Source organism: Tamandua tetradactyla, chromosome 1 (genome assembly GCF_023851605.1).
Source record: "Tamandua tetradactyla isolate mTamTet1 chromosome 1, mTamTet1.pri, whole genome shotgun sequence".
NCBI lineage: Eukaryota > Metazoa > Chordata > Mammalia > Pilosa > Myrmecophagidae > Tamandua > Tamandua tetradactyla.
The window spans coordinates 63158690-63230778 of NC_135327.1; the positions used below are offsets into that span (position 1 = coordinate 63158690).

The window sequence follows — 72089 nt, forward strand, 5'->3', positions numbered from 1 at the left end:
CCAATACTGTCAAAAAGAAACAGAAAATCTTAAACAAACCAATTACAAGTGAAGAGATTCAATTAGTTATCAAAAATCATCCTGCAAAGAAAAGTTCAGGGTTGGACAGCTTCACAGGCAAATTTTATCAAACATTCCCAAAAGAACTAACACCAATTCTGCTCAAACTCTTTCAAAAAATTGAGAAAAAAAGGATTATTAACACATTTTCTAAAGCTAATATCACTTTAATACCAAAACTGGATAGAGATGTTACAAGAAAGGAAAACCACAGACCAATTTCCCTAATGAACATAGATGTAAAAATTCTCAAAATCCTAGCAAATCAAATCCAATGATATATTAAAAGAATTATACATTACAGTCAAGTGGGATTTATACCAGGAAAGTAAGGATGGTTCAATATGAGAAAATCAATTAATGTAATACAGCATAATTAATAAGTTCAACAGGAAAATCATGATTATATCAACTGATACTAAAAAAATTCAGTAAAATTCAGCATCATTTTTTGGTAAAAACACTAAAAGGAAGGAATCATAGGAAACTTCCTCAACATTAAAAAGGGTATACATGAAAATAACACAGCCAGCAACATTCACAATGGTGAGAGATAACAAGCATTCCCCTTAATATTGGAAATGAGACAAGGATAGCCATTGCCACCACCATTATTCAATACTGTACTAGAAGTCCTAGCTAGAGCAATTAGGAAGGAGGAAGAAACAAAAAGCAACCAAACAGGTAAGGAAGAAGTAAAACTTTCATTATTTGCAGATGACATGATCCTATACTTCGCAAATACTGAGAAATCCATGACAAAGCTACTTGAGTTAATAAACGAATTTAGTGTAAGGGCAGGATACAAGATTAATGTACAAAAATAAAAAATGTTTCAATATATAAATAATGACCTAAATATGGAGACAATTAAGGAAAAAATTCCATTCAAAATAGCCAATAAAAGAATCAAATTTTTAGGAATAAAGTCCACCAGGGAAATAAAGGAACTATACACAGAAACCTACAAAATAAGAAATTAAAGAAGATCTAAACAGATGAAAAGATATTCCATGCTCATGGAGAGGAAAGTTGGATGTTGTTAAGATGTCATTCCTACCTAACTTGATGTACAGAATCAGTGCGATACCAATCAAAATTCCAACAAACTATTTTGAAGACTTGGAAAAGCTAGTTATCAAATTCATTGAGAAGAAAAAGAAACCTCACATAGAATATATTCCAAAAAAGAGTGAAGTGGGAGAATTAACACTTCCTGACTATTTAAAGCTAACTACAAAGTCACAGTCACCAAAACAGCATGGTACTGGCACAAATATACAAATGTTGATCAATGGAACTGAATGGAAAGTGTGGAGACTGACAATCAAATTTATGGTCAACTGATCTTTGACACAACTCCCAAATATACTAAATTGAGACAGTATAGTTTCTTCTATAAACAGGCTTGGGAAAATTGGATATCAATAGTCCAAAGAATTAAAGCGGATCCCTATCTTATGCCTTACACAAAAATTAACTTGAAATGGATCAAAGACCTAAAAAGAACAGCCAGTATTATAAAACTCCTGGAAGAAAACATAGAGAAACATCTTCAAGGCCTCGTAAAAGGAGGTAGTTTCCACTCAATGCACAAGCAATGAAAAAAACTAGATAAATGAGAGCTCCTCAGGATCAAAAGCTTCTCTGCCTCAAAAGATTTTGTCCAAACGGTGAAGAATGAGGCAGCCAACTCAATGGGAAAAAATACTCAGAAACCATACATCACATAAAGGTTTGATATTCCATGTACATAAAGAAATAATACAACTCAGCAACAAAATAAACAACCCAATTATAAAATGGGCAAAAGATATGAATAGACTTTTTTTCTGAAAAACAAATACAAATGGCTAAAAACCACATGGAGAGTTGCTTATCTTCTTTAGCTAAAACTACAAATGTTGGAGAGGATGTGGAGAAATTGGAACAGTTTATTCACTGCTGGTGGGACTTTATGGAAGCCACTATGGAAGAGTTCAGCGAGTCCTCAGAAAACTAAATATCAAGTTGCCCTATGACTTGGCTATACCACCGGTCAGTATATACCCAGAAGAGCTGAAAGAAGTGACAGACATATATACACACGATGGAATACCATGCAGAATTGAGGTCCCAAAGCATATGGCAATATGGATGAAGTTTGAGGACATGATTCTTAGTGAAATAAGCCAGACACAAAAGAATGGATACTGTGTGATCTCAGTATTATAACTCTGGCAAAGATGACAATGTCAAGGCTCAGATGAGCCTAATGAGTTGTTCTGAATGATAGGCTAAGAAGTGATCATACCCCAGATGAAAAGTCAATGCAACTTCCTCTGATATTTTGGGAAACAGATGAAGAATGTGGTGCTTTTCTGCCTACACTACCCAACCTCTTATCTTTTTCTTTCCTCTCTCCCTTCCCCTTCCCTCTCTTTATTTCTGTCTCTTTGTCTATTTTTCTTTTTTTCCCTTCCTTCCCTAAAAAAAAAAAAAAATTATAAATAGAAACTTAAAGTAAGATTTTCTTTTAAAAAAGAGGCTCTGGTATGGCCTTGTGTGGCAGGATATCCTGAAGGGGAGGATGGCAGGAGCACAGGTATGGTGAGTGAGGCAGAGAGGGAGGCTGAGTGAGACCCTGTTGCTCTCCATACTCTCCCTCAGGACCAGCTGTCAGCTCACCACCAGAACCTTGCAGATCCTCACATGCCCTTGCACCTAGACTGGCTCCTGGAGCTTGTGGGCAAGCATCTGTTAACTCAACACATGGTTGGACAGATGGATGGGTGGACGGATGAAGGTGTGAGTGGATGAGGACTGCATTGGGGCATCTTGGAAAAGCTGTAACTACTTGATTTCCAGAGTGGGGAAGGCAGGGAGGAGAAAGCAAGGATGAAGTGGATCCTCACTGGACCTCCTTTCCCCACTCTTGAGGCTCCCTGTCCTCGCTCATTCTTGTGGTGGCAGCAGGAGCCTAGCAGGTCTCACAAGTGTCAGTTGGATGAAGAGGGTGGGGGCACAGTGCTCCCCAACTAGGTGGGGGTGGGAAGAGGAGGTGACCCGAGGGACAAGGGGAGCTGCTTGCCTTACCTCCTGCCTGGGGTTGGGCAGGGACAGGAGCCACATGGTGGTCACCTCTTTTAAAATATATATATATATAGTATGGCACTTTTCTTTATATATATATCAACCATCGTCAATACTTAACATTTTTTAATTTTACCCATAAATATAACAGTCTGCATCTTTAATAATGATTAACTTTTTAAACTATAAGCCACTATGCCATCATGAAATCTAACAAAATTAAGCCTTTTATATATAAAACAATCAATATTCAATTTTGCCAACTGCCCCAAAGATGTTATGTTTTAATGTAGATCCAAACAAGGTACACATATTGCTTTACCATTCAAACAGTATATAGTTTACTTATGTATGTGCATGTTGGCTGTCTCTTTCTCCCATCAGAAAAACACTACCACTTAGGGGGGGATTTCATGCTATTTTGTTCTTCTCTGTTATCTCCAGCATCTAGAACATGCCTGGCAGATAGCAGGAATTCAATAAATGCAGAATGAAGGAATGAAGTCAGTGACATGGATGTAACACTGGGGGGTGGGTAGGTATGCTTTATCAACATGGTTAAATGTGTTCTTTTCTAGCTTTAACATTTTGGCAAACTATTCTGACCCTCAATTTTCTCATCTGTAAATGGGACAACTATCACCACTTTGCGTAGGTGTTCAGAGAATCAGTAACAATACTTTTACACCACACCTTGCTAAGTCCCAATTCAGCACCTCTTTCTATTTTTCATTGGAACTGTGTTTGTTAGGTTCATCTTCCAGGCATAAATAGATGAAAGGTGTGTAATAAAGAATGTGGTCCTGCCCAAAGAGAGGCCTGGCCTTTGTCTTGAGTTCCTGGGAGGTAACCCCTAAACCCATGGGCATTCCCAAGTGGAAGTAGTGTCACTGTTATTCATGGTGGGCACCTTGGGCCACACCTGAGAGTTTAAGCTAAAGACGTGACCCAAAGAACAGGTGATAGGCCTACTTCCAGAACAGGTGGAGCTGAAGAATGCTAAACAATGAAGGTGATCATTCAGTCAATATGCCATGCCTATGCTATAAAGTCTCAGTAAAACTTCTGGACACCAAAATTTGGGCAAGCTACCCAGATTGGCAATGCTCTGGTCTACTCTCACACACTGCTAACTGGGAGGGTATTGCTCCCTGAGGACAAAGGAAACTTTGTAGTTGGAACCCTCCAAGACCTTGCCTTATATGTCTTTTCCTTTGGCTAATTTTAACCAATATTCTTTCCCTATAGAGTTATATAACCATTTAATATAATAGCTTTCAATTAGTTCTATGATTCATTCTAGTAAATTATCAAACCTTGTGGTTTGGGAACCCCACCAGCTTGCAGTTGGTATCACTTGGTATACTGCTTGCAGAGTATTACTGGGACTGTACTCTCTATGTATGTGTATCCTAACTACTTACAGTTGGTGCCCTAAGTCTTGGGCATGCATGTCAGTCTGGAATACTTGGCTGTCAAATCTCACAGTTGGGCTAACTCTGAGTATTTGGTGTTAGAAGAACTACGATTCACTGGTATGGCATGATTCACTGAAATGTATGATTTGGGACAAGAAAGGATCAGAGTGTAGGGATTAGTGTATAGTTTGATTCCTGGATATCCACAAGGTGACTCATGGCATAGAACAACATTGTGTTACAGTTACTGGAGGTAAGAGCTCCCAATGGGCATCTAAATATGACAAATCACACTCTAGGGAAATGGTGTACTGGATGTATAAGTAAATGCAAACTAACAAGAAAAAGACAATATATATAATACCCTGTTTATTTCTATCTCTAAAATGAAAGTATTAGAGAGTGTCAGGACAGATCTTGAAACTGGATCAAGCTTTGATCCCAGACTATAAGCCATAGCCATGAGCCTCAGAGAAACTCCTAAAGGGAAAAGTTATGTGGAAACAACATATATGGAATAAAACTCACATGCTGAATGACAGAGGGGAAAGTCAAGAGACTCCTGCCAACTGAGTGGAAATCTTTACATAAAAAGGGATGAATAAAGCAGAAATTCATGGGGTAGAAGCAAAGCAAAGGTCTTAAAGCAATCCTCTCAGAAACTGGATGCACCAATAGCAGTCCCTACTGGTACCCCAACATCAAAGGACAATAAGCAAAGCAGTTTTATTCATCCTAGAGCAGAGAACTTAAAAAGCAGCAAGACAAAAATGACACTGAGAAAATGTACCACCAATAACTTGGGTCCTGTAATTTAACCAAGATAAGGACTGCTGAGAGCTTAAGTTCATTGGCCTACCCCCCAGCTGATGAACTGTCAGCGTGGGCAGGAAATTCTCTGGGACTCTGGCATGAGAGCCCCACGCACTGAGAATTCAAATCCTATTGTTCTAGCCTCTATGGGGCTATACAAGATATAGAAAATGTGTGAATGCATTGGTGATGGGATTAAGGTGAAAGTTTCAAAGTGAAAGGCTTTACTTGAACTTACGTGAAGTGGCTGCATCTCTTCTATTTCAATGCGTTATGTGGAAAGATGCTTAGACTAGGGAATGTTTTTCTTACCTTGTGTAGTAAACAGAAGGCATGAAAATCAGCTCTTGTGCCAAATTGGACAAGTGAAATGGGAACAAACATGACTGCCTGAGTCCACATTGGTCATTTATTTTCTGTACACTAGTACTGTGTGCGATGCAGAGCAGCTTATGGCACAAGCCTGTGAATGCCACCCAGTGATGATAAGGATTTTGGACAAGGACATTTCCATCTGAGAGACAAGTACTAGCTTGTACTAGACTTTAATTGAGACTGCCCTGTGATGGAAAGACATAAAATATTCTCAACCTGAAATAGACACAATGCCCCCAGTGATGTTGACGAAATGCTCTAACCAAGAAATTAGTTCTCAGAAGACTTTCCTAATAAGATGGAAATGTTTACAGAGGAATGTGCTTGTGGGGGAATATACAGAGAAACTCATGAGCAAGGAGCATCTTTTCCCCTAAGACTGTCAATGAATCACCTGAGGATCTCTCTGGTCTTACTGCCACATTGATGGTGCCCTCTGAACATCTCTATATTGATCAACAAAGAGCTGCTCGTTTCATGATGGCAGTTCCAAGGTGAATGGATAACATTCCATTTGGAAGACAGCCATTCTGGCTGAAGAAGTTAAAAACAAATCATCTCCGTGGGATGAACTGCATGAACTGTTAACAAGTTTGTTTAGATTTTCACCAATTCACAGGCAGAGTCCAATGGCCTGGTCATATGTTCAAGGAGAAGGTCAACAGAAAACTCTTATAGAAAGGGAGACCTGTAAGAGACACAACCATATGGAAATCACAGAAGGAATGTGCAGGGTACATGAAGAATTGATTCCTGTAAGATCAGAAACAAATCAAACACATCTCTAACTATCCTACAGATATTTAATCACTGATGCAAAAAATATCCATCAATGATGCATTAGAGGGAACTACAGAAGCATATTTACATGAGATTCCAAAATCAGACGCCACATTCTTCTATCCCCAAACCTATAGGATTCCCACCACTGCTGTTTATACTCATCTAACAAATATCAAATAATTTGCCAAATTCCCTCAAACACTAACCCAATAAACAGAATAACTCTTGCTCACAACTTCCCCAATTTCTTAATAATTGATTTCTCATCATTTACACTGAATACATTCTCCATCAAGAAATCTCTGTATCTCCCCCAAGTGGCTTTATGCTGGTAAACAAAGGTTTTTCTTCTAATTTCATGTTTTCACATTTATTCTTAAATTAAGAATTCTTTATCCTACCAAGTCTTGTGTTTCACTTTATGATAGGGAACAATAATTACAGACCCAGGGATTCATTCCAATGAAATTCACTCTTTATTTCAAAGATAAATTAATATTAAGGCACTTTTATATCAGGTACAAAGAATTTCCCATATGCAATTTCTCTGGCTTATCAGAGTGGTAGATGAGGACTTTCTAGTTACATTAGGATTATCTTGTGAGTTTTCTCATATGGTGTATCATTAGATCAACTACTAAAGGCTTTGCTACATAGCTAACATTCATAGGGATCCTTTCCTGAATGAACTGCCTTATATTAACTTTGGTACTGGCAACTGAAGGCACTACTATATCGATTACAAACACAGCATTTCTCCCATAGGTGAATTTTCTAGGGTGATGAAAGTTTAAAGATATGGCTGAAATCTCTTCCATATTCAAATATGTTGAGTTCTCAATTTACATCTAAAGACAAAATACTGACAGGAGGCTTTCATGATACTCATGATTCTCCTATCAAATTTGAATACATTACGTTGTTTAAGAACAGAAAAATCAAGGTTTTCTAATATAGACGACATTCTTATGGTTCTGTCGATTGTGCATTCCCTTATGTTGCCTGAGGGCAGAACAGTGAATGAAAGCTTTCCCACACGGATGACATCCATGGGGTTTCTCTCCAATATGACTTCTCTCATAGTTTCTGAAAGCAGAATAATGAATGAAGGCTTTCCCACATGTATGGCATCCATAGGGTTTCTCTCCAGTGTGTTTCCTCTCATGTTCTCTAAGTTGTAGAAGAGCAACTAAAGGTTAACCTACACAGATGACAATCATGGGGCTTCTCTCCAGTGTTGAGTTCTTTCATGTGTTCTGAGGGAAGAAGAATGAATGAAACCTTTCCCACATGTATGGCATTCATAGGGTTTCTCTCCTGTATGTGTTCTCTCATGTTGTCTAAGATTAAAATACCGATAGAAGGCTTTTCCACATAGATGGCATTCATGGGGTTTCATTCCAGTGTGTGTTGTTTCATGTTGTCTAAGATTGGAACATGAACTGAAGGCTTTCTGACACAGATGGCATTCATGTGGTTTCTCTCCAGTGTGAGTTCTCTCATGTCGTCTAAGATTAGAATATTGACTGAAGGCTTTCCCACATGTATCACATTGATGGGGTTTCTCTCCATTGTGTGTTCTCTCATGTCGTATGAGACTAGAATGTTGACTGAAGGTTTTTCCACATAGATGACAACCATGGGGTTTCTCTCCAGTGTGAGTTCTCTCATGTTTCCTGAAGGTAGAACAATGAATGAAAGCTTTCCCACATGTATGGCATTCATAGGGCTTCTCTCCAGTGTGTGTTCTCTCATGTTGTCTAAGATTAGAAGATTGGCTGAAGGTTTTCCCACACAGACAACATTCATGGGGCTTCTCTCCATTGTGTGTTCTCTCATGTCGTTTGAGATTACCATACTGACTAAAGGTTTTCCCACATAGATGGCATTCATGAGGTTTCTCTCCATTGTGTATTTTCTGATGTCGTCTAAGATAAGAATACTGACTAAAGGCTTTCCCACATAAATTACATTCACAGGGTTTCTCTCTACTATGGATCCTCTCATGTTGTCTAACATCAAAAAATCTAATAAAAGTTTTCCCACATAGAAGACATTCATATGGTCTGTTGGCAGTTCGAGTTCCACTGTACTGTCTGTGGCCAGACGTCTTAAGAAAGGCTTTAGAACTCTGACGGTATTCATAAGATTTACTTCTAGTTTGACTGTGCCTTTGTTGATTAAGAGATGACTGGTCACTGAGGACATTTCCAAGTGGTTTGCTTAAATATGATTTCTTTCTCATGGGAATTAATGCATGTTGAGTCCCTGTGGATCTGAGAGTGGAATCTTCTTGCATATAAGTAGGTGCAAAGGAATTATTTTGATTGTGAGATATTTGCTGTGGAGAATTAGATGAGAGATTGTAAAAACGTGTCCATATACACATTTCTTCATTTCTATACAATGATTTCTCAAATAATCCTTCAGTGATAGTATCCGATTAAAATCTTTCCATGTCAGTTTCATACTCACATTATTCACCTGTATGCATGGAGATTTTCTCTATTATACGAGGCCAATTTCAAAGCTATACAATCAAATTGGAATTTCTTAATGTTTCAAAATGTATATATGTAAACCACGTTTATGCAATAACAGTTTATAAAAACTCAGCTCCAAGTTCTATATTCAATTTAACTTCTCAGTAAATTCAAAATATCAGATTTTTGCTGAATTAACGTTTTACAACTAGGTGACTGTACTGAATTACTAATTTATTCAATCCCCAGGCATCTATTTGAAAACATAAGGTTCACACCAAAGAAGCACTGAATTACTAATTTATTCAATCCCCAGGCATCTATTTGGAAAAATAAGGTTCACACCAAAGAAGCTTACCAATGACATGGTGTTAGAATTGTCTTTCCTGCAGGAAAGTTGCATAAATACTATTTCTTTCTTTTTACAGGTAATTTTCTTGCCTATAATTATTGGGGTAAAAACACAATAAACTGTTAAGAGTTCATAATGGGAATGAAAATGTTGGAGGTCCTAAATATCCCTCTCAGTTTGATTCAAATATTAACACTTGGATGGGAAAGAATATCAAATTAAATAATAGGCTAGGCAAAAGAAAATGTTATAGGACATTAACAATCGAAAAATATTCTCAGGGTTGAAATATGAAAAAAATAAGAAGTCATGATGTTAGGGAGGTAAAGAGAGAGAAATTCTTGCAATAGTAAGGCCAGGATAAGGTTCATTATGTGAAATTTTAATTTCAATAGTACATAAGTAACCCTTTCCTAAAGTCAAAGACATTTCACTTGATAAGGGTATAGAATAATGATCAGATATGATGAAAACTTCTCCAATATCCTATGTTTCAGAAATCATAACTCACTTAGGGAAATCTGAAGCTGATATTTCCAAGGACTCAATCACAAACTGATGAGGTTCCTCCAAAACTGATGCACAGGCTCCTAGAGCTCACCTGGATTCTGGTTTTGGAGAAATCCTATTCCTTCTCTCCACACTTCCTGTACTTGTGGCAACTGGGAAAGCACATCTGATTTGAAGACCTGACATCCTGTTTGTAGGGAAAAAGATACCTGGAATCTGAATTGTGTTAACCATGCATTATCAAGTCCATAGAACACTATCAAAGAGAAAGGTAAGCACTGATGGTCAGCAAGGTAAAAGTACTTTGAGCAAAGAACACTGACAATATTTCATCAGCAAAGGGTAACTTAAAAGTGGAGACCTACGATTCTGTTGTCCATGCACAATTTCAAAGAGAGACAGGAGAGCCCTCCATATTCTAAATGAGGAGAAATTTGATGTTTGCACAGCTGTTGATTATTATTTTCAAAAATAATACAAAGACCATAAACTCCACCAAGACAATCTAAATTCTATCGAGACAATGATATATGTGGTGTTTTTATACTGTGTTCCGAAGACAGCAAAACCCTAAGGCAGAATAATTATTTTTAAATGTTTAGTCACTCATTTATAATTAAAAAAATTATTCAGTGACTATTCAGCACTCCTCTAAGTGTTGGAGACTGAGACTCAACAAAGACATTAAGTTGTTTCAAGAAGTTTAAATTCCATGAGTGTAAATTTGATGTAAGAAAATAATTTAGGGTGGTACAATGGTGGCTCAGTGGGAGAATTCTCACCCACCATTCTGGAGACCTGGGTTCGATTCCCCATGCCTGCCATTGTAAAAATAAACAAACAAACAAAAAAAGAAAATTGTTTAAAAATATGTGGTTGTATGTATGACAAAATAGTTTAAATGTGTACATAATATAATATCTGAAAGTACAAAGAATGTAAAAAGCTTATCCAACAGAATGGAGAAGCTGACTTAGATACCTGAAATAAATATATAGGATATAGGATAGATATGATAACTACATATCAATGATAGGTAAATTTTCAGACTCACCCACTGCGATCAGATGACTGATAGTCTCCAGCATCACATCTCGAAACAGTTTTCTCTGGAATGTGTCTAGCAATGCCCATTCTTCTTGGGTAAAGTCTACAGTTACATCTTTGAAGGTCATTAAATCCTAACATATCACAGAAATATGGGGTCACACAAGGGCATCCTTACCAACAGGCTCAAAATCACAGCACTAATGAAGCAGAGACTTTATGAAGCTGAATATGTTTAGAATTCCAGTAAGATCACTCTCAGTGCTGAACTGCCATCTACTTTTAAGATACACTCACAGACCCATAGACATTCTGATGATAATACAATTCCATTGTAAAGGAGTATCATATAACACGTGAAGAGATATCCATCTGGAAATTTAACTTGCAAACATACTTCCTGATGCTCATTGTGATACGTGCTCTATAGATAGCATCCATAACTAAAATGATCTTTCCCTTGAATTTCAAGTAAATCTACCCACTTATCATAGGACAAGAAATATCCATGGTATATCATTTTTTAAAAAAGGCTATGGTTAGATCACTCTTGTTATAGACGATCTCACATTTCTTATTTATAAAATTGTTTAACATTATGTTATGCATTTGAACAGATTCAATGCACTAATGAGTGAAGCGTTCTTTTGAAATTAAATTCACTGGTCTATTATTCATCAAAACAGCAGGGGACTTAGAGGGAATATCTAGAACTCTGGAGAACTTAACATGTTTCATACAGACCTCTGGATCATTTAGAATTTTCCATAATTGAGTGGTTACTGATAACGTTAAGTACAGCTGGTTCAGGACTACAAGTCAGGGACCCTTGAGATGATTGTACTGAAAGATGGCCTTAGTCTGGCCATTCTCATGGTAGAAGAACTCCCATTCTCAACATTTGCTGAGGCCCAAAGCACAAGTTTCATTGTTTCCCAGATCTTTATCTCATCTTTCATTCAAGATGAAAAGAGGCCACAGTTTTGCTTCTGGTCTCTTTAAAAATTTTCACTACCATAAATTTTATTCTACCTAAAAAATGAGTAATACTTTCTATACATTGCATCCATTTAAAAATTTTGAATAAAGTTGATTACTAAAACTGAAATTGGGAAACTGGGAACAACAATTGTAAGGTAAGTTTTAATTTTCTTTTTTTTTTGATTATTACAAAGTGTGTCAATATTCTACAAACAGATTAAGAATAAAATGGTGGAAAATAAATGAATGATTTCTCATTTCCCTTCATTTCTAACTTCCTCTTGTGCTGTAGTCAACAATGCAGTCTTACATCAAGGTTGATCGAATGCACATGCTAAAACATTGGTCTACACACTGACTTAATTTCTGCTCTATCCATGAGGGCATTATTTCTACAATGAGGAAATGGGTTGGGTGAGAAAAAGAAAACACCTTTAATTTCTTCAGAGAATATACAATCTTAGTAGAGACTGGAAAAACTACTGTAATGTTGGGAAGGAAATTAGTTATTGATGAGTCTCAAACATACCATAATTATTCTTAAGTTCGAGCACACTTACCTGAAGCTCAGATCCTCGAATAGCTCATGAATGGATTAGGAATGTTAATACCATAGGAGAAATGACAACATCTGTTTCCAACAGTATGTAACTTGATGTAAGGAAGTCCCTACTCACCTGTGGTTGCATTGTCAATAGATCAGCTGACAACTGTCTTCATTTGGATTTTTACTCACAACCAGACAAGCAACAGGTGAGTAAAGCTGAGAAAAGAGACAGAAACCTTTAGACTCAGATCTTGACCACAATTTCCAGACTGTCATGAATCTCAAGCCATTTACAAGGGAGAGAACCCAGCCCAATCAACAGAAACATGAAGTATACTCAAGAGAATCAAGACATAAGGGGTCTTGGGTTTTCAACCAAATAATGAAGATATGAATACATTAACTTTACGTAATATAAGAATATAACAATCAGCAAATTGTATGTGTTAATTATCCCATGGTGTTCAGAGACTTTAATTCACTTTCTGATTCTAAACCACAGGAACATTTGACCTATTTCACATCTGGAATTAGGTCTCCACCATCAGAGAAAGCAGTTTGGAATTTCTCAGCTATAATTATGCTTGGTGTATACACTAGCATTGGTTTGTCAACATCCATCCTGGTTTTCCGGACACTCTCTCCCTGCTTTATCATGCACCTGTCATTCTAGGTACACTTCTCCTAAATCATCCTGGTTTTTAACATGTGATATAAATGATTTAACTATCTCAACACTAAGTTCTCACTCCTATCCCAATACATTTGGATCCTAACCAAGAAATGATATATATAATTATGAGGTACATCTAGTAAAGCTCCTGTTCAATTTGGAGGGATCAATGTCTCTTATCAGGCAAATTTAATCATGAAAACCCCCTGTATCAGAAAATAGCAGCAGTATATGGGTCATAATCATTGTTACGTTCCACAATCCTCACAGGACAAGGAGGCTCAGAAGATACAGAATGAAGGGATTTGGGAGAAAATCAGTTTGCTCATTCTGATAATTTTGTGAAGGGATAGCTGAAATATTTTTTGCATATTACTCATCATCAGCTGTGACTTCCCAAATTTCATTATTTAGATATGTGAACAAGGCCAGAGACCCATCAGTTCCTGGAGTCTGCCCATGCCAAAAAAAAAAAAAAAAACACATATGAACAAATGTGTAAAATGTAAATTTTCCTCTAAAATATCAATAATGATTACATGTATGTGTCAGTTAGATTCAGTTGTCAACTTGGCCAGGTGAGCATACCTAGCTCTGTTGCTGCAGACACAAGCCAATGGTACCTGAACCTCATCTGTTGCTAATTACATCTGCAGGCGGCTAGGAGGCATGTCTGCTGCAATGAGTGACATTTGACTTAATTGGCTGGTGCTTAAATGAGAGAGTGCAAAGTAGCACAGCCTAAGCAGCTCGGCATTCCTCATCTCAGCACTTGCAGCTCAGCCCAGGCCTTTGGAGATGAAGAAAGAAGTCACCCCGGGGAAGTTGTTGGAACCCAGGAGCCTGGAGAGGCCAGCAAAGACCATCCTGTGCCTTCCCACATAAGAAAGAACCTTACATGGAAAGTTAGCTGCCTTTCCTCTGAAGAACTAACAAAATAAATCCCCTTTTATTAAAAGCCAATCCATCTCTGGTGTGTTGCATTCCGGCAGCTAGCAAACTATAACAATGTACTTCACAGACAAATGATGATTACGTGTCATAAACAGTGGTAGGATTAACTCTTTGTACCTGAAGTCCAGAAACAAATGGTTGTATTTCTTAAAAGTTCAATCCACATAGCAATCCTCATGATAAAGGTTAATTTACTCCATATACTTTCAGAGAATATTTTTGATTTCCCTGTATTTACCCCATTAGTAAATATACTTCCCTTACACTGCTTCAAATGATGACTAATCAACATCATGAAAGACTACTCCTAAATGAGGCTACCATCTCCAAAGCACTCCCCATAAAAAAATCTAGTCTGTGGGTCTCAGTATATAACTTGAAACCAAAGAACTACTAGAACATGACATCTTTTAGGTAACTTTCTTTTTCTTAGGCTTCGCTGACACCTCAGTCCCAAGTGTATTCAACTGATTCTAATCACTCGTTCATCTTGCATTCTGCATGGTACTCCTCAAACAATATTAGAACATCAAGACATAATGCTGTCCATTCTCTTCTCTCCCAATTCTAAAACTGATGTAACTGCGGTACTAAAAAAGTTACCTATCAATAACATTTAAATATTTTAAGATACTACTTTAAAAGAACAAAATGTGCAAATTGACAGTAGTTATAAAATGGAAATGGTATGGTAAAGGAAATTCACATCCAGATTGAAGTACTAAACAATATATTCAAATATGGTCAGTGTATGATTTAACTGTTACCCATTATTTCCAGCCTAATGACCCATGAAATGAAAACAAATGTCTGAATGTCACCCAGCACACTCATCCTATTTTGATGTCATTTCCCTTGAGTAAGAAGCTCTGCTGCAACTGGATGTGTCGTTTGGCAGCAGATAGCAAGAATGAGTTCTGTCTTCACATCACTAGAAATCCCTTGACTCCCACTGTTCTAGTCTGCTAGCTGCCAGAATGCAAGATACCAGAAATGGAATGGCTTTTAAAAAGGGGGATTTAATAAGTTTCAAGTTTACACTCTTTAGGCCAAGGATATGTCCTAATTAAGGCAAGTCTATAGAAACGTACAATATAAGGTATCCAGGGAAAGATATCTTCGTTCAAGAAGGCCGATGAGATTCAGGGTATCTCTCTCAGCTGGATGGGCCCATGGTAAACATGGTGACAGTGTACTAGCTTTCTCTCCTGCTTCATGAAGCTCCCCAGGAGGCGTTTTCCTTCTTCATCTCCAAAAGCCACTGGCTGGTAGACTCTCTGCTTTGTGGTTCTGCAGCTTTCTCATTCTCAAAAGGAACTCTCTCCGAAATGTCTCCTTTTTTATAGGATTCCAGTAAACTAATCAAGGCAAATGTAGAATGGGTGGAGACACGTCTCTTCCTAATCAAGTTTTAATACACACAATTGATTGAGTCACATCTCCGTGGAGACAACCTAATGCTTTTCCAACCTAAAGTACTGAATAGGGATTAGAAGAAACCATTGCTCCCACAAGATTGGTTAGGATTAAAATGTGGCTTTTCTAGGGTGCCTAAATCCTTTCAAACCAGCACACCCACCTAGGCTCAAAGGGTGAGTTCTGCCATATTTTCCATACTCAGCAGAAGCATATCAGTTTTCTTGTTCATGCATGTATTTATTACTCATCTACCCATACACTTGCCACTATGCTACTCGTTTTATCAAAGAATGATAGGGTCATTAGCCAACACTTGCCAGCACCAAATTCAGTATTTTATGCATCCATTTACTTTAAATATAGCTCAAATAAGCATTTTTTAAAGCCATTTAGAGACTGTCAACTTTGCAGACCTCCACAAGCCTATACACACTATCAGCCAACTATAGATAAGACAAAGGCAACAGCTGTAAAGGAGTCTAAACCACTACTGACTGTCCTTTGGAGCACTCTTTCTCAGAGATTCCCCACCATGTTTCTGGCTGACATCATCCAGACACATAAGTCCATGCTCTGATTCTCCAATTCCCCTGGAGTTCTTGCACTTTTCACCTTTTGGTTCATAGACTCATACCACTGACTCTGGAAGGTTACCTGCTGGAAGGAACTTCCCTTCTCTCACCACCTTGTCCAAGTACTGCCAAAAGACTACTTGTTGTGTGCTACTTTAATCTCATGTTCAAGTCTTTTCTTTGAGCAACTGTGATATCCTCAAACTCACCAAATCTGGCTTTACAGTCTACAGTTTATATGCAAAATTTAGCCCTTAAATTCATCAGATCTAGTAATGACCATTAATTTGACCCACCTCCCTAGCTATACTGTAAATTCTTAGCAGAGAGCCTGTCTTCTAACTCTCTTTCCCTCAAAATACCAATAACTCATTGAATGACAGATTAATTGGTTCCCTTATGGAGTGACTGCTAAATTGGTTATTTTAGGGGAGCACTTCTTTGTAAAACAACAGAAAAAAATTGTTTGAATATGCAGCATTTTACAAGAAATTTTAGGCAGAGAACAGTGATTTTGACAGCTTGGACCATTCACATGGAAGTGATAAAGCCAAAGTAATGGTCACAGCTTTGAAACTTAGGATGGAATTATTCTCTATTTTCAAGTGAAACAGACAAAATAATCTTGGCAAATGGTAACACCTAGATTAAGTAAATTAATCCATTTGTGCCTTAATAATAAGGGTGATTCACAAATTTGACCTACTGAAGAGATTTTTTTAATATTCTGAAGCAATAATAGTCCAAAGAGTAATATGAAGTAATTACCACAAAACAAACAATAAAGATTTGCAGTATACTTCAGAGCACATTACTGTTATAAAACAGAAATTTGAGAGTTGGTTGGAGTCGGTCATTGAGACTGCCTGAAAGCTAATTAGTTTTGAACATTTTACATGGGAATTTTCCCCAGTACAATTACCACAGTATAATGAATTCCCGTTGCACTTAACACTCAACTTCAACAATTACTAACACCTGGGCAATTTTGTACCATCTGCACCCTCATTTTTACCCCAATCTAGTCATATGGGATGACTTTAAAACAAACCACAAAAAACCTATCATGTTCTTAAAAACTTAAATGCATATTTCTAAAAGATGAGAGAGTAGTTATTTTTAAACAGACCCAAAATACTATCACCACATGTAAAAAATTAATAATTATTTACTACTACCAATTATTCATCCACAGAATTGACAATGAATCATTTCAGAGTTCCCTACAATTATTTTTAAATATTTTATTGAAAACCTCTTCTAAATTGACAGAAATATTATGCATAGCCACAACTATATACTGAAGTAGAGTGAAAATCTGCATGAAACTTTTGAATTTGCATAAACTTTGAAAAACTATTTCAACCAAACATAACACATATTTTTAAACATATATATTAAAGGAAGGATGTATTTGTTTTTTGGGTTAGGGGATGCTTTTCATTTCTTCCCCTCCTTCTGACAAAACTGTACACACATAAGAAATCATCAATTAAGTATTTTCCTTTCTAAGTTTTTTTCTACACATTTACAGCACTTCTCACAACATCGGCAAACAAGTGGTAAACAATAAACAAAGGCACTGGACTATCTGATTTTACCTTCTACAGTTACATATATATACAGACAATTTAAAGAAAGAATTCTATTTAACTTTCAATATATTAAACCATTCTCTCTGAATCTTGATTTTCTCCCTTGGTATCATCAAATCAACTTGTTTAACACTTATTCATCCTTTTTAGTGACTGTATAACATTTCAAACCTCCCATAATTTGTGTGACGATTTCCTTGATAATAAGTATTCCAGTCATTTACCATATTTTTTTGTGTGTGCCAACAGAAACATCCATAATCATGTGTTACTGCATTCTGGTGATTTTATTTCTACATATTAGATTACTAGAAAGACAAATTCAAGGTAAAAGGATATTTCATACCCACAATACATAAAGATCTTTGAAAACTGATGAAGTAGGGGCTGCAAGAAAGAATAGCAATCAAGAGTCAAGTGAAAGTATTTTCAAGAAGGTTTGCATAATCAGCTGCATCAAATGAGAAATCCAGGGCAAATCTGACTCCTTCCTAATTCTTTCTGTCTGGGTGCTTTTACGATTTTTTATTTGTCCTTAGAGTTCTGCAGTTTTACTGAGATATGCCAAGAAACAGCTTTTCCTAATCAAATTAATGTAAAACTTGGTTAAGTCTTTTTAAAACTCAGTCTTGGGTCTTCTTCTGTTCAGGGAAATTTTCTTTCATTGTTAATACAACATTTCCCCATCGACCACAAGTTCCTTTTTCTCTTTCTGATACATCTGCTATTTACATGTGAGGATTTTAAAATCTGTCCTCCATACTGTTGACGTTGTTCTATTTGCTTCCCCTTTCTTTGCTTTTGCTTTACGCTTTATGATATTTCTTTTCTTTCATTTTCCAGGATGCTAAATTTTATCTCCAGATAAAATTTTTTGAACTCCAGAAAAGCTTTTTCTGCTACCTTTAAGTTTCCTTACATGCTCTAGTGTTTATGATCAGCATCATTCAAAATTGTCTTGTGTCTTCTGCCACAGCTCTGTTTCTTCTGCCTAATCTTCCTCAGTCTGGGACAAAGCTCTTCAGGGGGCTCTTATTTTACTTTTTTGGTTCTTTGGTCCTTCTATACCCTTATGGGGACTGTCTCACAAGTTTTAGAAGACCAAACACTTCCACCCTCTGATCTAGGTCAAAAATGCAGAGGCTTTCTGCTCTTTGCTGATGGCCATAGATAATGCTTCTCTTTCCATCTGTAGGAGCAGGAAAGACTCATCGTATCCATTTGGCTGCTTCTTGGCATTCCCCAGATCACAGAAAGTAGGGACACAGTGAAGGTTTGGATCTGTTGTGAACCCAGAAAAGCCATATCCTTTAAACCTCATTCAATATTGCTGGGTGGGAGCTTTTTGATTGTTCCCATGGTGATATGACTCACCCAACTGTGGGTAATAACTTTTGATTAGATGGGTTCCATGGAGATATGCTGCCATTCATTGAAGATGGGGGTGCTTACTGGAGACCTTTAAGAGGGAGCCATTTTGAAAAAAGGGACAGAGCCCATGCAGCCAGAGACCCTTGGAGATGAATAAGAAAAATGCCTCCTGGGGAGCTTCATGAAACAAGAAGCCTGGAGAGAAAGCTAGCAGATGTTACCATGTTTACCATGTGCCTTTCCAATGGATAGAGAAACCTCGAATGTAATCGGCCTTCTTAAAACAAGTTATCTTTCCCTGGATGCCTTAGACTGGATATTTCTACAGTCTTAGTTTAATTTGGATATTTTCACAGCCTTAGAACTGTAAACTTGCAACTTATTAAATTCCTCCTTTTAAAAGCCATTTGCTTTCTGGTATTACATTCTAGCAGTTTTCAAATTAGAACAGACACTAAGATAGAATTTAGGGCAACCTTCCTTCAAGTGACTGGAATTTTATGTTTAAGTCTCACATAAAATTCAACTAGATAAGAGACAAAGAAGAACACTACATACTAATTAAAGGGTCAATTCACCAAGAAGATATAACAATCATAAATGTTTATGTTTCCAATCAAGGAGCTCCAAAGTACACGAGACAGACATTGGCAAAATGAAGAGAATGACAGATGTTTCAACAACAATAGTAGGAGACTTCAATACACCACTCTCCTCTATAGACAGAACAGCCAGACAGAAGAGAAACAAGGGAATAGAGAAGTTAAATAACTTGATAAATGAATAAGACCTAACAGACATAAAGCACATATACATTCTTCTCTAGTGCTCATGGACCATTCTCCAGGATATATCATATGCTGGAGCACAAAAAATGTCTTTATAAATTTAAAAACATTGAAATTATTCAAAGCACTTTCTCTGATCACAATGGAATGAAGCTAGATCTCAATAACCAACAAAGAATGAGAGCATTCACAAATATATGCAGATTAACTAACTCACTGTTAAACAACCAGTGGGTCAAACAAGAAATTGCTAGAGAAATCAGCAGCTATCTGGAGATGAATGAAAAGGAGAAAACAACTTATCAGAACTCATGGGATGCAGCAAAGGCTGTGCTGAGAAGGAAATTTATTGCCTTAAATGCCTATATTAAAAATCAAGGAGCAAAAATTGAGGACTTAACATCACACCTGGAGGAACTTGAGAAAGAATTGCAAACGAATCCCAACACAAATAGGAGAGGAGAAATAACAAAGATCCACGCAGAGATAAATGAATGGGAGAACAAAAGAACAATAGCAAGAATCAATAAAACCAAAAGTTGGTGCTTTGAGAAAATCAATAAAATTGATGAGCCACTAGCAAGACTGACAAAGAAAAAAAAGAGAGAGGATGCAAATAAACAAAATCAGAAATGAGAAAGGGTGCATTACCAAGGACCCTGAAGAAATGAAAGAAATCATAAGAGGATTCTATGAACAACTAGTTGTCTAGCCAACAAACTAGACAACTTAGATGGACAAATTCCTGTAAACACACAAACAAGCTACACTACTCAGGAAGAAATAAAAGATCTCAATAAACCAACGATAAGTAAGGAGATTCAATCAGTCATTAAAAATCTTCCTACAATGAAAAGCCCAGGGCCAGATGGCTTCACAAGGGAATTTGATCAAACATTCCAGAAAGAACTAACACCAATCCTGCTCAAACTTTTCCAAAAAATTGAGGAAAAAGGAACTAAACCTAACTCACTTTATGAAGCTACTATCATTTTAATACCAAAACTGAGTAAAGATGCTATAAGAAAGGAAAACTACAGACCAATCTCTCTAAAGAACATAGATGCAAAAATTCTCAATAAAATATCAGCAAATCAAATACAACAGAACATTAAAAGAATTATACACCATGACCAAGTGGGGTTTATACCAGAACTGCAAGGATGGTTCAACACAAGAAAATCAATTATGTAATACAACACATCAATAGGGAAAAATCACATGATTATTTCAATTGATGCTGAAAAAGCATTTGTCAAAATTTAGCAAACTCTTTTGATAAAAACACTCCAAAGATAGGAATTAATGCTAACTATCTCATATGATAAAGGGAATATATGAAAACCCAATAGCCAGCATCGTACTCAATGGAGAGAGACTGAAAGCCTTCCCCCTAAGATCAGGTACAAGACAAGGATGCCCACTGTCACCACTATTATTCAACACTGTGCTAGAAGTTCTAGCTAAAGCAATCAGGCAGGACAAGGAAATAAAAGGCATCCAAACTGGAAAGGAAGAAGTAACACTCTTATTATTTGCAGATATGATACTATACTTGGAAGATCCTGAGAAATCCACAGCAAAGTTATTTGAGCTAATAAACAAATTCAGCAAGGTGGCAGGATATAAAATTAATGTGCAAAATCAGTAATATTTCTATACACAAGCAATGAGCTAGCTGAGGAGTCAGTTAAGGAAAAAAATTCCATTCAAAATAGCAACTAAAAGAATCAAATACCAATGAATTTAACTAGGGACATAAATAATTTGTACACAGAAAACTACATAACATTGTTAAAAGAAATCAAAGGAGATGTAAATAGGTGGAAAGATATTCCCTGCTCACGGATGGAAGTCTAAATATACTTAAGATGTCAATTCTCCCCCAAGTTGATCTACAGAGTCAACAAGTACCAATCAAAATCCCAACAACCTACTTTTAAGATTTGGAAAAGCTAACTACCAAATTCATCTGTAAGGGAAAGAGACCCTGAACAGCTAAAAGCATCCTAAAAAAGAAGAACAAAGTGGGAGGATTAACACTCCCTGACTTTAAAACCCATTACAAAGCCAGCATGGTACTGGCACAAAGACAGAAGCATTGACCAATGAAATCAAACTGAGAATTCAGAAGTAGACCACCAAAGCTATGGTGAACTGAATTCTGACAAGACCCCCAAATCCTCTGAACTGGAACAAAATAGTCTTTTCAATAATTGGGCATGGAAGCAGAACTCAATAGCCAAAAAAAAGAAAGAGGACCTCTATCTTACACCCTACAAAAAAATTAACTCAAAGTGGATCAAACACCTAAATAAAAGAACTAGCACCTTAAAGCTTTTAGAAGAAAATGTAGGGAAACATCTTTAAGACTTAGTAATAGGAGGCAGCTTCCTAAACTTTACACCCAACGCACATGCAACAAAAGAAAGAGCAGATAAATGGGAACTCCTCAAAATCAAATGCTTCTGCATGTCAGAAGACTTTGTCAAAAAGGTGAAGAGGCAGCCAATGCAATGGGAGAAAATATTTGGAAATGACATATCAGACAAAGGTTTTATTACCTGTATATACAAAGAAAACATACAACTCAGCAACAAAAGAACAAGCAATCCATTTATAAAATGAGCTGAAGGTATGAACAGGTATTTTTCTGAAGAGCAAATACACATGGCTCAACAGCACATGAAGAGATGCTCATTTTCACTGGCTATAAGTGAAATGCAGATCAAGACTACAATAAGATACCACATCACACCTATAAGAATGGTTGTTATTAAACAAATAGGAAACCATAAATGTTGGAGACAATGTGGAGAAATTGCGACACTTATACACTGCTGTTGGGAATGTACAATGGGGAAGCCACTATGGAAGACTGTTTGGTGGCTCCTTAGGAAAATAAATAACAAGCTGCCCTATGACCGTGCAATAGCACTACTTGGTATATACCTAGAAGAGCTGAAAGCAGAGACACAAACAGACATTTGCACACCAATGTTCATAGCAGCATTATTCACAATCGCCAAAAGAAGGGAACAAACCAAATGCCTATCCACAAGTGAATGGATCAACAAAATGTGGTATACACCTACAACAGAATATTAGGCAGCAGTAAGACAAAATGATGTCCTGAAGCACATGACAAGATGGATGAGTCTTGACAATATAATGCTGAGTGAAATTAGCCAGAGAAAAAAAGAAAGATACTGTATGATTACACTTTTATGACCAGTATAAAGGTATAATCAGAGGTTTATAATACAAAATATAGGGAACTTGGAGATACATAGAAGCCAGAGATGGGTGAACTGCTAGCTAATGAGGTTGAACTCCAATATAAGGTAAGAGACAGGAGCAAAGGTTATTCTCTAGTGGGTCTCAAAGTAATATTACAGTATTGAAGATGAACAAGATTGAAAGGGGTTGTACAGATGACCTACGTGTCCCACGGACTTGCACTAAAAATATGAATGAGTTCTTGTAAGAATTACTTCAAAGATATGATTCTTGTAATAAGAGTGTTTAAGTCCAGAGTACAGGGGGAAAACTGCTATCACATGCTATGAACTATGTTCAAAAGGAAACCATCAGCACTACCACAGCAATAGGAGAGGTTAATAATGGGGTTAGGGGCAAGAGTTAAGAGGAGGTTTAGATTTTCTATTGGTGAGTTTGTGTTTATTGGTTTTCTTTCTTTGGGAACAATGAAAATATCTAAAATTGAGAATGTTGACGGATTGTGGACTTTGGGCCCTCTACCTGATGCCCGATAAAGGCAGGTAGGTGAAGGATACAGTGACGGAAAAGTAGAATGGCGAACAATGGTGTCTACTTACGAACAAAGGCTGTGCTGCTACAAAAAGGAACAATGTCATGAAGCATGCAATGTGAATGAACATGTGGGACATTTGGTGAGACAAAATAAGCCAGAAACAAAAAAACAACAATGGTATAGTCACCTTTAGAAAATGTTTATGGAAAACAGGGAAGTAGATTGCAAGCTTTTAGAGCAGACATATTAAGTTCAGAGTGGTGATTATTATTTCTGGATTTTGAGAGGCTGTTTTATATATAACCTGATATTTAGAGATAAGAACGAAGCTGAACAGGTTGAGGTTAAAGTAATTCAGAACACAGGGGTAAGGAAGACAGTGTCTACATTTTAGAACCAAACACACTCTTTGAGACCAAAGGAAGAAAGATTTATTTGATCTGGAACTGAAATTTTCTGTAGCACACAATCTAATTCAACCTATCTGTATAGCTCATTTGAACAACTGAAACACAGGGAGGACAAAATGAGAAAGAGGTCCTTTATTCCTGTATAGATTATTGCAATGCCTGGAAACATCCTAGAGTATATCAACCAGATAATCAAAAAGTATTGGCAGAGTCCCCTGAGGGAAGGGGGAAAGGCTATGAAACTATTAAACCTTACCATCAGGGAATCCACTGATACTGTGTCAAAGTTTAGCAACACCCAAACCAATAGGCCATACCCTTGATCATGAGGTTTATTCTTGTGAAGCTTATGTAGGTAGCATAGAAGCTTAGACTACTTATAGGCATGCCTAAGAGCTACATCTGGAGGACCTCTGTTGTTACTCAGATGTGACCTCGGTCTCTCCAAGCCCAATTCTGCAAGTGAAATCATTGCCCTCCCCCCTACGTGGGACATGACATCCAGGGATGAAAGTCTCCCTGGCGACGTGGGAGATTACTCCCAGGGATGAATTCTGACCTGGAACCGTGAGATCAACAATTACATCCTGATCAAATGGGGGAAAAGAAGAGTAATTGATTAAGTATCAGTGGCAGAGAGAGTTCAAATAAGAGCCGAGAAGCTACTCTGGAGGTTGCTCTTATACAAGCTTCAGGTAGACCTTGCTACCTATCATAACCTGCCAAACCCCAACCAGGATCATTCCAGCCAATCTTAAAGAACACCTAGGGTAATTTATAAGATTCCACAAGGGTTCCAGGCACTAGAGTAACTTGCCAGAAACCTACAACCTCCAGATGGGTCCCTAGTCCAGATAAGTCCTGAAACCTAGCCCAGTCTCTCCAGAACATCAGACAGTTCTATCTCCCTACCCCATATTAGTGACAGACCCTTCCAATATAAAAAATTTAGAATTGTCATAGCCTAAACAACCCCAATGAGAGGCATGAAAAGATCAAAGGTGATGGTGGAATACGAATGCTCAATCATTAAATTATTATCTCTTAAAGTCTCTAGTATTTTAGAATAGCTAGAAGTAAAAACCTAAAATTGAGAAACAGTGACCCAAGTCAAAGTCTGAAATATGTTCTACAACTAACTGTGGTGCTATGCTTGTAAATTTATAGCTTTTTTGTATATACGTTATTGTTCACAAAAAAAGTCGATTGTGATGATAAAAAAGTATTTAAGCCCTACAGTGTCCTATATTCTGGAGTAGCTGAAGGAAAAATATGAGAGGATCTTATGGTACCCCATGACAAACTCTCGGATTTATCCTGTAACCACTTTTTGAAGAGTGCTTTGAAAACTACTGTTTTTTTATTTCTTTGCTTTGTATATATGTTACATTATACAATAAAAAAAGTTTAAAAAAAAAAAAACCACACATAAGCCCATGACAAACTCTGGGATTTGTCCTGTAACTACTTGCGGAAGAGTACTTTGAAAACTATTGCTTTTTTCTTTCTGTGCTTTGTGTACATGTTATATTATACAATAAAAATGTTTAAAAAAAAATCCAAGTGGAGGTGGGGTGTGATGGTTAGGTTCCATTATTAACTTGGCCAAATGAATATGCCTAGTTGTCTATTCAGATAAGCACTGACCTAACCATTGCTACAAGATATTTAGAGGCTGGTCTATTAAATCATCAGTCAATTGATAGCATCTGTGACTGATCACATCTGTGATCAACAAAGGTAAGCTCCCCACAACAAGATGATCCAATTAGTTGGGAGCTTTTAAGGAGAAAAGAGACTCTTTCACTGCTTTTTCAGCTAGCAAACATCTCCTGTGTAGTTCATCCAGACTCTTCATCGGAGCCACCAGCTTCACAGCCTGCCCTATAGATTTTGGACACTTCCATTCCCACAGAGGTGTGATACACCTTATATAAATTTCCTATTTACAGATCTCTGCTGGTTGGGCGTGCATAGCAGTAATTGATCATAAAATGGAAATGTATATTAAAGGTAAGGTTTGAGTAGGTTCTGAAGAGACAAATAAGTTACATGAGGAAGTAGCCCAAATCCCCATGGCCTCTACTCCTGCCACATTACCTTCTCTTTCCCAAACCAGACCAAGACTCCTCTTGGGGAGTTCCTTACAGTCAGTTGACTGAGAAAGAGAAAATTTGGGCCTGGTTTACAAATTGCTCTGCACAGTATGCAGGGACCACTGAGAAGTGGACAGCAGCAGCACTACAACCTCATTCTGGAATGTCCTTAAAGGACAGTGGTAGGGGAAATCCTGCCAGTGGGCAGAACTTCAAGCAGTGCACCTGGTTGTTCGTTTTGCTTGGAAGGAGAACTGGCCACAGGTGCATCTGTATACTGGCTCATGGGCTGCTGCTAATGGTTTGGCTGGATGGTCAGGGACCTGAAAGGAGCAAGATTGGAAAATTAATGATAAAGACGTCTGGGGAAGAGGTGTGTAGACAGATCTTTCTGGATGGGCAAAGAACTTGATATTTAAGTCTCACGTGAATACTCACCTGAGGGTGACTTCAGCAGAGGAAGGTCTTAACAATCAAGTGAATAACATGACCTATCCTGTGGATACAAGTCATCCGCCCTCCTCCGCCCCTCCACAATGAGCTCATGAACAAAGTGGGCATGGTGGTAGGGATGGAGGTTATGCATGGGCTCAACAAATGGACTTCTAGTCACCAAGGCCAAACTGGCTGCAGACACTGTTGAGCACCCAATCTGCCAATAGCAGAGACCCAGACTCAGCGTCCAATACACCACAGTTCCCTGTGGTGATCAGCTTGTTAACTGAATGGTACATTGATTACATTTGACCACTTACATCACGGAAGGGGCAGCAATTTGTTCTAACGGAAATAGACACATATTCCACATATAGGTTTCCATTTCCTGCATGGAATGCTTTCACAAAAACTACCATCTATAGACTTAGCAAATGAGTTATCCACTGTCATGTTATTTCACCCAGCATTGCTTCTGATCAAGGTACCCTCTCCACAGCAAATGAATTGTAGGAATGGCACATACTTATGGAATTCTCTGGTCTTACCATGTTCCTCTCATCTAAAGGCAGCTACATTGACAGAATGGTGGAATGGCCTTTTGAAGATTCAATTATGGTGCCAACTAGGTAGCAATACCTTGCAGGGTATTGTTCTGCAGGGGGCTGTGGTTGCTCTGAATCACTTCCTATGTAACTTACCTGTGCCTTCAGGACCTGCTCTGGCCCTGTCTCATATATACCATTTCCATTTTACAACAGAGTGCTGCTGCCAACACCCAACTTTATGGCTTGGTGGGTCAGACAACACCCAGCTCATGAAAGGCAACTTAGGTCTCATGGTAACTTGGTGGCCCATGGTAACTGAGCTCTACTAAGGCCCAGTAGCAGGGCAAAAGCTGTTTCTCAAAAGGAGAGTAGTTATCTGCAGCAGATGGTAAGGATTTGCTCCAAAATCCTAAGGGTCTTCATTGTGATTCTCCTATAGGGGCCTGCCAAAGGCTCCAGACAGCATCTCTATTTGCCAATGACACTACCAGCACCATTGGATCTGCTGGATCATATGGTCCAAGTGGCAGAGCAGCCTGTACAGCACCCTGGACCTGTTGCAGAGCCACCTCTTGTTCAGGGCCCCACTCAAAATTAGCAGCTTTTCTGGTCACTTGATAAATGAGCCGGAATAGCATACCCAAATGAGGAATATGCTGTCACCAAAATCCAAAGAGAAAGAGTCGGCATTGTGCCTCTTTTTTGGTATAGGGGCGGCCAGATACAGCAACTTAACCTTCACCTTAGAAGGGATATCTTGACATGCCCCACACCAATGGACACCTAGAAATTTAACTGAGCTGGAAGGCCCATGTATTTTTGTTGTATGTATCTCCTATCCTCTGACACGTAAATGCCTTATCAATAAGTCTAGAGTAGCTGCTACTTCTTGCTCACAAAGTCCAATCAACATGATATTATCAATGTAATGGACCAGTGTGCTGTCTTGTGGGAGGGAGAAACGACCAAGGTCCCTGCTGACAAGATTATGACATAGGGCTGGAGAGCTGATACATCCCTGAGGTAGGATAGTAAAAAGTATAATGCTGACCTTGCCAGCTGAAAGCAAACTGTTTCTGGTGGTCCTTACTAACAGCTATTGAGAAAAAAGTATTTGCCAGATCAATAGCTGCATACCAGGTACCAGGGGATGTACTGATTTGCTCAAGCAATGATACCACATTCAGAACAGCAGCCACGATTGGAGTTACCACCTGGCTGAGTTTATGATAATCCACGGTCATCCTCCAAGACCCATCTGTTTTCTGCACAGGCCAAATAGGAGAGTTGAATGGGGATGTGGTGAGAAACACCACCCCTGCATCCTTCAAGTCCTTAAGAGTGGCAATAATCTCTACAATCCCTCCAGGAATCTGGTATTGCTTTTGATTTACTATTTTACTAGGTAGGGGCAGTTCCAGTGGCTTCCACTTGGCTTTTCTCACCATAACAGCCATCACTGCATGAGTCAGAGAACCAATGTGGGGATTCTGCCAGTTGCTCAGTATGTCTATTCCAATTATACATTCTGGAACTGGGAAAATAACTACAGAATGTGTCCAGGGGCCCACTGGACTGATGTGAGACGGACCTGAGCTAAAACCCATCAATCACCTGGTGGTTTTTAGCTCCGTAAGTCCCCACTCTGGTGGACCAGAGAGATGTTTTGGGTTCCCTGGAATTAATGTCACTTCTGAGCCAGTGTCTAATAATCCCCAAAATATCTGATCATTTCCTTTTCCCCAATGCACAGTTACCCTGGTAAAAAGCCGTTGGTCTCCTTGGGAAAGGCTTGGAGGAAGATTAACAGTATGGATTTGTGGCAGTGTAACAGGATTCTCACCCAAAGGGACCTGGCTTCCCCTTCATTCAAGGGGCTCTGGGTCTGTAAACTGTCTCAAGTCCGGAAATTGATTAAAGGGCCATGACTCTATCTTTTTGTAATTCAAGTTAGACTTCTGTTCACTTGACCAAGAACTCCTTTTTTTATACAGCTCAAACAAGAATTTAGTAGACTGGGGATACTAGCAAATGCCACAAATCTTTGAGAGCCATATAATTTTGACTCCTGCTTTGAGTTTGCTGTCTATTATAACAGCCACATCCACCCTGTATTTGGCAATTAAGTGCTGCTACCTGGCTTCTGCCAACTGGGGATCCGGTCATCCCCATTGTGTTTAAGGATTCCAGCTCAGTGACGGCTGTTCCCGCAGTAATATATGACCTACAGAAAAGCGCAACTACAGAGCTATTCAGGGATGATGGCTCTAGTCTCACAAATTTATTTCTCACTGTTCTGGTAAAAGGTACATCCTCCAGACATTTCTCGGGTATAAGAGCAGGTTTTGCATGATAAATCCACTCTAACATTTCAACCTCTCCCCTCATCTACATTATATCAGGGCAGTTCTGGCATTTCAACCTCAGGTAATGTTGGCCACCTTTTGATCCATGTCTCAATCAAACAGCCAAACAAACTGTTAATGCCTTTTTCTAACCTCTCAAGCTATAACACTGAATGTAGAATCTCTGCTTAGTGGGCCCATATCAATAAATTCAGCCTGATCCAGCCTTATATTCCTCCCACCAAAATCCCACACCCTTAAAATCCATTGCCAGGCATAGTCCCCTGATTTCTGTCTATATAAACTAGAAAACTCACATAGTTCTTTTGGACTATAATGTACCTCCTCATGTGTGATACTTTGCACCTCATCTTTAGGGGCCTGTTGGGACTTCAGTCTAGCTATAGGTCTGGAAGGAATGAGGGGTGGTGGCGGTCGGTCATGAAAATAATTAGAATTATCTTCCAAGCCATTTGCTTCAGGGCATTTATTTGTAGTTTTATCTGGTGAAACAGAAGTAACCACTCTAGGGCTAATCTCTTCAGGTGGAGGTTGGTTGGTCAACTTCTCAAAGCAGACTGGAGGTCTGCTATGTCCTCAGAACAGACTATTACAGGGTATCTAGAGAAGACTCAGCATAACCGAGGGTTTCAACCTCGCCACTGACATTATTATCAATCCATATGTAGCCATTCCATTTTTCAGGGTCCCAATCCTTTTCAATCAATGCCCTCATTTTAATGGTACACACCACACAAGATTGAGATTTCAGTTTATGTTGTAAAGTTGCTTCTCTAACAATAAGATTCTGAGTCTGATTTTCAGAGATCTCAAGTCTATGGCTACAGAAATAAGATCTTCCTTCAGGACACTCACAGAAACATCTACATCTGTCAGACGGTGCTTAAGCTTCTCGTTTGAAGCCTTAAGCCCATCTCTTTCACTCATTAATGTATACAGTGTATCTAACAACAAGCAACCAACATCTCTATACTTCCTATTTCCACAAAACTCTGTAAAGGTGTCAAAAAACATTATCCCCCAGAGCCTGGCTTTGTACACGCAAAGCATTAGAAGAATTGAATGGTGACTATCTCTTTTGCCAACTCACTCCATGGATTGGCAATGTCTTTCTGATTATGGGAATCAGAGTCCTTAGTGCCTTTGAGCCCAGTGAGTTTAGAAAACTATTCATAAAAACCCATTTTTAAGATTCTGTTTCTTAAGAACCACTCCTGGTACCAAGATGTAATAGTTAGGGTTCTCTAGAGAAACAGAACCAACAGGAAATACTCATAAACATAAAATTTATAAAAGTGTCTCACGTAACCATGGGATTGTAGAGTCCAAAATCCACAGGGCAGACTATGAAGCTGATGACTCCAATGGAGAGTCTGGATGAACTCCACAGGAGAGGCTCGCTGGCCAAAGCAGGAAGAGAGTCACCTGTCTCTTCTGAATGCTCCTTAAAAGCCTTTCAGTGATTAGATTAAGCATCACTCATTAACGAAGACAATCCCTTTGGCTGATAATAAATGGAATCAGCTGTGGATGTAGCAAACATGCTCATGATTTAATTCTATGAAATGTTCTCATAGCAAAAGACAGGCCAGCACTTGCCCAACCAAACAGGTACCACCACTTGGCCAAGTTTACACGTGAACCTGACCATGACAATGATTATCTGGTATACCTTCCAAGAAAGCTCTGCTTATGAAGTTACTGGGAATGTAACCCAAAAAGATTCCCCTATTCTAATGTGCATTTATTACTTGGCTAAAATTAACATATAATTATGCAGCCTTGGGCTATTAACAGAAATAAATGTGTTTTATAAGTTTCCCCATTGTTTTCAACTTCAAGAGAAGTCTTGAACTCAAAAAATAAATATCATAATGAAAATTTAAATAGTAAATTATACCAGCAGCTAGGGGATTATTTATAGGATGTGATGAATGTTTAATATTGCATAGTGGACACCCAGGTGCACTTTCAGTATAAAAAGAGGCAAATTTAAAGCAAATGAAGCAGCAATCAGAGCACTGCTCTCCCACTGCCATGCAGGTTTCTGGGATGGAACAGGTAAATAATAAATATATGTTGAATAAATGATATGAAAATGGAATTATACAGGAATAGTGCTTACAATTTTTACAAAGTGCCTCTGACATGGTGACATTTAATCTTTCCAACCTCACTAGGAAGTCAAAACTAGCACTTCTTTTTTATAGATGGGGAAACTTTGGCTTCTTTTTCTCTCATATGGATTTTTTAATTGCTATTCATTATTCTAAATCCTATCATTTTTAGATTTACTGCTCTTCTTTTTTGCAAAAAGTCATGAAAGCAGTGAGGGAAAAGCAATTCACTATTTATAAGGGAAATCATAATCACATAAGACTGAGTTCGGACTACTCAACAGGGACCAAGGACATGAGAAGGCAGTGGTATAAGATCTGAACAAGAGTTACTTCTAGCTAAGAATTCTTCATCCTGCTAGGCTGTTCTTCAAAACTGAGGGAGAGAGTAAATCTTCATTGACAAAAACAAAGGCTAAGAGAACTGCCAACAAAACACCTGCCCCACAAGAAATATTAAAGGGAGTTTTGTTGACTAAAAAAAGAGATAGGAGAGTGTTCCAGTGTGCTAGCTGCTAGAATGCAATATTTCAGAAATGGAATGGCTTTTTAAAAGGGGGACTTTAATAAGTTACAAGTTACACTTCTAAGGCTGTGAAAATGTCCCAATTAAAACACATCTATAGAAATGTCCAATCTGAGGCATCCAGGGAAAGATACCCTGATTCAAGAGGCCTGATAACATTCAACATTTCTATCTCAGCTAGAAGGGCACATGGCAAACATGGTGGCATCTGCTTGCTTTCTCTCCAGGACTCTTGTTTCATGAAGCTCTCTGGGAGGCATGTTTCTTCTTCATTTCCAAGGGTCGCTGGTTGGTGGTCTCTGCTTCTCATGGCTAGGTTGTTCTGCTCTGCTCTCTCCGAATCTCCTTCATTTTACTCCAGAAACAAATCAAGACCCACCCAAATGGGTATAGACATGTCGTCACCTAATCCAGCTTAACAACCACTCTTAATTAAATCACATCTCCAGGGAGATTATCTTAATTACAGTTTTAAACATACAGAATTGAATAAGGATTAGAAGAAATACCTGCCTTTACAAAATGGGATTAGGATTAAAACATGGCTTTTCTAGGGTACATATATCCTTTCAAACCAGCACATTTATTAATAAAAGAGACAATATTCCAAGAAGAAATAACAATCATGAATGTTTATGGTCCCAATTAGGGAGATTCAAATTATATGAGGTAAAAACTGGCTAAATTCAAGTGAACAATTGACATTTCAACAATAGCAGGAGTTACAATATAGCACTCTACTTGATCGATAGAACAACCAGACAGAGGATCAATAAGGAAGTAGAAAATTCATATAATGTGATGAATGAATTAGACCTAACTGATATATACAGATCGTTTACACACTACAATAACAGAATGTACATTCTTGTCTAGTGCTCATAGGTAAATCATATGCTGGGACACAAATCAGGTCTTTTTAAATTTACTAAGATTGAAATTACTCAAAATACTTTCTCTGTCCAAAACAGAATTAAGCTGGAAATTAACAATCATCAAGGAACCAGAAATTTTACAAATATATGGAGATTAAACAACATGCTTTTAAACAATCAGTGAATGAAAGAAGAAATTGTTAGAGAAAATGGCAAATATCTCTATAGACGAATACAACATATCAGAACTTGTGGGATGTGGTAAAGGCAGTGCTGAGAGGGAAATTTATCGCCATAAATGCCTATATTATAAAAAGAACAAGCAAAAATAGAGGACCTACTTGCTCACTTGTAGGTACCAGAGAAAGAAGAGCAAACTAACCTCAAAGTACAAAGAAGAAAATTTACAAAGATTATAGCAGAAATAAACTGGAGAACAAAAAACAACAGAAAGAATCAACAAAACTAAAGTTGGTTCTTTGCGAAATCAATAAAACTGAAGGACCCATAGTTAGACTAAAAAAAAAAAAAGAGGGTGCAAATAAAATTAGAAAGGAGAAGGGAGTTGTTACTACGTATCCTGAAGAAATAAAAATATCATAAGATATTATGAACAACTATTTCCCAACAAACTAAACAACTTTGATGAAATGGACAAATTTCTAGAAACATAAGAATAAGCAACACAATGTCAAGAAGAAAGGGAAGATCTTAAAAAACCAATTACAAGTAAAGAGATTCAACTAGTTATTGAAAATCTTCCTACAAAGAAACTTTCAGGGTGAGAAGTCTTCATAAGCCAATTTTATCAAACATTCCAAAAAGAACTAACACCAACTCTGCTCACACGCTTTCAAAAAATTGAGGAAAAAGGAAGATTAGCTAACTCATTTTATGAAGCTAAAATCACATAAATACCAAAACTGGATAGAAACATTACAAGAAAGGAAAACTATGGACCAATTTCTATAATTAACATACATATAAAAATTCATATATCATACATGAATAAAATTCTAGCTTGTCAAATCCAATGATACATTAAAATAATTATGCATCACAACCAGGTGTGATTTATACTAGGAACGCAAGGGTGGTTCAACATAAGAAAATAAATGTAATACAGCATTAGTAAATGCAACAGGAAAAATCATATCATCATATTGACTGACGCTGAAAAAGTATTTGACAAAATTCAGCATCCATTACTACTGAAAACACTGCAAAAGGCAGGAATCATAGGAAACTTCCTCAACATCATAAAGATCATACATAAAAATGCAATAGCCATCATCAGTCTCAATGGTGAGAGATTGAAAGCATTCCCCTTAAGATCAGGAATGAGAAAAGGATGATCACGGTCATATTATTATTCAACATTGTACTAGAAGTCCTAGCTAGAACAATTAGGCAGGGAAAGAAATAAAAGGCAACCAAACAGGTAAAGATGAAATAAAACTTTCATTATTTGCAGATGATATCATCCTTCAAAACTCCTCAGAAACCCACTATAAAGCAACCTGGGTTAACAAGCAAATGTATTATAGTGGCAATATAAGATAAATGTACAAAAATGAGGAATGTTTCTATATATAAATAATGACAAATAAAGAAATTAAGGGAAAATTTCCATTCAAAATAGTCAAGTATTTAGGAATTAACAACCAAGGAACTAAAGGACACGGAAAACTACAATATATTCTTTAAAGAAATTAAAGAAGATCTAAACAGATGGAAAAATATTCTGTGCTAATAGATAGGAAGGCTGAATATTGTTAAGATGTCAATCCTGCTTGAATTGAGCTACAGGTTTAATGCAATACCAATCAAAGTTCCAACAGCCTATTTTGAAAACTTGGAAAACTAGTTATCAAATTCAGTTGGAAGGGAATGAAACCTTGAGGACCTAAAGATATCCTAAAAGAGAAGAGTAGAATGGGAGGATTGGTGTTTCCCAATTTTAAAGCTTATTACAAAGCCACAATTGTCAAAACAGCATGGTACTGGCATAAAGATAGAAGCACTGTTCATTGGAACCAAATTGAAAGTGTGGAGATTGACCACTAAATTTTTATAGTAAATTGATCTTCGACAAGGCTCCCAAGTGCACTGAATTGGGACAGAATAGTCTTTTCAATAAATGGGCTTTGGAAAACTGGATATCAAAAGTCAAAAGAATGAAAGAAAATACATATCTTACAACTTATACAAAAATTAACTCAAAATGATACATGTAAAGACCTATATATAATAGCCAGTACTATAAAACTTCTCAAAGAAAACACAGGAAACATCTTCAAGGCCTAGTAATAGGAGGGAGTTTTCTGAACTTCACACCCAAAGCACAAGCAACAAAAGAAAAACCTAGATAAATGGGAGCTCCTCAGAATCGAAAGCTTCTGTGCCGCAAAGGACTTCGTCACAAAGGTAAAGAAGTGGCAGCGAACTCAATGGGAAAAAAATATTTGGACTCCAAACATCAGAAAAGGTTTGATATCCCATGTATATAAAGAAATTATACAACAAAAGAATAAATAACCCAATTATAAAATGGGTAAAAGATATGTATAGACATTTTTCTGAAGAGCAAATACAAATGGCTAAAAAGCACATGAAGAGTTGCTCATTCTCTTTATCCATAAGGGAAATGCAAATTAAAACTACAATGAGATATCAATTTATCTCAGAAAGGCTGCCATTAAACAAACAGGAAACTACAAATGTTGGAGAGGATGTGGCAAAATTGGAACATTTACTCACTGCAGGCAGGACTGTATAATGGTGCAGTCATTATGGAAGACAGTTTGGTGATTCCTCAAAAAACTAAACATTGAGTTGCCATGTGACTAGGCTATACCACTACTTGGTATATACCAAGCAGAGCTCAAAGAAGTCATACGAACAGACATCTGCACACTGATGTTCACAGTGGCACTAGTCACAATCACTAAAAGATGAAAGCATCTGTACCCATCAACAGATGAGTAGATAAAGAAAATGCAGTACATACATACAATGGAATATCGTGCAGCAGTAAGATGAGATCCCACAGCATATGAGAATGTGGATGAAACATTAGGACATAATCCTTAGTGAAATAAGCCAGACACAAAAGGAGAGATATCGTATGAGCTCAGTGTTAATACTCTGGTGAGGATGACAATGTCAAGGCTCAAGTGAGCTGAAAGAGTTGCTTTGAATAATAAACCAAGAAGTGAGGAGCTCCCAGATGGAAAGTTGATGCAACTTCCTCTGATATTTTGCTCTAGTATGATCTGGATAAACATTTGGAGGATAGATGGGGAATGTGGTGCTTTCCAGCCCAGATCACCCTCCTTCCTTTCCCCTTCTTCTCTCCTCCTTTCTTCCTTCTCTTTTTCTTTCTATTCTTCTTTGCCTCTCTCAAATTTTTTTAGTCCCTAAATAGAAAGAAAATAAAAAATAAAAAAATCACCTTATTCACAAAGTTATATATTTCATTTGTGAAATAGTTTCAATTTATCTGCTTAATGTGAGAGGAAGGGCAAAACTGGTGATTCAAAGGTCATGACAAAGATTTAAAATAATAATTTTCAAGCAAAAGCAATGGACTTGATGTGCAAGACTTAATAGGATTAGTTGGAATTTTTTCAAAATGCCCCCACATAGCCTCATTTCATAGCCTCAGATCTAGTACAATACTTGTGATGTATGCTGGTATAACTGTTTCCTCTTGAGAACCAGGTATGTTAACACAGAAGATCCTATCTCTCCAGGAACAATTGTTTCTACTGAGTCTTACCATAGATAGCTTTGGCTTAGAAATCTTCAATGTGTCATTTTGGCAACAACAGTAAAAAGTAGCCGAGACAAAGAGGACACCTAACTTGTAGATGTACCAGAAATAGCTGAGCACCCAGAAATAAATGGATATTAAGATCCATTGGGCTTAGAGGCTGGGATTGGATATAATGATCCCTGATACCAAATATTCCTGATATCTGAATAATCCCAGGAGAAATTCAAGCACCACTTATAAAGGAACTATGAATTCCAGGTGTTTCAGTATCTTAACTTTTAAAACAAATCCCATATAATAGGACAGATTAAACAAGGGGAATTTATTGGCTCACATTTAGATGTTAGAAACCTTGCTTCCTCCTGGGGTTATCTTCTGCCTGAGTAGCAATCTTTGTAGTTCCCTGGAATTTCTGTCACATAGTAATGTACATGGTGTCTTCTTTTCTTCTGGTGTGCATTTATTTCAAGTTTTGTGAATGCTCCCATGGTTTTACCTTCTGTGCTAAATTACCTTTCTTTTTAAGGACTACAGCATCTTGGAATAAGGCCCACCCTCATTCAGTCCCATCACATTTTACTAGTAACATTTTAAAGTTCATATTTTCAAATAGGTTCATAACCACAGACCCTGGGTTGGGACCTGAACATGTCTTTTTTTCTTTTTTTTTTTCAGGTTCAAAGTTTTCATCTTTTTTGATATTTTTATGGACAAATCTTCACACACATACAGTCCACGCAAAGTATACAATCAATGGCTCACAATATCAACACATAGTTGTGTATGCATTACCATGATCATTTTTAGATTTGCATCACTCCAGAAAATGAAATTTAAAAACCTCATATATCCTATAACCCTTACTCCTCCTTCTCAGTGACCACTAGTATTTCAATCTACCTCATTTTTTACCCTTTATCCCCCCTATTATTTATTTGTTATCCCTATTTTCTTCATCCTCTGTCCATACCATGGATAAAAAGAGAATAAGATACAAGGTTTTCACAATCACACTGTAAAAACTACATGGTAATACAATCGTCTTCAAGAATCAAGGCTACTGGAACACAGCACAACAGTTTCAGGTACTTCCTTCTAGCCACTCCAATACACCATAAACCAAAAGGATATCTATATAATGCATGAGAATAAACTCCAGGATAACTTCTCAACTCTGAAATCTCTTAGCCACGGAAACTTCATTTTCTCTCATTTCTTTCTTCCTCCTTCTGATCCAAAAGGCTTTTTCAATCCCATGATGCCAGACTCCAGTTTATCCTGGAGTCCTGTCTCAGGATGCCAGGGAGATTTACTTTACATTCCTGGGAGTAATGTCCCACAAAGGTGGGGAGGGCAGTGAGTTCACAGGTCAAACTGGCTCAGAGAGAAATGCCACATCTGAGCAACAAAAGAGGTCATCTGGGGGTGACTCTTAAGCATAACTATAAGTAGGTTTGGCTTCTCCTTTGCAGGAATAAGTTTCAAAGGGGTGAACCCTGAGATTGAAGGCTCAGTCTTCTGAACTGGTTATCCCCACTGTTTCGAGAATATCAGGAATTACCCAAATGGCAAATCTGAACATTTCTTCCTTTCTCCACAGTCTCCGAAGGGGGTTTTACCAATATTTTTTATTCTCTATCCAAATTACTCTGGGGAGTCATGCTTCCTATCTCTGAGGAAGTGCTGACCTGTGCAGCCAGGTCACATCTTCCCCCTGCCCACAAAGACACAAAGTCAACCTGCAGCCACAGCTCTGTGCTTATGCACAAAGGGCCCCACAACCTAGATCAGCACACAACAGGGTTACGACCCACAGACCTGTGCACATGCATAGCTACATCCTTCTTGGCCTCTGGGCACCCACGTTCACAAGCACCAGGGCAATATTGCCAACCTGTGCCTATACCTACACTGTAATGCATCACCACACTGCTGTGCCTCACCCCATACCCTGCACTGTGCTACACACCCATTCCGCAAACACAAGGTTTTAGACTACTGAAGGAAATTAACTCCCAAAGTAAATCAATCAAGATATTTACATGCAACAAAAGCAACAGAAGATCGCTAAGCATATCACAATGCAGACCTAACAACCAAATTAAAAGAACCAGAGAAGACACAGACTTCAGAACAACTAATCTAAAATGCTCATATAACTCTACTTAATAAAATAAGTGGGATGGCTAATAACTTAAAGGAGATGAAGAAGACAGCAGAAGAGCATACAGAAGAATGTGAAAGAAGGAATAGAAGAAAGAATAATAGAGATTAAAGACTCTGTTGACCAAATAAGAAATATACTAGAGGCACATAACAGCAGATTTGAAGAGACAGAAGAAAGAATAAGCAATACAGAGGACAGGGTAACTAATTTCAAACGCTCAAAACAGCAAATGGCAAAGATGGAAAAATTTGAATTGGATCTCAGGGAAACAATGGACAAAACAAAGCATGCAAATTTAAGAATCACTGGTGTCCCAGAAGGAGAAGAGAGGAATAAAGGGCTAGGAAGAGCAGTTGAGAATACAATGGGAGACAACTTGTCAACTCTTATAAAGGACATAAACATACAAGTCCAAGAAGGCCAACAAACTCCAAGCAGAGTAAATTCAAATAGGCCTTTCCCAAGACACATACTATGCAATCTGTCAAATGTTGAAAAGAAGCAGAAAATTCTGAAAGCAGCAAGAGAAAAACAATTTACTACACACATGGAAAACCATATAAGAATGAATTCAGGCTACTCAAACGGCACCAGGCGGCGGAAAAGCAGTGGTATGAAATTATTTTTAAGATCCTGAAAGAGAAAGACTTCTAGTCAAGAATTCTGTACCCACTCAAATCGTCCTTCAAAACTGAGGGAGAGATTAAAATTTTCACAGACAAACAAATGCTGAAAGATTGTGTCAACAACAGACAGGCCTTACAAGAAATACTCAAGGGAGTTCTGCCAATTAAAAAAAAAAAGACAGGAGAGGAAGATCTGGAGGAGGGCACAGAATTGAAGAGTATCAGTAAAGGTAATTTAAAGGATAAAATGAGAACGAGGGAAAAGAATATACAGAGCTGACAAATAAAATCCAAAAGATAAGATGGCGGATTCAAGAAAAGCCTTTGCAGTAATAACTTTGAATATCAACAGACTAAAATTTCAGTTCAAAGATACAGATTGGCAGAATGGATTAAGAAACATAATCCAGTCATATGCTGCTTACAAGAGACTCATTCTAGATGCAAGGATACAAATATATTGAAAGTGAAAGGATGGAAAGAGATTTTCCACACAAGTTGTAACCAAAAGAAAGCAGAAGTAGCTACATTAATATCGCTAAAACAGACTTTAAATGTAAAGACATCAAAAGAGACAAACAAGGACAGTATATATTAATAAAAGGGACAATTCACCAAGAAAATAAATGTATACGGTCCCAATCAAGGAGCTGTAAAGTATATGAGAGACAATGACAAAACTGAAGGGAACAATAGAGGTTTCAACAATAATATGGGAAGATGTCAATATAGCACTCTCCTCTATAGACAGAACCAGGCAGAAGATCAACAAGGAAACGGAGAAGTTAAGCAACTTAAAGAATGAATTAGACCTAACAGACATATATAGGTCACTGCACCCCAAAACACAAGGATAAACATTCTTCTCTAGCATTCATGGAGCATTCTTAAGGAGAGATCATATGCTGGGGCACACAACAGGTCTTTTAAATTTAAAAACACTGAAATTATTCAAAGCACTTTCTCTGATCACAATGGAATGAAACTCGATCTCAATAACCATAAAAGAATGAGAACATTCACAGATATATGGAGATTAAATAACATGATCTTAAAAAAACCAATGGGTCAAAGAACAAATTGCTAGAGCAGTAGCTATCTGGAGACGAAAGAAGATGAGATTACAACTTATCAGAACTTATGGGATGCAGCAAAGGCTGTGCTAAGAGGGAAATTTATTGTCCCAAATGCCTATATTAAAAAACAAGAAAGAGTATAAAAATTGAGGATTTAACTGCTCACCTGGAGAAACTTTAGAAAGAACAGCAAACTAACCTCAAAGCAAACAGAAGAAGAGAAATAAAGATTAAAGCAAAGTTAAATGAATGGGAGAAAGAAAGAACAATAGAAAGATTCAATAAAACCATAAGCTGGTTCTTTGAGAAAACCAATAAAATTGATGGGCCACTAGCAAGACAGAGAAAAACAGAGAGGATGCAAATAAACAAAATCAGAAATGAGAAGAGATGCGTTACAACAGACCCTGAAGAAATGAAAGAAATCATAAGAGGATACTATGAACAACTATATGCCAACAAAGTAGACAACTTAGATGTAATGGACAAATTCCTGGAAACACACAAACAAGCTACACTGACTCAGGAAGAAATAGGAGATCTCAATAAAAAATCACAAGTAAAGAGATTCAATCAGTCATCAAAAATCTTCCTACAAAGAAAAGCTCAGGGCCAGGTTATACACTATGACCAAGTGGAGTTTATACCAGGAATGCAAGGATGATTACTGATGTAATACAGTACATTAACAAATCGACTGGGAAAAATCACATGATCATTTCGATTGATGCTGAAAAAGCAGTCAACAAAATTCAACATCCTTTTCTGATAAAAACACTCCAAAAGATAGGAATCAAAGGTAACTACCTCAATATGATAAAGGGAATATATGAAAAACCAATAGCCAGCATCAAACTCAATGGAGAAAGACTGAAAGCCTTTCCCCTAAGATCAGGAATGAGAAAAGGATGCCCACTGTCACCATTATTATTCAACATTGTACTAGAAGTCCTAGATAGAGCAATCAGGCAGGGCAAAGAAACAAAAGGCATCCAAACTAGAAAGGAAGAAGTAAAACTCTCATTATTTACAGAAAATATATATCATACTGTACTTGGAAGATCCTGAGAAATCTACAGCAAAGTTACTTGAGCTAATAAATAAATTCAGCAAGGTGGTAGGATATAAAATTAATGTGGAAAATAAGTAATGGTTCTATACACAAGCAATGACCTAACTGAGGAGTCAGTTAAGGAAAAATTATATCCAAAATAGCAACTAAAAGAATAAAGTACTTAGGCATGAATTAACTAGGTACATAAAGGACTTGTACACAGAAAACTACATAACACTGCTAAAAGAAATCAAAGAAGATCTAAATAGGTAGAAAGTCATTTCCTGCTCATGGAAAGGAAGGCTAAATATATTTTAAGATGTCAATTTTACTCAAATTGATCTAGAGTTTCAACAGAGTACGAATCAAAATTCCAACAGCCTACTCTGAAGACTTGGAAAGCTACTTACCAAATTCATCTGGAAGAGAAAGAGACCCCGAATAACTAAAAGCATCCTAAAAAAGAAGAACAAAGTGGGAGGTTAAACATTCCCTGATTTTAAAAAAAAAGTGGTCAAAACAGCATGGTACTGGCCCAAAGTCAGAAGCACTGACCAATGGAATCAAATCAATAGTGCAGAAATAGACCCCCAAATCCTCTGAACTGGAACAAAATAGTCTCTTCAACAAATGGGCACGGAAGAACTGCATATCAATAGCCAAAAGAATGAAAGAGGACCTCTATCTTACACTCTATACAAAAATTAACTCAAAATAGATCAAACACCTAAATATAAGAACTAGCATCATAAAGCTTCAAGAAGAAAATGTAGGGAAACATCTTCAAGACCTAATAATAGGAGGTAGCTTCCTAAACTTTACACCCAAAGCACAAGCCACAAAAGAAAGAATAGATAAATGGGAACTCCTCAAAACCAAATGCTTTGCATGTCAAAAGACTTGGTCAAGGGCGGGCCGCGGTGGCTCAGCGGGCAAAGTGCTTGCCTGCTATGCCGGAGGACCTCGGTTCGATTCCCGGCCCCAGCCCATGTAACAAAAACAAAAAAAGAAACAAATTACAATAAAACAAGAAAATGTTTAAAGATGTTTCCCTTTCTTCCTTCCTTCCTTCCTTCTATCCTTCCTTCCTTCTCTCTGTCTTTCCTTTAAAAAAAAAAAAAAAAAAAAAAAAAAAAGACTTGGTCAAAAACGTGAAGCTGCATTCAACTCAATGGGAGAAAATATTTGGAAATCATGTATTGGACAAAGGTTTGATAGCCTGTATACACAAAGAAATCATACAACTTAACAAAAGAAAAACAACCCAATTATAAATTGGGCTAAAGATATAAATAGGCATTTTTCTGAAGAGAAAATACATATGGCTCAAAAAGACATGCAGAGATATTCATTTTCATTGGCTATAAGGGAAACGCAGATCAAGACTACAATGAGATACCACCTCACACCTATAAGAATGGCTTCTACTGAACAAACAGGAAACTATAAATTTTGGAAGGATGTGAAGAAATGGCACACCTATAAGAATGGCTTCTACTGAACAAACAGGAAACTATAAATTTTGGAGTGCATGTGAAGAAATGGGGACACTTACGCACTGCTGGTGGGAATGTATAATGGTGCAGCCACTATGGAAGACAGTTTGGTGGTTCTTCAGGAAATGAGAAATACTGAGTTGCCCTGTGACTCACCAATAGCACTACTTGGTATATAGCCAGAAGAGCTGAAAGCAATGACACAGACATTTGCACACCAATGTTCATAGCAGCATTATTCACAATCTCCAAAAGATGGAAACAAACCAAATGCCATCAACAGACGAGTGGATGAACAAAACGTGGTATATACATATGATGGAATATTATGCAGCAGTAAAACAAAAATGGTGTCCTGAAGCACATGATAAGATGGATAAGCCTTGAGGACATAATGCTCAGTGAAATAAGCCAGAAACAAAAAGATAGTTTGATTCCATTTTTATGACCACGGTAAAATAAAATCAGAGGCTTATAATACAGAATATAGGTTACTTAGAGATACACAGAAGCTAGAGATGGGAGAACAGTTAGCTAATGAAGTTGAACTCCAACGCAAGGGACCAGATAGACATGAAGACAGTTCTCTAATGGGTCTGTAAGTAATATTACCATATTCAAGATGAACAAGATTGAAAGGGGTTGTATAGACCTATGTGCACCACTGATTAATACTAGAAATATAAATTAGCTCTTCCAAGAACTACTTCAAAGGTATGATTCTGTACAAAGAGTATTTAAGTCCAGGGTATGGGGGGATACTGCTGTTGCATGCTATAGGTTATATTTACATGGAAATCATCAGCACAACTACAGCAACAGCAGAGGTAAATAATGGGGGGGAGGGACCAGAGTTGAGAGGAAGCTTAGATTTCCTACTTGGCGAGGGTGTGTTTACTGGTTTTCCTTCCCTTGGGAACAACAAAATTATCTAAAATTGAGAGTGTTGATGGATTGTGGACTTTGGGCACTATACATGATCCCTGATGAATGCAGGTGGCTGAAGGATGCACTGACTGAGAAGTGGATTAGCGAACAATGGTGTATACTTATGTACGAATGTTGTGCTGCTACTAAAAAGGAACAAAGTCATGAGGCAAGCATGCTGTTAATGAACATGTGGGACATATGGTGAGGCAAAATAAGAGAGAAACAAAAGAACAACAATGGTATGGTTCTCTTTAGAAAATGCTCACAAGTAAACAGGGACCTAGATTGTAAGCTTTTATAGCAGACACATTTAGTCCGGACTAGTAATTATTATCTATGGATTTCGAGATGCTATTTTATATATATATATAAAACCTCATATTTAGAGATAAGAATGAAGTCAATCAGGTTGGGGTTAAAGTAGTTTCTTACACAGGGGTAAGGAAGACAATGCCTATATTCTAGAACCACACATACTCTGTGAGATCAAAGGAAGAAAGGTTTATTTGATCTGGTAATGAAATTTTCTGTAGCACATAATCTAACACAACCTCTCTGTATAGCCCATTTGAACAACTGAAACACAGGGAGCCCAGAATAAGAAAAAAATCCTTTAATCCAGTAAACTTTAATGTAATGCCTGTATACATCCTAGAGTATTTTAAGCGGATAATCAAAAAGTATTGGCAAAGTTTACATCCCATCCTTGAGGGATGGGAGTAAAAATATGGAAATATTAAACTTTACCATCAGGAAATCCCCTGATACTGTGCCAAACTTTAGGGACACCCAAATCAATAGGCCACATCCTTGATCTTGAGGCTTACTCTTGTGAAGCTTATGTAGGTAGCAGAGAAATTTAGCTTACCTATAAGTATGCCTAAGAGTTATTTCTGGAGGACATCTTTTGTTGCTCAGATGTGGCCTCACTCTCTCTAAGCCCAACTCTGCAAGTGAAATCATTGACTTTCCCCCTATGTGGGGCATGCCATCCAAGTGTGAAAGTCTCCCTGGCAACATGGCGATAACTCCCAGGGAAGAATTCTGCCCTGGCACTGTGGGATCAACAATTCCATCCTGAACAAAAGGGGGGAAAATGTAACTAGTAAAGTATCAGTGACAGAGAGAGTTAAAATAGAGTCGAGAGGCTACTCTGGAAGTTGCTCTTATGCAAGCTTCAGCTAGACATTGCTACCTATCATAACCTGCCAAACCCCAACTAAGACCATTTCAGACAATCTTAAAGAACACCTATGGCAATATATAAGATTCCACAGGGGAGTTCCACGCACTAGTGTAACTTTCCAGAAGCCAACATCCTCTAGATGGGTCCCTGGAACAGAAAAGTCCTGAAACCCAGAGGGACCAGCCTCTCCAGAATATCAGTTACTTCTATCTCCCTATCCCAAATTACTGACAGACCCCTCCAACATGAAGAAGTTGGACTGGCCATAGCCCAAACATTCCTAAAGAGAGGGAACAAAACATCAAAGGTGATGGTTGAGTTATACAGAGAATATAGGATTTAACAAATGAATATGAATGCTGAATTACTAAATTGATATCTCTTTCAGTCTCCGTATCTTAGAGCAGCTAGAATAAAAATCTAAAATTGTAATCCATGTCAAACTCTGAAATCTGTTCTACAACTAACTGTGGTGCTGTGCTTTGAAATTTATAGCTTTTTATGCATGTTACTTTTCACAAAAAAAGTAAGACAAAAAGTTGATTGTGGTGATAAAAAAAATATTTAATAAGCCTTCTAGCCTCCTATATTCTGAGCAGCTAGAAGGAAAGATCTGAGAGGATCATATAGTAGCCTATGACACACTCTGGGATCTGTCCTGTAACTATTTGTTGAAGAGTGCTCTGAAAACTACTGCTTTCTTATTTCTTTGCTTTGTATATACATTATACTTTACAATAAAAAAGTCAAAAAAAAATACAACATGCCACCAAAAGTTGTGAATTAAGAAATAAATCTCAAATTTAAAGGCTTGCATACGAAAAAAAAAAAAAAGGCTTCCTGATGAGGACTCACTGTTACTGATACTATTAAATTATGTTTTAATGCTTTTGAACCTGAAATCAAAGTGTCTAAGTTTTCATAAATTCAAACAGTTTGAACTACAAGTTCTCTTTTTTTGCCTCATTGTCAGCCATCTCATTTCAGGTTTCCCTGAAAGGGTTTGCGTCAGTGAATAACATTGGCTTTTACTTCATTATCTTTGAAAGTGACTCAGGTAATCCCCATGTAATTCTATAGCACTCCCTGGTTGTGCACCGACTCCTTCAAGCTCTTCAAATACTTCCCTCAGAAGTGGTTTCCTTGAATATTAATCCCAAAACCTGGGCTATAATAAATAACAAATGCCAAAACAGTATCTGTCATTCTGTCAGTAAAGTTCCTGAGCATCTTCATATGTCAAACTCTGATATTCAAAGGTATGACAGACAGATCTGACACTTGACCTTCTGGAGTTCACGGTCTGTGAGGGGGGCAGGCAATTAAAGTGCATTATTAGTAGTAAACATTTTGAAAAAAACAAAGAACCATTAGCGACCTCTGGATAGGCACCAACATTGTACTTGAATATTCAGTGAAGGCTTCCAAATTATTGACACATAGTCCAGTATCTGAAAGAAGGCTACACTGGATGTGGCTGCAAGGTGCTCCAAGAATAGGATACTGCTTGGGCAAGTCACTAATGCAATTTTAGAGGTAGGAATCTCCCATTTGCATGAACATCCTAACGCAATATGATGGAAAAATATGATAAATCATTTAGATCTAACAGATACATACAATCATTTAGATCTAACAGATATATACAGAACACTCCACACAACAGCAGAATATACATGCTTCTCATGTGCACATGGAATATTCTCCAGGGTAGGCCATACGTCTGGTAATTAAATAAGTGACTCAAGAAATAGAATATCTTAACAGAACTATAGCTAACAGAAAGAGCGAATCAGAACTTGAAAATCTCCAAAGAAAATTCAGGACAAGATGGCTTCATGACTGAAATCTCTGAAACATTTAAAGAAGAATTAGCACCAAAATCCTTCTCAAACTCTTCCAAGAAATAGAAGATAGTGGTATACTAAGTAATTGCAAGTCCAGCATTGTGCGTTTATAAATGCTGAAAGCATCAAAACTACAATTATCCTTCAAGAATATAAGCACCAAAATCCTCAACAAAATAGTATCAAACCCAATCCAGCAGAATATTTATTGGAGTACATGTTATGTATGACCAAGCGGGGCTTGGCTTGAGCTAAGAATGCAAGGATGTGTCAACATATAGAAATCAATTAATGTAATACTCCATATTAACAGACTGAAAAAAACTAAGGTCTAATTTGATGCAAGAAAAAAAATTGATGAAACCCAACCATTTTGATGATAAAAACAATCAACACACTAGGACTGGAAAAGAACTTCCTTTACCTAATTTGGGGATTCATGAAAAAGTCCACCATGAAAAAGTGCACAGGAAGCATCATAAGCAATGCACAAAGCCTGAAAGCTATCCTCCCAAAATCAGGAACAAGACAAGGAATCCTGCTTTCATTTTCTGCTATTTAATATTGTACCGGATATTCATGTCAGGACAATTTGTCTATTAAAAGAAATAAAAGGCATGCAAATTGGAAAGGAAGAAATAAAGTTATCTCTATTGTGAGATGACATGATCTTCTAAAGAAAGAATCCTACAGAATATACACATACATTTGTACTTACACGCATACACATGCAAACACCCCATCAGGGCTAATAAATGAAAGCAATAAAGTTGCAGAATACAAGTTTAACATGCATAAGTCAGTTGCATTTATGCATATAAATTATGAGGAATCCAAAAAGGAAATAAAGGAATAATGCTAATTTACAGTGGCATAAAAAAGATTAAAATTCCAATATAATAAGCGGGTTATAATTTTGAATTTGTCTGCTATTTCCAATCAAAATGAACAAGTGAGTGTCCCAGAGAATGAAGTACTGACTACATTTATTATCTGTGTAATCAGGGTGTGAGCCCTGGAAATACAGTCCTTATTAGGTTTAGTGAATGTTTTAAAGGAATACAAAACAGAGATTATATTCATCTTGAGAAGCAGAAACTGTACCAGGTAGACCTTTGGGAGAAGAGCAAAGCACTGCTTCACTTTGGAAATTGTTTTAGAACTTAGTTGACCTCACTGAGTCTTCCGATTTTTGAGTTCCAATGAGCTCTCCACACAATAGATATAAATAGGCTCATTTACTCACACTTTTATAAGTCTGACTTGACTTTTTCATATCACACCAAGATCTTACATTTTATTGTATCACTTCTCCCTCACAAACTCATTTCCTATTTTGAAAGGAAAATTTCTGTCCATTCCCCATTTTTCTCTTGAATCTATTTCATTACTTAATTGCCACCTCCAAGATTCTAGGTTTTTGCTGTTCTGTATTGTAAGTGCAGAACACTTGTATGCCACATACAGCTATTGAATTTAAATTAATCAAATTTAATTAAAACTACAATACTGAGTTTTTCAGTACCATTAGCTAAATTTCAAATGTCCACTAGCGACATGTGCATGTGTCAATAAAGTTCCTGAGCACCTTCATATGCCAAACTGATACATGGACACATGTGGCTAGTGGCTTCTGTAATGGACTGGGCAGATACACATTACCTTGATTGCAAAAAGTACTATTAGGCATACTGATCTGGATCTTTATTTTTTCTGTTTATAAATGATTTATTTCTTGTTTCATTTTATTAATTCCCTTCTGTCTTTCCTCAAATGATGTTTCACTGTATTTCTGTTAACTTCTTAAGGTAGGAGGTTAATATCATTAAATTATTTATATTAACTAATATAAGTATTTTTCACAGTATAAGAATAATATTTCTGGGACTACCAGTTTAGTTTTGTGACTTCAGCAATTTTATAAAATGTATTCAATTATTATTTTTACCATAAGAACATTTTAAAAATTTGTGCCACTTTTATTTAGAGGCATTTTCCCTCTTCATTTTCACCTCCTAAATTATATTTTGTTTGTCACTATTTTATGGTTTTATTTCCTTTTAAATAGAAAATATTGGTTATCTCTTTCACATTTTTTAGGTTTTACTCCAAGTCATTTTATGAACCATTGGTGTGCTGGGTCCAACAGCTGTTTTTAAAGAGATTTCTTCATGACACTATTCCTGCAAAGGAGAAGTTAAGGCTACTTATAAGTATGCTTAAGAGTCACCCTGGGAACCTCTTTTGCTGTTCTGATATGGCCTCTCTCTCTAAACCAACTTAGCAGGTGAACTCACTGACCAACCCCGCTACGTGGGACATGACTCCTAGGGGTGTAAATCTCCCCGGCAACATGGGACAGAACTCGCAGCATGAGCCAGGACACTGCATCATGGGTTGAGAAACGCTTCTTGACCAAAAGATGGAACAAAGAAATGAGACAAAATAAAGTCTCATTCAGAGGCTGAGAGATTTCAAACAGAGCTAAAAGGTTATCCTGGAGGTTATTCTTATGCATTTTATAGACATCTCTTCTTAGTTTATGGTGCTGGAGGGAAGTATCTGAAATTGCTGAGCTGTGTTCCAGTTGCCTTGATTCTTGAAGCCCACTGTATAATAATATAGTTTTTACAATGTAACTGTGAGATTATGAAAAACTTGTTTCTGATGATCCTTTTATCCAGGGTATGGGCAGATGAGTAAAAAAAAAGTATGGGTTAAAAAATAAATAATAGGGGGGATAAGGTTTACATAAATTGAGTAGATTGAATTACTAGTGATCAATGAGAAGAAGGGGTAAGGGATATGGTTGTATGAGGTTTTTTTTTCATTTCTTTTTCTGGAGTGATGCAAATTTTCTAAAAATTATCATGGTGATGAATACACAACGATGTGATGATACTGTGAGCCACTGATTATATACCACATATGGACTATATGTAAAGATCTGTCAATAAAAATATCTTAAAAAGATAGATTATCTTTTCCGGATGTAGTATTTTCATGTATATGTTTATCAAATAATTGTGAAATTCATTCTACTTTTTTTTGAGAAAGCAATAGGGATTTTCACTGTGAAAACAAATAAGAGACAAAAGCATATCAGATAACAAATAAGTTAACAGGACTGAGAGGGAACTCTACTTAGCACGGGCATGCTAAGCTCATGTCAGCAAACCAAAGCTTAACTAAATTTCCATTTCCTGTAACTGCTCCCTCTCCCAGAACCTGAAAACAATCCATCATAATTTGCCAGCTCCATTTTTAACCCTGTAGCTTAAATTCCTCTAAGTCATGTCTAAGCCAAATAAGGAAAGTTATGCACCAATCAATAAGACAATTTTCTTTAAGACTACCTTGTTCTCCCTATAAAATCTTTCCTCTTTGCTCTCACTCTACAAAGCGCCCCTTCATTTTATGAATTGGATATTGCCTGATTTATGAATTTATTCATTAATAAGGGTGTGAGAACCAAAGAGTTGATTTTCTGTGGAATTTTTTTGGCTTTTTTTGCGTGACAGTTTTTTGACGATAACAAGATCTGAAGGCAAGTGCTACGAGCTCTGGAGTCAAGACAGATGAAGGTGACTACTGAACCCTTTGAGTTTTCTGTCCTCCAGACCTTCTCCAAGGTTCATGAGTGAGTCTCTCTCAGATCTCAGCACCACTCTTTTTTGGATATGACCTCTGCGATCTCCCTAGCTCTCAGTCCAAAGGTTGGTGGGTCATTCTTATTATTATGAAAGATCAAATGTGGAATCTGAATTCCTAATCTTTTGGTGAAATCCAAAGTTTCATTTTGCTGTTGGTTTCTTTGCCTGTGCACACAGTAAAAAATGAAATGATGAAGATGGAATCCTAGAACTCTTAAAATTTAGATCCTCCACCCACTGGCACTATGTCATAATAATGTTCAAAAATTGGGGGTTAGAAGCTGTGCCTAGCTAACAAAATGGCATCATCTCGCCAAAGACAACCTAGGGTTTCAATGTCCATTATGGGAAATATTCCAAATAGACAAAATCACTTGGAATGCATACCAGAAAAGGAGCTTCCAAACCAAACAATCAAACGGAATGGCAGTATATTAAGAAATTGCAATATTCTAAAATTGTTTAATTAAAGGATTCTTTGCAAAAGACAAATGAGAAATTAAAAGCCCATGGCACTTATGTTTTTCTAACAGCAAAAAAAAAAAAAAAATTTATAGAAACTTATAAGCTATTTCTGTGTCAGTAGGTTTTTTTGGCCTATTTTCCTACCTCTGAATAGCAATACCAAATTAACTTATAACACTCCTTAAAAGAGCTGTATTCAAACAGACTTAAAGATAAACAAGCACATAAAATTTTTAAAATTTAAAATTTAATAAAATATTAAAATTTAATACCAGAAATTAAAGAAAGCCAACTTCTAATATTTCCAATGGGAAAAAAAGAATATTCAAAGAACTAAATCCAATGTTTTGAAAAAAAATTAAAGTTCCCATAATTCAGACAAATCTGAATAGGACTAATGTTATTAGTTAAATAAAAACAGCTATGTCTTTGGAATTATCAATGCAAGTACAATATAAGCAAGCATATTCTTTCACTCTGCTTGAGTGTGTTCTTCCAATATTTTTATAGGATTACTGATCAAATAAACTAGCACTGTATTTATTGGATCTTTAAAATGATGACCAATGTAAATTTTTTTGAAGGATGTTAGCTTGAAGAGGTTTCCAAGATATTTTTGATAATTTATGTGTAAGGTATGCAAGACTCCTTTTGTTTAGAGAAAAGAAAGTAGTTTGTCTTAAAATAACCATTTGTTGCAAAATGAGAAGAATATATAGTAACATTCTGAATGAATAGAGAAAGTTGTAGAAGGTTTGCAGAAAAGGTATTTTATTTGACATGGTTAAGCATGGTTAAGATTTCACAGAATTTATAAAATTTTAAGGGTTTCTTTATCAGACAGTATCTTCAAGCAAAAGAAGAATTTGGTTTTATCTGTTAAAATGAAAGTTTATATACATTATCAGTCTTGCTCTTAATAAGAAGTTTTAAAGATTTTTTCTTAACTCTCAGTAACCTGCTTTGAAGGCAAACATTCTGAATCTTATCAGAATAATCTTTTGTGTTTTATATGGAACTTTTCATCCTTTGTTGTTTTAGAAACAAGTCTTCTCACTTTTGAAATAATTATGTATATGCTATCTCCTATCTTTACTTTTAAAATCTTTTATTGTCACTTTGGTTAAGCAGGAAACTAAATATTTTTTTCACAGTTACCCATGATCCTATTTAACAATGAAAACCTGGTAACTTTTGATACATTGCCTTACCAAAATTCTCCAGGTAACCCCTGGAAAAATCACAAAGACTTTTTTCTTCAACCTTGTAAATTGAGAGGTGTTAAAACTAGTTAGGTTTATTTACTGGGGTAACAGTTGCATGGGAAGTATTATCTAATTAAAAAGCATTTTCTAATCTTCCGATGGTTAAATTTATAGAATACTGTGTTATTAACACAAGCATCTTAGAAGTTTTAAATAAAGTTCTTAGTGATTTTTCAATATCCTCACTGTGAGATGTCCAATTACTCATATGCCTGATATTGGACAATGGTATTGTTGTTCTTAAGTCCAATTATTCTTAAAATAATGTTTATTATACTGTCATCATATCATCTGTAAAACAGCAATAAGCTAACTATGGCCATTTTAAGACTTCTGTCATTTACCATTTTATTCCGATGCTTCGCTGAAAATATTTGCAATGAGCTAAGGGCCATGTTTGCTTCATCTTCAACAAAAAGGATTATCTCAGAGACCTATGAAAAGGACTATGCAAAGTTCTCTGAAGTACATACAGGCTTCTAATGGTATTGCTTAAAGAATTTCAGAAGCATATCACTGAAATGAGTCAAGATTTCCAGAATTTTAGTGAAGAAGCTGGTGGGATCATGAAATTGCTAACACTAGATCACATGAAACAAGGATTAATTACCTAAGACTAAATAAATTGATGAAGAAATATTAAAGTTTTGTTCGGATTCGTGCTAATAATTTACTATTCTGCTTTCTAGATACAAGGAATCCTTTAGCATTTTCTCTTACTCTACTTATAAACTCACTAAACTTCATCTTTATTTCCCTGCCTGACCAATCCACAATTAGGAAAATGCTTATTGAATAGTGTTATTGTTTTGGCAATATAATTATCCGCATAGATGTAACCAGAATCTGTCCTCCTTGATAAGAGGAAATAATAGGAGACCCTGGTTATATAACCAAGTCTTGGAATAGTGACTCAAGAACAGAGGAAATTACAAACCTATTGCCTATAGGTTTAGGCAGTTATCGGCTGTGCTTACCCAAATTGTGTAAAAGTCATAGCAGAAGCTCCCAAATTATTTTAAAACCTCAGCAAACTTAGCACTGAGCAGACCCAAAATTTTTCCTCCAGAAATCTGACTTCTTATGAGATCCTTCTACTTTCACCTTCTAATTGTCACCTAGCGCTGCAGTGTTCTTAACCCTTTATTTGATCTGATGAGGCAGAATCTCATACATGTAAGTTGGTAACTTCACAAATGACTCCATTCATGCTCTTTTAACCATCCCAGATGTCATTCTATTTATTATTGCTTCTTAGCAATAATGCTAATTCTGATGATAAATTCCAAGCAGACTACTCAATTACTAATCACCATGAACTATCTGAATGAAGTAGCCTTCCACAATTTATTTCTGCTCAACAGGATGATGACCTCTGTGCTCTAACCTAGCCTTCTTTCTCTCTGAAGGAAAAATCTGTTAACATCTATACTAATAACACATATGCTTTTGGTGCAATCCATGATATCAGCATACCATGGACACAAAGATGGTTTCTTACTTCTTTCAGTACTCTAGTTCAAAACAGACAAGTAAACATGTCCCTTCTGCCACCTTACTCCCATTTATGGCTGTCATCATTAAGACAGAAGCTCATACAAAAAGAACTGACACTGAATATTTAAAAAAGAAAATGGCCTTGCAGATTTTCACGTGAAAACACTCAACTAAAACAGCTGAGATTATATATTTAAGTAAAACTGGTTTAATTAACTGAAGAAACTGGCCTCATCTGGCCCCATTTTGCCTTTGGTCACGATGATTACTCATATGAAATATGAAAAACAAACTTTCCTTTTATGTAATAGTTAGTGGCAGATCTATGGCTCTGTGAATAAAATTGACACTGCTCATTTATTGACACACCAGGAAATGAACCAATTTGCAAATTCTTAATGCATTATGCCAAAGATGATCTCCAACAGAGAAAGGACACCTTTCCTGACTCAGGAAATTAATCATAATCTGGAACCAGTGTATTGGGTCTACTGGAAATGCCAGTTACAAAACACAGCCCAGGAATATCACTAAAAGGAAGCCTACCAATTGCCAGGAACTTCTGACACTACAATTAAATTACAGGGTGCTGAACCATGGGTCCACATCTCTAAATTGAAAAAGGCTGCACAAGAGAATTCCAGTAAGATGGTGGAATAGGAGAGGGTAAGGTCATCCTGGCTCTGTGAAGCAAGATATGATAGAAAAATGAATGCGACCATGGCTCCAGGTGTAATTGATCATGTAGGGTCTTCTACCCTGCATTGGGATGCCCTAAGTGTAAAAACAAGAGGAACTGGCAAGGACAGAGCAGGATCAAGGAGTTCAGTCATGACTCCACTTATCTCTACAACTGGCTTGAGAAGATTTTCCCTTCAGCTTCATAGCTGGGAGTACCCATGGCAAATTTGGAAGATAAGAATGCTTTTCCTGTGCACGGACTCCACTTACTCAAGGCAAAGTACGTACTCCCCACCCCTGTGACACACTGCTGTGGGCACCTGACATTTTTTTTTTTCCTTTTTGGCAAATACTGGGGGTGCCCTTCCCTGGGAAGGAGAGGGAAATGTTGAGTGTGTCTGTTTGGCGCCCATCCATTGAAAGAGACTTGTTTGGGTCCTTATACTGCTCCCCAGCCCCATGGAGGACTGAAGATTGCAGGTGTGTGCAGACTGAGAGGTAAGGCCAAGGAAATCAGCAAGCTGAGTGCTGTGACTGGCCTCCAGCCATTTCCAGACTGGCTGTGGGCAGGTGAAGATGAAATACCAAGTCCTTCAGGACAGCATCATCACGGGGGTAGGGAGTGCAGGGTGAAGTCTGTAGGTCACTAAATCCATTGGCCACACAGGAGAACTCTCTGTTGGGGTTTCTGCCACGCATCCCCTAGTCCCTGGTTGGCAGCCCTGACTGGAGCCCCATTAGGTTTTCACTTGATCTGGTCAGTACCCATGGTCAGGGTCAGATGGGTCTAAGGGGACAAGAGGGCTGAAGGTTGTTCATAATGATATAAAGGATGTTAAAAGGACATTGGAAGAACATAAAGAAGAATTTGAAAGAACAAACAGAAAAATATCAGACATCACAGAGACGAAAGATACTGCAGACCAAATTAAAAACATGAGAATATATGATGCCCAATGAATGGAGGTGGTTGAAGGATACACTGACTGAGAAGTAGATTGGCGAACAATGGTGTATACATATGATTAAATACTGTGTTACAAAAGGAACGAAGTTGTGAGGCATGCAACACTGTGAATGAACCTGTAGGACATTTGGCGAGTCAAAATAAGCCAGAAACAAAAGAGCAAATATTGTATGGTCTCATGTAGAAAATACATATAAGAAAACAGTGGCATATATTATAAGTTTTTATAGCAGTCACATTTAGTCCAAAGCAGTAATTGTTATTTCTGGATTTTGAGAGGCTGATATATATAACTAATTAAGAATACAGGGGTAAGGAAGACACTCTGATTAGATGGAAATATGACTCCACCCATTCCAGGTGGATCTTGATTAATTTACTAGAGCGCTTAAAGGAGAAACATTTTTGAGAAACCTCAGAAATGATATAGCAGACAGAAACTTCAGAACAGAACTGACACAGATGCCTACACCTGGAGAACAGACGAGACACTGGTGTTTGGAGATGCTTGGAGCCCAGCAAATGTTGCCATGTCCCTTAGCATGAGCTGTTAAGCAAGCCAGAACCTGGAGACAGCCAAGCAACACCACGAGATGAAAGCCAGAGAAGCAAAGTGAGGTATCCCCACAGGAACAGAGGCTGAAAGCAATAGAGCCCAGTTATAAGGGACCAGCAGATGCCAGTCATGTGACTTCCCAGCTGACAGAGGTGTTTCAGTCCCACTGCTTTCCTTGAATTAAGGTATCATTGTTCTGGATGCCTTAGTTTGAACATCTTTACAGCCTTGTAAGTGTAAACTTGCAACTTATTAAATTCCCTTTTTAAAAGCCATTCCATTTCTGGTACATCCCATTCCAGCAGCTTACAAACTAAAAGAGATACTTTTCCAATGAGGAAATACAAATGGTTCAAAAGCATATGAAAAGATACCCTACTTCACTAGCTGTCATAGAAATGCATACCAAAACCACAGTGAAATATCATTTCAACATGTACTGGAATGCCCATTATCAAAACAGAAAACCATAAGTGCTGGAAAAGATGTAGAAATATAGGTACATTTATTCACTATTAGTGGAAAGGCAAAATGATGCATCTACTCTGGAAGACAGTTTGGCAATTCCACAGGAAGCTACAGTATAAATTGTCATATGATCCAACAATCCTATTACTAGGTATATGCTTGAAAGAACTGAAAACAGGGACGTGAATATACATTTGAATACCAATGTTACAGCGTCATTATTCTTGACTACCAAAAGAAGGAATCAGCCAAAGCATCCACCAACTGATGAGGGGATGAATGGATAAACTGACAAATATACACGGGATGGAATATTAAGCAGCGGTAAAAAGGAATGAAATCATGATGTATGCAACAATGTGGATGAACCTTGATGACATTATGTTGAGTGAATTAAGCCAGAAAGAAAAGGACAAATATCGTACAGTCTCACTACCACGAACTAACTATAATGAGTAAACTCTGGGAGTTAAATACCAGAGCATAGATTATCAGGAGGTAGAAAGAGGGTACAAACGGGACAAATACACGGTTAAAGAGTACAAAACATTTAATAAGGTGACTGTAAAAGGTTTGGAAATGGATACCACAATATTGTGTGATGGTAGCACAATACTTAAGTGTAACTAACAAAGCTGAATATAAGTAGGATTAAACGAGGAAGACCAAGTCCTGTTTGTGGCCAGAAGGAAAGCTAGAGGTGAAAATGAGAATGCACAGGTGAAAGTTCTGGGATGATATGGTCTTTCTATGCTCTCATTTTCCACTCTGTGAAGTCAGAACAATAAGAGGACCTATCTATCACTTAGACTTATAATCGATGATCCTGAGACCCTCGAGGATGACTATGAGTGCAACCTTTATTAATTGTCAGAATTTGTCATGTTGCTTATCCTCGCTTTGCCTAAGATTTTCATCTATCATTGTGAATAATAATTATGACTATCTCCTATGTAGTATTTTATGAGAAATGAGTTAATACACTCCAAGCACATATAATTTTGTCTAATGCACATTATGCTTTCAATTTAGAGTATGACCTGATAATCCTCCACGTTTCAAAAGAAAAGTTAACTCCCCTTTGGGGAGTTTTTATCAAATCAGTAAAATGTGTGCAAATTGATAAGAACCACGGGATAGAACTGAACTAGCAACCCAAGATGCCTATACGAGTACCCTCAATCACTACAATATGTGATTGCTCTTGTTAATGCAAATTATCTTCTTGAACTCTTAATGCATTATTATAAGAACAGCAATGTCTCTCCAAGTTGGTTCGCGCTAACTGAAAATAAAATAACATAATTAAAAACTTTTACCTAGTAACCGGGGCGGGTACTTCCAGCGCACTCCCGCTCCGCCTTCCACCGCTACGGAGGTCCGCGGGGCCCCACGCTGGCCGGGTTGGCGTGGGGGATCCTCCGAGTCCCCGGCCGAGTCAGGGATCTGCTCGCGCTAGGTGAGAGGCCCGAGAGCACAGCAGACTTACGGTGGGAGAGATACGGCCGACGTCGCCATCTTACGTCCACCTCGGCCCCCCTGCGTGCCTGGATACTGACGCTTTTGCGGTCTCACGACTTCTGGTCGTAGCGGAAACTCCCGGCGTATGAAACTCTCGCGATAATAGTCCTTTCCTCCAGCTAAACGAAAGAAGGAAAGAACGCGCCCTTGGTGTCCTCCTCTCGTTCTCACCTGTGAGGTCCGGAGAACGGCCGACTGTTTCCCAGGCTGGAGCATCTGACCCAGCGCAGAAACCCATGTCCCTAAACGATCACCATAAGAAAAGTGACGAAAGAACCGCCATATTTCACCTATTTTCAATGCATATTCTGTGCATTTTAATCTCTAAAAAGTCAGGGTATGACTAATAATGAATGGTGCGTTCTTGCTGAATTGGCAACATTTTCATTTTCCTAGTGACTCAGGAAACAGTAGTGCATTTTACAACTGATGGCAGCGAAGATTCGATGACACACAGTAGATAGAACTTAAACCCAAATGATGGTGCGTGTGAAGCCAATTCTTACTCAAGGCTATGCAGGCAGAGGTCCCTTACTTCCTAAACTGTTTCAAAGGCCCAGCGTGGTTATCCGGGGTTTTGGAAAAGCTGTACTAGGCAATTGCCATGTGGTGGACCCGGTCACAACTTTGGAATTCAGTTTTCTGACCTGGGAGAAACCAACTCTAAACCCAAGTGCCAAGATTGTTGGCCTAGTAAACCTCAACAGAGTGCCTTCCTCAGTTGGGCCAATCTGTTTTCAACCCTGCACGCTTTAGAATTTAATTAGAAAACCCCTGATTAAATGTGGTAAGTTTACTTCCTCTTCCTCCTGAGACTCATCTAATATTATGGAAAAAGGCTTTTATAAAGGAAAATACCCATGGGGGCAAAAAGGTGAGAATCTTGTGGCACCGAAGCTAGGTGGGTGATGGTCACTGCCTTAGAAGACTGTACATGGAGACCAGGGCCTGAGGCATCGTGCATGAGAATGCAGCAGGAATCCTACCCCTACCACTGGGAGGCATGTCTTCCTGCCCCAGCAATGACTGGGAAGTGAGTTCGAAGAGAGGAGCTTGGCTATCCAGCAGACTGGGACAGAGGCCTGTTTTGAGGCATCTCAGAGTGAAGGTCTCTCTGCAGCAGCGCCCAGCTCAAAAGAAAAGACGGGTAGATAGGGGGCCCGTAGCAGAATGGCCCAGCCAGATTCAAGCTTCAAAGCTCAGCAGCACCTAGCACTAGAAGCATCTTATTTGTTATGGGACTCAAAATCCCAGGGTACAACAGACACTTAAGTAGAGGGGAAAATAACAAAGGAAGATAATTCTTTCAATATCTTCTGGGCTTGTGTATTAGGGGTTTTTCTTGGGTACTACCCTAGTAATAGGATTACTGGATAATGAATTCTGTGTTACTCAGCAACATAATTTAATACCAAATTGTTTTTCCAAAATGATAGAAGCACTTCACACAGCAATGAATAACACTGCATGCTACTCTACATTCAATTCTCATTTTATCGATCTGGTAAGTGTAAAATGGCATCTGGTGACCTTAATCTGTATTTCTCTGGTTCTCAGTAGATCTGAGCACATTTTGGTATGATTGTGGGCCCTTCACATTTCCATCTTTGTAACATGCTTTTTCATATCTTTTTTCAATTTTGCTCCTGTGCTGTCTGTTTTAAGATGAGTTGTAATTCTTCATATAATCTAGATGCTACTGTTTTGTCAGTTAGTATCTAAATATCTTATTCCAGTTTCTGACTTGCTTTTCACTTTCTTTATAGTGTCTTTTAATATACTAAATTTTATGAAATTCTTCCTGTTTGTATACTTGTCTAATCTCCAGCAATCTTGGTAAATTCTCTTATTCTAAAAATTTACCAGTAGATTCTTTGGACATTTTAGATATTAATTTATTCTTTGCATAATAGTAATCTCTGGTCAATTTAATGTCTTGACTAAAACCTGTAGAAACGGTTGTTTATAAATAGTGAAAATGAGCATTGTGTTTTTATAGAGAATCCTTCTAGTGCTGCTATAAGTATAGTTTCTTAAATATTCTGTTTTAATCCTAGTTTATGAAGCATTTTTTAAATTTTTTATTTTGAAAAAATATCTTAAATTTATAGCATACTTGAAAATATAGTACAAAGAGCTTTTTTTCCCTTAAGCATTTTAGAGTAAGTTGCACACCTGTTGTATCCTCACTCCTAAATAGTTTACATTTTCTGTAAACAAAAGATATTCTACATGACTGCAATACAACCATCAAAATCAGGAAATTAATATTGATACAGTACTATCATCTAGTCGTCAAATCTTCAGATTTCACTCATTAGATCAGAAATGCCCTTTGTGATGAAATGAACCAGTTCAGAATAAGATTTTATTGCTTGTTATTCTTTTTTCTCTTTCAATCTGGAAGCACTTACTCAGTCTTCCCCTGACTTTCAGAATCTTAACATTTTTGAAGATCACAGGCTACTTTTTGCAGAATGTCCCTCAGCTTCTGTTTGTGAAACTTCCACATAATCAAATTCATGTTACACTTCTTTGGCAGAAACACCATGAAAGTGATTCACCATCTTTTCATTGCCTCCTAGCAGGTGAAATGTGATTTCTGTCTGTTACTTTACTGATTATAACTTCGTCCCTTCATTTGAAATGGTGTCTGCTAGGATTGCCCATCGTGGAGTTACTCTTTTTTGTTGTTATTAATAGTTATTTTATGGTGAGATACAGTGAGACTATGTAAATATCCTGTTCCTTATGAAATATTCTATCTGTATCTATCCATCTATCTATCCATCTATCTACTATCTATCTATCTATCTATCTACCTACCTACCTACCTAATTTGTATGGACTCATGTCTTTTATTTCGTTTTACTTCAGTATAATGCATTATTCTCAGTGTTTATTTTGGTGCTTGAGTTGTTCCAAATCTGGCCAGCTATTTCAAGCTGGATTCTATGTCCTTTTAACATGTCCTCATCATGCTTTGAGCATTTAAAAAGAATAATAAATTTTAATTTTCATCAAATTCTTTTCTGCATCTGTATAGATGATCTGTGGATTTTCTCCCTTTAATCTGTTACTGTGGAGAATTGCATTAATTAGATGATTTTTTAATAGTAAGAAAATTTTTCAGGGCAAATGCAATTTTTACACATTGCCGGATGAATTTTGACATTATTTTCTTAGGAATTTTATATCTTTGTTCATAAGTAGAACAGTAATTATCCTTTCTTGCACTTGGCTCATTATATCATTTATTCTTGATGCATAGATTTAATTGGAGAGTGTTCCTACTTTTTCTGTTCTGTGATAGGTTTTGTGTAAAATTAGGACTATTCCCTGAAAGTATGGTTGACTATCAAAAGTGCATGTGCTTATTTAAAGAATTATACCCATGGGCAAATGGGATTTATCCCAGGAATGCAAGTCTAGTGCAACACACTAAAATCAATGTAAAACACCACATTAAGAGATACAAATGTTCTAAGAAATGATCATGGTGATGAATATACAACTAAGTGATGATATTGTGAGCCATAGATTGCACACCAAGTATAGAATGTTGATATGTTAAGAATGTTCATGTTTCTATGTTGTTTTGTCAGTTAAAAAAAACAAACACCACATTAATAGAATGAAGGAAAATACAAACACACACATAAACACACGCACACGATCATCTCAATTAATGCAGAAAATGCATTTGACAAAAGCCAGTACCCTTTCTGGATAAAATCACTCAGAAAACCAGGAATATAAGGGATGTCTTAAGAATGATGAAGGGTATATATGAGAAGCCCATGGTTCACTTCATGTTCAGTGGTGAAAGATTTAATTCTTTCTCCCTCAGGTGAGGACCATAACAGAGATTCATGCATCACGTAACACTGCTACCCCATATTTTACTGGAAGTTCAAACCAAGAGCAATATGGCAAAAAAATAAATAAATAAAAGAATCCAAATTGCAAAGGAAGAAGTAAAACTATCTTTATTTGCAGATGACATAATCCTACAGATAGAAAATCCAAAGAAATCCATAACAAGACTTCCAGAGCTAGTAAACAAATTCAGCAAAGTGGTGGAGTAGAAGAACAAGATGCAAATGTCATTTGCCCTTCTGTACAGCAGTAATGATCAATCTTAAAAGGAAGTCAAGAAAGCAATTCCATTCACAAGAGCATTTAAAAAAAATAAAATATCTAGGAATAAATTTAACCAAAGATGTAAAAGAAGTGAACGCTGAAAACTGCAAAACAATGAAACACTGCTGAAAGTAAAGAAGACCTAAATAAATGAAAAATATTCAATTTTCCTATAAAAAAACAAAAGTGCATATGCTTTAGTATAGATGATACAACCAAAAATGAGTATTTCTTTCTAAGATATGACCTGATCTCAAGATCTTAACAAACATTAAGAAAGTAAACATCATTTTTATAGGCTTTTTTTTTGAGAAAGAGAGAATCTGTTAAGAGAATTTATATAAAATGGTTATTTCCTTCTCCTCATAGACTCTCACTTCTGGCCACAGTAGAAATGTAGCCACTGTGCCCTAGGATTGTAATTTTTATGGATCACCTCTCCCCGTCCCAATCTGCCTACAACCCTCTTTTGATTGTATTTTAGTCACTGAAATTAACAGCGTGTGGTTATATTCTGTTTTCAATAACAAAAAAGTCATTATCTGACTTTTGTGCTTTGGAATTAAGTACAGTTCTTGAAATCAGTGAACTCTCTTCTGAACTGCAGAATGTGACAGTATATTTAGTCTGTATTTTGTATGCCTATATGGGGGAGCACCACTGTTACCCAGGAGAAAGTTCATGGCTTTTAATAAATGTGTACAGGGAAGTCATTGACTTAAATACTCCATTTGAATAAAATCTATTCTAACTATATTTTGTAGGAAATTTGTCTTTAGTTCAATTGAACATGTGTAGTGTGTCATATATAAAATTAGTCATAGTAATTTAGGGATGGTGGTTCTGTTTTCAACTTTTCAAAAATCACCAAATTAATCTTCTTTGAGTATAATAGGGCTACTTCTCAAAATCAGTAAACATGGAGATTGTAACATGGTGATGCAACATGCGTGTTTTCTTTCTCCAAAATGGATCCCTGATTTTATGTTTTACTTTCAAAGAAATGATCTATGTAACATAGGGGGGTCTAACATTTTTTAACATATTAAGGTGCAAATTTAATGTGTCAAATTGCCCTTTTCATGAAGCTAGGGAAGGTTAATATTAGGTGGGCAGTTAAATAATTCTGTTTTACTTATTTTTATCTAGGTTTCATACATCCATGGATCCAGGGTCATGCATTCATGATTAAGAAACTGCTAAGAAATGTGAATTTAACTGCAGTTGATATATAAATATTCTACAAAGTCCATTAATTTGGCAATGAAATTGTTTTTTGTTTTTTAGTTACTGCCTCTTTATTTTGGAGAATACTCTTTATAGTAATTTTTGGTATATTCTTTACATTTTCTCTGGGTGAAGAGATTTCTTTTTTCTTTCTAGGCTATGTCTGTTGAATGACTATAGGAAATATGAAGTCATTTTTCTTTTCTTAATTTTTCTTTTGTAGGTTATCCAAGAATGTTTTGGTTATCTGGAACTGTTGTACTCAAATATTTGACATCTAAAATATTTGGCATTGTGGCGGATATGAGTCATTTTTGCTTATATTTCAATAATTTGATAAAAAATCAAACAAGCTAATAATGAAGTATTTGAGTTATTAAAGTGCTTTTGTATAAACCAAATTTCAGGATGAATTCTGCCCACTTCCTGGTTTGTCTGTTTACTATAAAATAAAGTAAATATGGCTGTGTATGTCTCTATTCACCAGATCGAATTTCTCGATGCAAATCTCTAATTTTATTGATTTTTCTATATGATAAAGAATTTTAGATTTTAAAACAAGAAAACTTTAGATATTTGAGCACACATTTTAAGTTTATACAGCCATTTTTCTCTGGCTTCTTTACAATCTATGTTTGTAATAAATGAAGACATCATGATCAGAGCTTCATAAAGTATAAATCATAGTATAGTCCTGCTCTTTCTTTTTTTCTTCTTTCCAGATTTCCAGTCAGTTAACTTAAAAGTTTTATTTATAATGTTTTCTGTACAATAAGATTTCAAAAGGGCTTTAGTATTTTCCAAGTTAATTGAAGTTGGCTTTATATAGAGAAGACTTTCTACCCTCTTGGAAGATGAGTCTAAAGAGAAAATAAAGGAATAATTCTGGTTTGTAATTTTAAGAATTCTTCCTACACATGATAGTTTGCCTATTTTATTTTAGTTGTTAATCAACACTGTCTATTTTATTTTAGGTTTTAAATCAAAACTTAGTTATTTGGCCGAAGTCAGGAGGCTCTCAGAGACGTAATTAACAGAAAAAGTAACCCAACAAGTGTGCTGGTTTGAAAAGATGTATGTCCCCTAGAAAAACCATGTTTTAGTCTAAATCCCATTTCGTAAAGGCAGAATAATCCCTATTCAATACTGTATGTTTTAAACTGTAATCAGATCTTCTCCCTGGAGATGTGATTTAATCAAGGGTGGTTGTTAAACTGGATTAGGTGACGACATGTCTTCACCCATTTAGGTGGGTCTTGATAAGTTTCTGGAGTCCTGTAGAAGAAGAAACATTTTGGAGAATGAGAGATTCAGTGTGGGCAGAGCAGAATAACATAGCCACGAGAAGCAAAGTCCACCAGCCAGTGACCCTTGGAGATGAAGACGGAAAATGTCTCCCAGGGAGCTTCATGAAACAGGAAGACAGGAGAAGAAGCTAGCAGATGATGTCATGTTCGCCATGTGCCCTTCCATATGAGAGAGGAACCCTGACCGTGTTCACCATGTGCCTTTCTAGATGAGAGAGAAACTCTGACTGTGTTTGCCATGTGCCTTCTCACTTGATAAAGAAACCCTGAACTTCATCAACTTTCTTGAACCAAGGTATCTTTCCCTGGATGCCTTTGATTGGGCATTTCTATAGACTTGTTGTAATTGGGACATTTTCTTGGCCTTAGAATTGTAAACTAGCAACTTATTAAATTCTCCTCTTTAAAAGCCATTCCTTTTCTGATATATTGCATTCTGGCAGCTAGCAAACTAGAACAACCAACATGGAAAGTGTAAAATATGCAATGTATCTTTTGTACACTCATTTTTATTGGCTATCTACCTTCCTTCTGTAATAGATTTAGGCTGTAGTTTTATTTAGGCTGAAATGGTTTCTGTGAAATCCTCCTGTGAAGAATTTTCAATGGCTCTTCCTGGGGCTCATCTACTCCTCTCAAGTGTCCCTCCCAGGCTAGCCTCTCATTCCTCCAGAGCAGCTTCACTTCGATCTCTTACATATTGGACATTTGAATAGGTTTTCTTAGGAACCAGGAAATTGTTTTGCTTAATAAAGACTAAAAACACCTGGGTCATCTAAACCCTGTAGAGACATTTTAAAGAGTATAAGCTATAGCCTAAAAGTCATTTATTTATTCACCATTCACTGTGCACTCCCTCCTTTGTTCTTGGCTGTGGAATGCAGCATGCTGGAGGTAAAAAGCTGAACAAGGTGTGGTCTAGTGGGAGATGGGAACAATTCCTAGCAATTGCAGTACAATGTAATGGATGCTCTATGGTAAACCTAAAGTACAAGTTCTGCAGTAACCCACAGAAAGGCCTTCTGGAGGTAACTATTAAGAAAAAAGCTTAAAAGGGATTGAGTTAGCCAGCACATAAGTGAGCAGAAAAAAAAGTGAAGAGCCTGATTCCCAGGTTTATGGAATCTGCCTCCTCACTGGAGGAAGACAAACCAGTTAAGGAATGGATTCATATGAAAGTGACCATTGTTATTCCTTTCACAGTCTTATGTCATACTCGGACCATAAAAAGTACATCAGACACATTTACTTCCAAATAAAAAATAATTTAGTTTTAAGTTTAATACAAATCTTCACACACATACAGTCCATACATGATGTACCATCAGTGGCTCACAATATCATCACATAGTTGTATATTCATCACCATGATCATTTTTAGAACATATGTATCCATCATTCCAGAAAAAGGAATTTTAAAAAAACTCATATATCCCATAACCCCTTACCACTCCCTCTCATTGCCCACTAGTGTTTCAATCTACCCAATTTATTTTACCTCTTATCCCCCCTATTATTTATTTATTTTTTGTCTTTATTTTTTATTCATCTGTCCATACCTTAGACAAAAGGAGAATCAGATACAAAATTTTCAGAATCACACAGTTGCATTGTAAATGTTTTATCATTATACAATCATCTTCAAGAATGATGGCAATTGGACTACAGCTCAACAGTTCCAGGTACTTTCCTCCAGCCACTCCAATACACCATAAACTAAAAAAGAGATAGCTATAAAATGCATAAGAATAACCTCCAAGATAACCTCTCAAATTTGTTTGAAATCTCTCACCCACTAAACTTTATTTTCTCATTTCTCTCTTCCCCTTTTTGGTCAAGAAGCCTTTCTCAATCCCTGATGCCAGGTCCTGGCTCATCCCAGGGGTTCTGTCCCACACTGCCAGGGAGATTTACACCCCTGGGAGTCTTATCCCATATAGCGGGGAGGGCAGTGAGTTCAGCTGCTGAGTTGGTTGAGAGAGGCCACTTCTGAGCAAAAAAGAGGTTCTCTGGGGGTGACTCTTAGCCATAATTATATGTAGGCTTAGCCTATCCTTTGCAGGATTAAGTTTCATAGGGGCAAACCCCAAGATCAAGGGCGCAGCTTATTGATTTGGTTGTCTCCAGTGCTTGAGAGATATCTGGAATTCTGCAAGTGGGGAAGTTGAATATTTCCTCCTTTCTTCCCAGTCTCCCAAGGAGACCCTGCAAATATTTCTTTATTCACTGCTCAAACTATGCTGGGATATATCGGGGCATCAAACTAACCTGGACAAACCAACAAGATCTCACACCCTATTCAATGATTCCATGTACTTATGGTGTTCCTGTAAACTAATCATATGAGTTAAATTCAGTAATATGCTACCCAAAATACAAATTTTGCCCCAAGATAAACCTCACTCCCTTTGATCTCACACAGAAGTTGAAATTTTAAAATATGGACAATATCATCCTTTACACTGGATTCTGATTTACCTTAATCCTATCCAGATTAGCTTCATTCATATTTCCAGTCAAAGTCTGACCCCTTTTTCAACTTTTTAAACATTTCCTGCATGGGTTAGTGCTGATTTTCATAGCTTCAGAGTTCTAATTCTGAATCTCAGCTGTCACATAAATACCCAGAGTTTCAGGGAATGACCAGGTTATATTCAGGCACCTCAGTATATCAGAATTTAGAAATAACAGTCACAACTCCTGAAGATGTTACTGTCATAAGAGCTCACAATCTAGGACCCTCCACAACTGACAACCCATGCTCTCAACTTCTATTCACCGAGTTTTTATACTAGTCCGTATAAGTGAGGCATGATAATATTTGTCTTTTTGTTTTTGCCATTTCATTCAACATACAGTCCTTAGGTTCATTCACCTAGTTGCATGCCTTACAACTTCATTCCTTCTTGTGAAGGCCACCCAGTTCTTTTTTTCTGTTAATTTTTAAATTTTTTTTAATCATAACAACATAGAAACATGAACATTCTTACCATATGATTATTCCATTCTTGGTATATAATCAATAACTCACAATATAATCACATAGTTGTACACTCATCACCATGATCATTTCTTAGAACACTTGCATCAATTCAGAAAAAGAAATAAAAAGAAGAACGAAAGAAACTCATACATACCATGCCCCTTAGCCCTCCCTATCACTGATTGGTAGTATTTCCATCTACCCAATGTATTTTAGCCTTTATTTCTCTTATTTTTTTTTCAATACCCCTTATCACTCCCTTTCATTGATCACTAACATTTTGTTCTAGTTTGCTAGCTGGCGGAATGCAATATACCAGAAACAGAATGGTTTTTAAAAAGGGAAATTTAATAAGTTGCTAGTTTACAGTTCTAAGGCCAAGAAAATGTCCCAATTAAAACAAGCCTATAGAAATGCCCAATCAAATGCATCCATCCAGGGAAAGATACCTGGGTTCAAGAAGGCCGATGAAGTTCAGAGTTTCTCTCTCAATTAAGAAGGCACATGGCGAACACAGTCAGGACTTCTCTTCCAGCTGAAAGGGCACATGGCGAACATGGCATCATCTGCTAGCTTTCTCTCCTGGCTTCCTGTTTCATGAAGCTCCCCAGGAGGCATTTTCCTTCTTCATCTCTGAAGGTCGCTGGTTCGTAGGCCTTCTGCTTTGTGGTGCTGCAGCATTTTCTGCTCTCTCCAAATCTCTCATTCTCCAAAATGTTTCTTCTTTTATAGGACTCCAGAAACTTCTCAAGACCCACCCAAATGGTTGGAGACATGTCATCACCTATTCCAGTTTAACAATCACTCTTGATTAAATCACATCTCCAGGGAGATGATCTGATTACAGTTTCAAACACAGAATACTGAATAGGAATTAGAAGAAGCGGCTTCTTTACAAAATGGTATTAGGATTAAAACATGGCTTTTCTAGTGTCCATACATCATTTTAAACCAGCACACATTTCAATCTACCAAATTTATTTTAACATTTATTCTCCCATTATTTATTCATTTTTAATCCACATGTTTTACTCATCTGTCCATACCGTAGATAAAAGGAGCATCAGACACAAGGTTTTCACAATCACATAGTTACATTGTGAAAGCTATATCAGTGTACAATCATCTTCAAGAAACATGGCTACTGGAACACAGCTCTATATTTTAAGGCACTTCCCTCCAGCCTTTCCAACATAACTTAACTAAAAAGGTGATATCTATATAATGTGTAAGAATAACCTTCAGGAAAACCTTTCAACTCTGTTTGAAATCTCTCAGCCATTGACACTTTATTTTGTCTCATTTCTCACTTCCCCTTTTTGGTCTAGAAGGTTTTCTCAATCCCTTGATGCTGAATCCCAGCTCATTCTAAAATTTCTGTCCCACATTGTCAGGAAGGTTTACACCCTGGGAGTCATGTCCCTCATAGAGAGGGAGTGGGTAGTGAGTTTGCTTGTCACTTTGGCTGAAAGAAGCCACATCTGAGCAACAAGAGAGGTTCTCTGGGGGTGACTCTTAGGCCTAATTTTAAGTAAGCTTAACCTTAGCCTTTGCAGGAATAAGTTTCATATGAACAAAACCCATGACTGAGGGCTCGGCCTATTGCTTTGGTTGTCCCCACTGCTTATGAGAAGAATATCAGGAATTCTCCACATGGGGAAGTTGAATTTTTCCCCTTTCTTGTCATTCCCCCAAGGGGACTTTGAAAATACTTTTTTATTCACTGTTTAAATCACTCTGGGATTTATTGAGGCATTACTCTGGACAAACCTACAAAATCTCATGCCCTACTCAAGGTTCCATGTACTTATCCACCCAGTTTTTGAGAAGCATTTTCCATGTACCCTTTTCTATTAGGACAATTTCTCAGCATATTACTTTTTTTCATCCCTTTTGCAATCAATACTCTTTTTCAGAAGCCTAGTGAGGTGGGAACTATGAACAAAGTCTTTCCAATTTACAAGTTGTGTCTGACTGTATCAGCAGTGAATTTGAGGGGCTTTAACAAAACTTCATTTTGAAAACAACTTGTTGTTTACCAGAATGTGACATGTAAAATCATGGACTGTGGGGTCAGACCAATCTAGATTCAAGTCATGATTGCCAATTTTTGCCTGTGAGATTGTCAGGCAATTCACATGAATAAAAAGCATATGCACAGGGGTGCAAGGGTTGTTCAGCAGTAGAAATCTCACCTGCCATGCGGGAGACCCAGGTTTGATTCCCAGCCTGTGCACTTTTCAAAAACAAAACAAACAAGCAAACAAACAAAAACAAACAAACAAAAAATTCAACAAATGATGCTGTAATAACGACATGAAAAAAAAATGAAATGTGACCTACACGCAAAAAGCATATGCACAGAGTGGCATGGGGTTAAAACTCAATAAATAGTGGCTGCTGTGTCTCCATTGATCTTTATTGTCTTGAGAGGGTGGTGAATTTGTCGAATGCCTTTTCTGCATTTATTAGACGATCGTATGTTTTTTTTCCCTTAGTTTGTTAATAATGTGTAGTACATTATTTTGTGATTTTAAATCAACTTCGTATTCCTGGGACAAATCCAATCAGTCATGTTTTGTCATCCTTTTTATATGTTGTTGAACTTGGTTTTCTAATATTTTCTTAAAGACTTTTTTGTATGTGTGATTCATGAGGGATATTGATTTATAGTATTTTTTTCCTGTGATGTCTTTTCCTGGCTTTATTGCCAGGGTAACACTGCCCTCAAAGAATGAGTTAGAAAGTATTCCGCTGAAAGTATTTCTGTAGGATTGTGTTATTTCTTCTTTAAATGCTTGCTAAAATTCACCAATAAAGCTATCTGGCCTTAGGTTTTTGTTTGTTGGAATATTTTTCATTGCTAGTTCAACACCTTTACTTGTTTTGTCTTCTTGAGATATTTTTGGCAATTTATGTCTTTCTAGGAATTTGTGTATTCATTTAAATTGTTTAGTTTGTTAGCATAAAGTTATCCATGATATTACCTTATCATCCTTTTAATTTCTCTTTGGTTATTAGTGGCATTTCCCCCCCCCCCCCCCCCCGCTCATTCCTGACTTTTGAAAATATTGTCTTTTCTCCCACTTTCTTTTCCCCTGGACCATCTAGCCTAAATCTTAATATCTTCAATTTTTTTAAAACCACTTTTGATTTCATTGATTTTCTCTATTATTTTTGTTTTGTATGTCATTGATTCATCTCTACTCACTATGAATGCCTTCCTTCTACTTGTTTGATGTTAATTTACTATTACTTTTCTAGTTTTCTTAAGGTGAAATCTTCGAGTCCTCTCATGAGACTTTTCTAATACAGATGTTTAAATCTCAACCATGCTTTAGCTGCATTTCATCAGTTTTTGTTATGTTTTGTTTTTGTTCTTCCTCAGTTCAATATAATTTCTAATTTCCCCCCTGATTTCTATATTGACACATAGGTTATATAGATGTATGTTGTTTAATTTCAAAATATTGCGGGATTTCCTTAAGTCCTTTCTCTTATTGATTTCTAATTTGTTTCCATTGGGTTTGGAGGACATGCTCAAGTATTTTTAAATTATTGAAAACATGTCATATTTTCTGTCTTTCCCATAAGTACCCAACGACTTGATTCGTGTAAGGAGGATAGTTTTGGGGTTAATCATTTACGCCATTAAGTCTTACTTTGGAATAAAGGATGATGTACATGATATGTTTATTTAGAGTATCAACCCAAGCCAGGAAAGGGACTTGAAACACCAATCTAAATACTCAAAGACTGAAACGCTTTGACTTATTTAAATGGGGTTAGTTTACACATTCTTCAAATTTTGATTGCTGTAATACCAAAATAGTATATTATTTGCTTCAAAGAAGTGGCAACATTTAGGGAAGTACCCTGAGGTTTGAATTGTTTTGAGATATGTTTATTTAAAATGAAAATATTTGGAATTAATTTTGATAGCAGGCTTAACTAAGCAGTGTAGAAATTCAGAGCTGATCTGTATTTTGTTTATAGTTAGGACAACCATACAGTTTAAAGTTCTTCTTAATAATTCCAACAACTATGTCATCCCAGTGTTGTCATATATCCATTCATGTCAAAGTTTCCTGAGTTCTTGGTATAACAAGTAATTTTCTATTGTACACTAGACATTGGATATTACGTTATATCACTGTAAAATTTATTGATAATTATTTTTGCCTGCAGTTACCCTGTTGAAGTTTAGTATATAGGCCCAGTTGGGACTAGATGTT

At 37.0% G+C, this 72089-nt stretch overlaps 1 protein-coding gene across 1 annotated transcript; it reads right to left on the reverse strand.

The window, feature by feature from the left end:
• Positions 1–3227: 3227 nt before the first annotated feature.
• LOC143648123 (uncharacterized) lies at positions 3228–58271 on the reverse strand. Its single transcript, XM_077117691.1, is given in 8 exon segments — positions 3228–7711; positions 7713–7760; positions 7762–8862; positions 9363–9445; positions 9958–10053; positions 10921–11047; positions 12572–12657; positions 57993–58271. Coding segments are annotated over 7 exon segments (1719 nt in total). The 5' UTR covers positions 12584–12657; positions 57993–58271; the 3' UTR covers positions 3228–7459.
• Between the last annotated feature and the right edge of the window lie 13818 nt (positions 58272–72089).